General features: G+C 40.3%; 2 protein-coding genes and 1 long non-coding RNA gene across 3 annotated transcripts in view; 1 reads left to right on the top strand and 2 right to left on the bottom strand.

Moving 5' to 3' along the window:
- The window catches only part of LOC118161635, an 8378-nt gene extending 3531 nt beyond the window's left edge, over positions 1-4847 (bottom strand). The window contains exons 1-3 of the long non-coding RNA XR_004748111.1: positions 4733-4847; positions 4577-4651; positions 1858-2056 (exon numbers count right to left, since the gene is read on the bottom strand). This is a non-coding gene — a long non-coding RNA (uncharacterized LOC118161635). The remainder of the gene's footprint in view (positions 1-1857; positions 2057-4576; positions 4652-4732) is intronic.
- A 24507-nt stretch (positions 4848-29354) lies between these two features.
- LOC118161634 (cytochrome b5) lies at positions 29355-42234 on the bottom strand. The gene is made up of 5 exons (XM_035317188.1): positions 42027-42234; positions 34549-34677; positions 32675-32704; positions 31280-31314; positions 29355-30494 (listed from the first exon to the last, which is right to left on the bottom strand). The coding sequence occupies exons 1-5, from the start codon at positions 42171-42173 to the stop codon at positions 30416-30418; spliced, it is 420 nt and encodes a 139-aa protein (XP_035173079.1). The 5' UTR covers positions 42174-42234; the 3' UTR covers positions 29355-30415.
- A 5425-nt stretch (positions 42235-47659) lies between these two features.
- C2H18orf63 (chromosome 2 C18orf63 homolog) lies at positions 47660-60535 on the top strand. Its single transcript, XM_035317206.1, has 13 exons — positions 47660-47793; positions 48513-48591; positions 49126-49182; positions 50551-50662; positions 51750-51791; positions 52789-52865; positions 54387-54496; positions 55129-55225; positions 55337-55422; positions 55993-56176; positions 57254-58309; positions 59449-59568; positions 60479-60535. Exons 1-13 carry the CDS (start codon positions 47660-47662, stop codon positions 60533-60535), a joined length of 2211 nt encoding a protein of 736 aa, XP_035173097.1.
- Positions 60536-71471: the final 10936 nt, after the last annotated feature.

The following is a 71471-nucleotide window of genomic DNA, read 5'->3' as shown; positions in this document are numbered from 1 at the left end:
AAAAAAAAAAAAAAAAAAAAAAAAAAAAAAAAAAAGCGGTGGTTATGCCCTGATCTGCTTTAATTACTAGACATGTTTAATAATGAGAACTATTGTGATATATAGGTTAAGTTTATGCTGAATTTTAGCATATATTAGTATTGAGAAAGAGATTGTGAGTGCCTAATCTGAACGTAATACGGTTGATCAACCTTCAAGGTAACAAGTTTCAACCTGTTTTCTACATTTCATCATAAACAACTGTTAAGGAAAGTTTCAACAAGTCCTTTAAAACAAACAGGATTGATAGCTGTAGTTCACTACAGAAATACTTTCATAATCCAAGGAGGTGTTATGAAGAACAGTAGGGCAGTAGGGGTGACAGATCTAGGGGAAACTGACCTCCGTTAGAGTCAAAGACAAGCCCATACCTCAAAGAAAATTCAAGACAAGCTTCCAGATTTTCATTTATTTATTTATTTATTTTACAATGTGTTCTTCAGTATTCCCCTTTGGCATGTTTCCCAGCTTGCCCTCACTTACATGGGGCATGTCCAGGATCAACTAGCCAAGAATAAGCTTAATCACAAAATTACCTTACAGTCACCCTCTACAAAACCTACTTTTAGGCTGAGCTCCTTATCTTGTCACCCAGAAGCTGCACATACCCCCGTGACATGACCTCTTTTACAGAAGTCTCACATGTTGATACTTCAAAAAAAAAAAAAAAAAAAAAAAAAGGTTTGTAGACTTTTGCTTGGTTTGGTCCTTCACTTCATTTATGACAGTGAGCTATGACGTGAACCTGAATTTACACCTGCTTACTCTGGGTAGCAACTTCTGATCAATGGTAAGAAAGGAGCTATAGGCGTCAGCCTTTAAAATCTTTCCCGAATGCCACATGTGAATCAGTGTGTCCTTTTTGGAGGCACTCTCAAGAAAATGCATGAAAATGAGCCTTGTAACGTGTGTTAGTTTAACTTCTTTACACTTTTGTGTGGATATTCTCATTAAGAATTCAAAAGTTAAAGTGGCTTTAATTTAATTTACTTCATTTCCAAGGAGAACTAAAGCAGCTCAAATTAAAGATGCTGTAATTCTAACAGCAACCATGTAATACTGTGTAGTGCAGTTTAATTCATCACTTTTCAATTCTCATTTTAGTTTGGATTGCATTTTCAGTGTGTCCCTGAGAAGGCAAACAACAAATGCATTACTGTTTGAAGGCTGTCTTGATAGCATGCAGTGCTAAAAAGATATGTATTATTTTCTTGTCCCAATTAATGGAGCGTGGAAATATTTCCATAGACATTGCTACTCAATAGAGACAACTACGTAAACAGATCTCTATTTTCATCTGACATGTATATTTGATGGTTTTGTTAAAATGTGAGTGTGATTTTTATTTCATCCAGACTTTGCATAGAAAATGTATTATATCAGAAGGTTCTTTTAACTCTATATGATATTTACGCTTGCAGAAAAAATGTATATGAAAAGTAGTAAACAAATTTACTCCTGCTTACAAGGAAAAACATTTTTAGATGCCTGTACTTCCCTTGTCTCTCCAGACCTCCTCAGACACCAGGCCTTATCTCTCAGATTCCTCAGCATCAGATCAAAAGCAACCACATGTGGGATAGGTAGCTCAAAGCCATGGGGAGGACTAAGCACCATGATGTTTTCCAGTTATAATGTTAATATAATCCATTCATGAAATTGATTTGGGCAGGCTTTGCAAAGCATTAGCACTGTAGATGATCCAGCAGGTATCTCAGGGGTGTTTTCTCTGAATAGCAAGCCCTTCACAGCCCTTCAAAAAAGCCCATCAAAAGCCACAGGCCCAGAAAGCCAGGTCCACAGAGCAGGCTCGCTTACCTGGCAGGCAGTGATTCTCCATCTTCCTCCATCTTGAGATGTTTCCACAGCCAGTGTGTGTGCAATAGTCGGCATTGCTGGCAGAACCATGGCCTGGCTGTCCTCACAAAAGGGGAAAGAAGCACCTGCAGACTTGGAGGCCTCATGGAAGGGGCATGGAGTGGGGTCTGTGGGCCGCCCAGGAGAAATCAAGTCCAGTCTGAAGCATAAAAGAAATAAAAATGGGAGCAGTGGACTCAATAACTTCAATTTATTTATTTATTTGTTTGTTTATTTATTTATTTTTCAGTGTAATCCATCTTCCCTCATGAATTCTACCTCAAATGTACTAGCCAGGTGAAAACCATTGTACACCAAGCAGTTTTCCATCTTTCAGGCAACCAAACTTCACAGTTAGCTCCCTGAACATAACATTTGTGTGAAAACTGTGCCACTAAGGATGTTCTCTTTGTGTTTCAGCTCCTGCACTTCAAATCCGACATTATAGCTGCATGAGAAATCTGAACAGAATGAAAAGCATACAGAGAGAACAGAAGGTGCAAGGTATTAGCAATTATTGTTTGATGACACAAAGTGACAGCGCCAACTATAAAAGCTAGAAAATCATGTTTACAGTTGTTTAACAACTTGGAATTAAATTTTACACAAAGAGCATCTGCTCTCAGCCAATTTTCCCCCACACTCCTTCACCAAAAGCTTCCACCAATATAGTTTTCCTGTTTCTAGGGCCACAGAGCAACAAAAACCTCCAAATGTCTCTGTTTCTCCTCTGCCTAATCCAAAATACCAAGACCCTCTTCTGGTAGCTCTAGCAACCTCCAGTTTGAAGCAGGGTTTTTGGATTTGCCTGCAGATAGCTTCTGCCGTAAGACGTGGCCTTTTATTCCCACAAAAACGTAGGCAAATTTTGCCAATATACCAAAAATATCAAATATCAAACTCCTGGGGCACCCAAGCCCAGGCACCCCGAGGTCACTATTCTGCCACAGCTTCTGGATCACATCCCTATGGACATCCTGCGGGGCAGCCTCAAAGCCTGGCAAGCAACCTCTCCCCCAGCACCCCACCCTTTCCTCCAGGCTTGATCACAGGCAACAGGGAACAGCTTTCTCAGAAAGCTTTTCCGTTGTCCTTTTAGAATCTAACATCTGACTTCTTATCCTTGACTAAAAGTTCTCCACATGCTGACAGATCTTCACGTCCTCCATGCTTGGGATGGTGAAGTGAGATGAGCAACTTGCCACTGAACCTGTGGTGGAGCTAACTGCGGTCTGTGTGGCCACAGAGTCCACTGTCCAGACCACAAGGTGGACACCATGGGGATCCTGGGTCCAGGCCTCAGCCCCACCACTTGGGTACCCAGGAGACGGCTCCTGAATTAACACAGAGCTGTGAGATCATGATACAAAGAGGAATATCAATAACTAAAAAGAGTTTTAGAAATGTATTCCAATGTGGAGTTGCTCTTTTCTACCCTTCTATACCTTGAGAGCACTGGCCACTTGACCTCAGTAACTGCAGCAGCACCAGCAGACGTTGCTTGTAGGGCTGGCAGATCTGATTTAATTCACACACCCCACCTCCCTCTGGGGATGGGCAGCTCCTTCAGCCACCGTCACTCAGTTACACCATCACGTACACAAACCCTTAGGTCTTTCCTATCACCTTGGGAACAGTGATAAGCACAGGCTGGAGCAGAAGTCTGTAGCAACGGAAAAGGATGTTTTTTCCTAAGGTGTTTAGCAGCAGCTCTTATCTAATGTTGGCAAAGCCCCGTACAGTGGCAGCACTTGAAAAATGAAAGGAAAAAAAAAATAATAATAATAAATAAAGCTTAGGTCAGGTCACCCAAGGTATTTAACTCATGTGGATTGTGCTTCTGCAGCTATGATGGGGAGGAGGCTGCTAGCAGAGAGTGGTGAGGACCCACGGGGACCATCACCTCATTCTTTGATACAGTTGGGTCAGGAGGGGATTTATTTCCACGGCCTAACAACAGAAACTCCTTAGTTTTAAGCCCAGCTCAGACTCACTAAATCTACTCTGATGCCTTTAAGAAGCCTCTTCTTCTGTTTCAGAGTTCCCACTGTGGTAACTAGATTAATCAGTGGTTGCACAGAGCTTTGTGATGGAAAGGCTTGCCAAAAGGCATTCTGAAGATTTAGCACTTTTAGGACTAACAGATTGGAGTAAGGAGATATTTATGGTTCCTCATTTAGCAAAATATTTGATAGCATGTTTAAAATTAAAGGCTTAGGATAAGAACTCCACTAATTTCAAGCCTAACTTTGTTGAGTTCATATGCAAGACAAGCAATTTTCCAAGTTGGTATGCATGCCAATTTTCAAAAATAAAAAATAAAAAATTAAAGGTGTAAGCAATACACTGTTTATTTTTAGTCATCTGTAAATCATACCAAAAATATATCTGAGTTACTTTGCATAAATAATTAGTAGAAGTATATTGGGAAATTTTAAGTGTTTGGAGACAGATGCCTCTTCTACATCCCTGAAGAAAAACTGAGAATAAAAGCATCTTTAACAGTTTAGAACAGATGGTAGGGCAATAAAAGTGCTGAACAGCTATAAAGCAAGCATCAGAAAATGACATCCATCAGAGAAGAGCCCGTAGAAGTGAGATACACAAACACAGATATTAGAAAGAAGTGACTTAGAGTAGAGACTGAGATCTTTTATCCTATGCATGATATTCTGTTCACCTCCCAGGTCTTTTTGGTCTATCTGATGCCAGTCTGCAACTGAGCGATGAACAAAACATACTGGGAGTTGCTTTCCTGGAAAGACGGCCAGTCATAATCAGCAATTATCCCTCATTAGCAGCAGCAGTTGCATGCACTACTGATTTCTTCACCTACAAATGCTGAGAAAAGCGAGCATTTTCACTGCAAATTCAAAATATCCCATTACACACCCTGAAGAACTGGTTTCCCGGCTCTCTGCCGTCTTCTGCTCTGACTTGCCCTGTTAACACTTCCCTGCAGAAGGGAAAGGGGCCAGGCTCCCTGGTGTGTGCAGTCACCGGCAATATTCAGCACCTGGTGCTCTCACCTGTGCTCCTCAGTGACTTTAGGATGCAACTGGCTGCCTCCAGGCTACTGCCTGACCTTCTGTGACATGCAGCAACTTATGTGCAGGCTTTTGTAAATGATATCTTAATAGTAATTATAATTATTAATTATTGCTTTTACAGTTATTATCTTTAGCACTCCAGAGCTTAGTGAAGATCTATAAAGCGTAACACTCCTGAGCTTTACTCTGGAATACTAATAACTCAGTAGCCTGTGTGAAAAGGAGAATGGTTTCAGGATCTCTCAGTTAGCTGCTATCTTCAGACTTTGGAAGTGTCAGTAGAATGCTTAGGTTCAGCCTCAGCTGTTCCCCAAATCCTTCTGTTTCTGTAGGACTTGAAGTCCCTTTGGGTCCCTTGTGAGCCATTCACTGTCTTCAGTTGTTTCACTGAAAACTCCAGGGAAGAAGAGCCAACATAAGGATTAAGTATTATGTCTCAGAGGATATTTCTAGATTTTGTAAGCCCAGAATTTAAGACTTTGAAAAAAAAAATAATAACCCTTTTAAAATCATCTTTTATCAAGCCTAATATGAGTTGTGGCCTGAAGCTGTGTTTAACAGCATGGATCTGGGACAGGGGAGGGTCAGACTGGGTTTCAGAGAAAGGTTCTTCACCCAGAGGGTGGTTAGGCACTGGGACAGGCTCCCCAGGGCAGTGGTCATGGCACCAAGCCTTCCAGAGTTCAAGAAGCACTTGGAGAACGCTCTCAGACACATGGTCTGATTTTTGGGTGGTCCTTTGTGGAGCCAGGAGTTGGACTCAGTGATCCTTGTGGGTCCCTTCCAGCTCAGGACATTCTGGTTCTGTAAAGTGATTTTTTCATATGTCACAATCAAACTGTGATGTCAACACCACCTATTCACAAATCATGAACCAAACCTATTGAAAAACATTTTTCATTTACCTTATTTATCTTTTTACATTTTGAATTACATTTTAATATGTTCCTATTTTCCTCACACTCAGAGTAATAAAAACTGATAAATCACTTGGCTCCAGAAACAGATTTATGTATATCTCCTCAAAAAGAGTGGTGCTGCTCTAAACCCACAAGAATGAAAATTAACTGTAAAGGAAAAGTCTATAAACAAAAGTGAAAGAAAACTTCAAATAACCAATTTTAATAGAATTCAAAGACTAGAGAAGAAAATGAAGTAGGAAAAATAGATTAGATACTTTCAGATTTTCATTTTGATATCAGAACTCTTTGGTAGCCAAGACTATGATTATTTATATCTGAAAGTATAATTTAATTGTTTAATCTTCATTGTTTTGGTTCCACTGAGAGTGCTGAATCGCTTGTGTTGGTCATAGAGCATGGGTGTTTCTGAGGCTGCACAGAGCAATGAACACCACGTGGCAATTTCTGAAGAAGTAGAGCCAGGCTTTCTTCTTTCTTATAGAAGTGCTGGATATTCCCAAGCTCACTTCTTCCCTAGAAATGGAAAATGTTCTTCCCATTGGTTATTTCTTTAGAATTCAAGACATGCAGGAGAAGGCTTGAAGTCTACTGACGGCAGGAGGGTTCATAACAACTGACTGCACGCTGACGCCTGCTGCCTCAGGTCCGCTGATGCTCCATTTTCTTTGGGATTCATCGCCACATAAAATTTCAGACCTGTGAATTATGTCTTTGCTTTGAAACTGTTTCCTGGTTATCTAGTGCTTCACACGACATGGCAGCACTGCAGTGACAGGCACTTTATCCTGAAAGAAAAATAGATGAAAGGTAGCTGGAAATGCAATACCTCTGTGGTGGTTGGTTGTTTTTTCTTTCTTTGTTTGTTTGTCTGTTTTTTCCTGAACCAGCAATATTTTGTTGCTATTCATAACCTAACTTGTTCAGCTGATCTTTACAGAAAGCAGACAGAGCATTTCATAGTGCCTTTGGCCACATCATGCATCACTTTTTACATAATTGCAGTTGCAAGCTACAAGAGGGAAAACAGCTTCCAAACAAGGCTGACAAGTTTACAAACTTTTCCCAGGGACCAGCAGACTTGGTTAGAGTTTTAGTATTTTTCTTTTCATGCTGAATGTCAGTGAACTATGACTCACACCAAATTCACATAGCCCCCAAGAGGCTGTATTAACTCTGGCTACAGCCAAATCACTGTCTAAGTTTCTGTGTGTGAACAGGAAACAGATTCAACACAAATCTTCATTTATAACTGAGATTAACAGCAAAGGGGCTATGGCTGGCAAAGGAATGAGCTGATTAACTGGATACACCCAAGAGTTTTTGAGAACTTAAGAAATATCTTTCAAAGTCCACGCATTGTCGGTAAGTGAATGGCAAAACTCCTGATGGCTTCGCTGCCTCTGACTGATGGGATCTTTCCAGATATGTAACTGCAGGCTTGCCTGGATTTCCTTCTGGTGAGCCAGTCTGCAGGCACTAGCCCTAAATAACAAAGGAAAAAAAGTATTTAAAATAGCTGTATTAGCATAACTGCAACCATCCTAATTAAAATGTGTTGTATCACACCTTAACCATCAGGAGTGTACCTTTGAAAATACAGCAAATACTGAGAGCTAATACTTTATATTCTTTTTCTGAGTGCCACCATTAAAGCTGAAGTAGTCTATTAGTTCAAAACATGTACCTTTTTTCTAGTGTAGATGCAAAATATGTTAGCATATCATGGCAAAATGCAAGAGAAAGTGCATACTAATTTACATGACTGTATCACAAATATATGCAATATTTCTTAATGCAATTAAGAAAATGTACTCACATTTACTTATCCATTTTCAACTAGTAAATATCTTTTTAAAGCTAGAACATTTTCCCTTGTACAGTTCTATTTTTCAGACAGTTTTTATTATTGTTTTTCTCAATTAAGCCACATTAGCAGCAGTCCCTTGCCCTTACTTGTGATGCTGTGTATCTCTGCAGAGAGTCCGCACACAAGCAGGTGAAAGGCTTGGCTTGGTCTCCTGCTGCTGTTCATACAGCTCCTGGCACAGGTATCGTCCTATGCCACTGACCTGCAAATGGCTCCATGTTCGTCCTTCTTTCACAAAGATGAACAAAGGAAAAGGATTAAGTTCAGAGTCCTCTTGTGCTTTGAGTCTTTAGGTATACAAATTGCAGAGATTGAAAGTTGTTAGATGGCAGCCTTATAAAAAAGAATGTTTTTAGTTTTGGTTTTAATGAGGGTTCATTACTAAGAGGCTCACTCAGATTAAACTTTTCCTCTACTCCTGTCTGGTTGCCGTAATAAACAAAATCTTGACACTACCCCTTACTGAACAGCCATCTCATTCCTTTTTCACCATGAGGTTCAATGCTTTATTTACAATTGTGGCAGATGTGTTATGTTTATACTCCAAAGCAGTAGCTGGGAGTACCGCGTCCTTTTAAACATGTACAAGAATTGCCTTGCTTTGCTACTGGAACATGGGAACGGAGAGCTTGGCAAATCTAAACTGGTATTTTCCTGAATTGCAGCTGTGTGGAAGGCTGCAACAAGCAACTACTGAAACCATCCAGCTCCTTTTCTCTACACTGAAAAGGGATTAAAAAGAACAGTGTGGTCAGCACATCTGTGCTGAAGGCACATACCTCTAGACGTACAGAGAAAGCATGCAAGATTGACGATGTCTTCACTGTACAGCACAGTGCTGAGGAAACATCTGCCATAGCCGAGACAGCTAAAGCAGCATGGATGAGTTAGGATCCTGCCAGGCTTGGGCTGGATCACACACTGGCTCAGGGTTTCATACTTTCTCAGCCCAGAACAAATGCTTTGAACCATATAGACAAAAGCTGAGATGAAATCAAGATGGGCTTCATTTTAAGAGGTCATCAGCACCTGTAGAAACTAGCCAACAGCTTTCCCCCAGCTTTGCCCAGAAGCCTCTGTGGACACTGCATGGCATCTCTCCCTTTTGCAGGAGGCAGGGAGGACACCCCACAATGTTTTCTGATCCAGACCATTGCCAAGAATTTTAAATCCAAAGACTTTGCACAACAGAGTGTGTGTTACAGAGAGCTGCTGCACGCACAGGTAAGGTGGCAGCTTCAGCTGTGTCACAAAACTACAAGCTGTGCTTTTAGACCTCAGAAATCACGGGAGAGAGAGACGGACTCTTGTGAAAGAAATCTGAAGTTAGCACATCCCAGACCCAGAGCCAACACTACCAATATCCAAACAAATGATGTAGGGAAATAAATGAAACAGGAACCAAGTAGAAAATATTTTGTGATTAAAATATCTGCAGCATGTTTATTAACAACAGCTAGGGACTTTCCAGAAACTTAAAACAAGGAACATCTTTTCCCTGGAGAAACCACTAAATAAGGGCAAATAAAAGTTAGGGGATTTTTATAGGCAACACACACTAGAAGGTCATGAAAAGATATTTAATTGGAATTTTAAGAAAATGTATTTTTCTTAATCAGTTGGAAAATTCTTAAACAACAACTTCATTCAGCTCAGGTCAGATTGGGTTGCTCAGGGCTTTGTCTACCTCATCCGCTTCTTACAGCAATGGATTTTTCCCCTTCAAAATAACAGAAAGGGAAAAAATCAAGCAGAAGCCATACTGTTTCAAACCAAAGAGCCATTTTAGGCCAGGATCTCGTATCTAGTGGTGCTCAGCCAGCTGATGCTCAGCTCACACTGATCACAGCTTATAGCTGGGCTGCTTGTGAGGCTGAACGGCTGCTCTCTCCTCAAAGAGAGCATGATAAAATCTTTCTTGGCTGCGTCCCTCACAGGTGTTGGGTTGCCCTGGTTCACTCCTAACTCCTGCCAAGGCCTGGGATGGCAGCGAGCTACCTGCAAATAATGGAAGAGATTAAATCCCAAAGAGAAAGAATTGCTGGCCTCTTTTTATACGTGATGGATTTGGTCGTTCTGGGCACAGAAAAGTATTATCCCTCCATACCTCACTATGAGAAAGTTAATAGCTCCTTTCGTGTGCTACAAGGGCAACAGTGATAGCTACTTGCCTGGTGGAGTCTCTCACATTTCTCAGCTTATTTAACAGGAACAAGTTTATATGAGGAGCATTTTGGATCTTAATCTTCAGTTGAATGTCGTGATTAGTTTTGGGGGGACATTTCAGTGCTATTTTGTTTTACACCGTTTGCTAAAACATATGCAGTGACAAGCGACTCATCTCTAGGAGCTGCTTATTTTTGCAATCAATTTTATATGTCCTATAGTGCTCGGACGCACACAAACGTCCACTGAAATGCATTTAACAGCTTTCTTCTTGTATTTATCTAAAGCTTTTGTGGTCTGTCCTTCTTGTCTTCCCCCAGCGAGGGAATTATCGCCTTGTCAAGCAAAGCTGCTTCGGCACCTCGCTGCTAAAATGGAAAGCTGTAAAGCATCCAGAAGCCTGCCTGGGTTTCCTGATTTAAGAGATGCTACTGTGTGCCTTAAGTCAGAACAGTTATAGGAAAATAATTCTTGCCTTAAAGAAAACAAAACCATACGGCACTGAATAGATGTATTAAAGGGAGGTATAGACACAAAATAGGTATTTTACATACAATTTAAGAGAAAAAAATCAAAACCTTCTCAAACGTAACCTCTGAAACAGCTTTTAATCAAGGTTTATATATTCCTGAAACCATGTTTGCTTTGAACAGACAGCTTTTAAGCAAGCATGGCAATGAGGCTAGGTACCTAAACTTCTCTCAAAGGCATTTTAAAAGTACTTCATGTACAACGTCAAGAAGATCTTACATCTTGAGCCCTGCAAAGCCTGCCTGATAATGGTCAAATTAGGCAAAATTTCTGGTCATTTTTTTTCTTCCTTCTTTTGCATCTCCAGGCCACACAGGACAGAGGATTTTCCATGTTTCCATGTCCTTCAATTGTATCGTGCTCCTCATTAATCTATTTTAACTGGATTGAAAACTGTGAAGTGCCTTGAGAGTTTTTCGATTGGCTTCCTGATTGCAAAGTAACATTGAATCTGACCCCAAGTGCATCCGCAGGAAAGAAATTTTTTTGTTCTTGGCTCTTAGCTTACAGTTCTTGCCTACATTAGGGATTTCTTACACAAAAATCCCCAGTTACTGTAAGTAAAGCTGAGAAGGTATGCATTTTATGTGCTGCTCTAAAAAAAAAAATACATATATATAAACAAAACTGCAAAGAGCCCTGAAGTTTTGTACGGTAATATATCTAAAATTAACATTTGAGGATGTGATCTTATCAAAGGGAAGGGAGATGATTTAGTTAAATGGGGATTATTTTAAGCAGCGTTGTGATGCTAACAACTGTAAAAGATAGAAGTCATTTATTTTAATTTTCAAAATATGCAGAATTGATGTCACTTACAATCCAGATGCAAATTTATTGACACAGAAGACACCATTCTTGTTGTCATGTGCAAGAGAAGAATTGCTCTTTAAATGTAATTAAAATTCTCAGAGAGACAAGCTTAAATATTTAATGATTTTTAGACCTTGCTAAAGTAACGTTGATTATTTCTCAGATTCTGCAAGCTTTGTGGCTTTGGGAGATGTTTATGCTGTGAGCATTGTGTGTTCACCAAGCATGAAGTTTAGAAAAAAAAATAAAATTTTAATTGTAATTCAATGTAGAAGATGTACGTAGTATTTGGCAACCATAAATTGCTCCTTCTCTCACCTCAGCAGGATGTGGAGAAGTTGCCAGACATGACATGAGGGATGGCTGGATTTCATGGGTGGTTAAGGGGAGGTTGTGTGAGAAAAGGCCAAACGTGGTAGGCAGCTGAAGGGAGCACAGGAGATGTGGGGGCACACTGAGCCTTGCATGGCTAAACCTCCAAGGATCACCACAGCCAAAGCCAGGATGCCTAAGCCACACCAACTGTCCTGCCCACCTCACGCCATGAGCCTCAAACCCTGCGTTGCAGACAGGGGACTGGAGACAAGAAAGCATTTCTAATAAGCCATTATCACAAGCCATTGATGCCGACCAGGATGCCTTTCCACTGTTCTAAAGTTTAGTTACCTGGTGTCTTATTCTTACCTCATTACAAATTCTGGTCTCTAACCCATCTTTTAATCACTCTAGTCTCAGTTCTCTGCAGTCATCAAATTAACCAGGAGCAGAGATGCTCCATTTCCTTACATTTCATTTTTGATTGACTCTTTACACGAATCAGTCTAAGACAACAATGCAAGCACCTCTTCCTCGGGCACCAGATGTTATATAATATATAACCACAGGAAACATCGTTCACAGGGCACAAGGCCACAAGTTAAAGACCACAAGAGGTCAGTTAGTCTAGGCTCTACTTCAATGTCAGGGAAAATTACACCTAAAAATAGGCATTCATCTAAACCTGAAGACCTTTCGGCCACAGCAGCTCCATAGCCACCCACCCAGCCTCTTCCATTACTTCCTATGCTTGCTGTTGTGTTACTGCGCTGTTTGACCTGCAGTCCCCAAATGTCCTCTGATCTTTTCCTGCAGAAGACAAAGGGCTGCTCCCTGTGCACTGATGGTAGTCCGTGGTTGCTGCCCAGCCATACCACCTTTCTTTTATCTCCATGGTAAAAGTGAATCGTATCTCCAGGAATTTTTTATTTCTAACCTTGTTCCTCTTATTACATCCAAGAAAATCCACTCAAGAGACTTCCCCAGGCAAGGTGTAAATTATGTGCTTTCAAATAAGGCATGACCTACTGGTGAAGGTGTGGCTGCCCTCCCCAGTCAGCTACCCACGGGCACCCTGTGTCCATACCGATGCTGTTTCCCCTCAGGGCATTTATTAATGGCTTTTCCTTTGTAGCTGGCTGCCTCTTTTTACAAGTGATGTCAAAATCTAATATCTCCAAAACCTTTTTTCTACTGCTGAGTTTGTTTGAAAACAATCAATAAATTCAAAATTATTTAGGGGAAATAACACACACTTTTGATTTCAAAAGTGACAGTTCTATAGAAAATAATAACAGCAACAGATAGATTATTGCATTTTGCACCGAGGTTAAGTAAATATTTTCTTCATTGGCTGAGCAAAATTAGATTAATCCACACTGAATCTACCATTCAGGTTTTGAGCCCTGGAGCATCTATTTCTGATACAATTTTTTAATCCTGATACAAAATGAAAAGTCTTAAAATTGTGCCAGTCTAAGGCCTGGAGAAGATGAGAAATCCTCTAAACACCAAGAAAAGAAATGATTAAAAAGTTATCTGTTCCACCAGACAAGTTATGACACAGAGATAGTATTTTTTCTCCAGAATAATAAACCTGCTGCAAGTGTGTATTTGATGCACAACTCTGTTTTTAATTTGAAAAAGTTTCTTTTTGTTTGTTTTGTTTTGTTTTGATGGCAAAGGATCTTGTTTGTGCTTTAACTGCATAGTATGCCAGACCCAATAAACTTCTGATTTTCTTTTCCTTCCCTCCCAAAGTGCCTGTTTTTGTGCAAGGGAGAAACACCTGCTCTCGCTGTACTAGGATTGCGGATGTATGGAGTAATCTGTAGTTGACATATTTTGTCACTAGAGGGAAATCCATTACAGGGCTCTTCTCGGTAATACAGGTAGGCAGACTATTCTCCAGAGCTGCAAAATGCGCAACAGACTTGAGTTTGGATGCAAACATTGTAGCAGACGAGTACAATGTAGGCAAGGCTGCTTTTTCCTTTCTCAGAAGGGTGTCCAGGAACTGTCCCTAGTCTCATCAGGTCACACCAGGTAATGCAGAGGAAGTTGCCGGAACACAGGTGTTCCCAGGAATGAGAAAACTCCAAACTGGGCTGATTTTAGCATTGCAATTGTCCTGCATCAGTGCATCCAAACCAAAACCAGGGCAGAAAGCTGTCTCGGCCAGGGTAACACAGGAAAGGAGATAATAAAGCCTGTTTGCACCACCAGCCCTCAAAACGCAGACATTTTGAAGAAACAGCAGCATTTTGAGACACTGGTAAACAACCATTGCCAGTTGGTTTTCCCCCAGCTAGTCTTCACCTTGCACCAGTGGTCACTTGGCTGCTGACCATCCATCAAGGTGTTGAAGACACCTGGTTCTGTCCACTTTTAAAGGATGCATCCCTGGGAGCAAATAAATGGTTTGCAAATGAATGCTCATAAATGAAGAGCACCACAAGCAGAGAGCTGGGGTGATGCAAAGACAAATATATTGTGCTCTGCCTCACAACCTCGATGTCCCCTCCTGTGTTCCCATGCCCGCTCACTGCCTGCTGGGGGGACATGAACGTGCCGGGCATGTGAGGATGCTCCTCAGGCTTAGCTGCATCACTGAGAGAAAGAAAGAAATGAAGGAGAGAGATCGTCTAATGAGGGAGCCAGTTTGATTTTCTTAGGGATTTCATAGTACATTTTTTTATCTCATTGACAGAAAAGTTGAGGCAAGCCACTAAAAAGAATAGAAGAGGATTGTACGAGCCACTGCTGTTTTAATATTTTGTATGGCTGTTTGTCCATTTCTGATTTCAATGTTTCTTTTCAGGATAAATTGAACTCATCTCCAGAAACACCATTTCATGCTGTTTTTACAGTGACCTTCTGTGGTGAATCACTGTGGAAATTAGTATTGTGTGTGTAGCTGGCATTAATTATGCTCCTCTTAATCAAAAGTTCATTTGTAATGAAGCATAGTTGCCATAAATTTTATTTTGTTTTGTTTTTGTTTGTTTGTTACCTTTATGCTCCTTACCATTAAAATATTGCACCTAAATATCAGAATATTTTAACCCTTGAACTTTATGTTATGAGTAAAGGAAAAAATGAAGATATTTTAGTGAGTACATCAGATCCTGAGTGATTTCTTGGCAAACAGATCCCTATTTTGCCATCCTTGCTTTCTGTATTTCTAGCAGTATAACTGGTTACTGCCTCACTGCTCTGTTGTCCCATGCCCAGATGCTGCAAGATGGTGTAAATCTTTGGACTGGAACAGGGTTATGCTGTTTTATGCCAGCAACACCCTAACTTCTCATCTCTATATAGTTCATTTCCCAATTACATTATTCCTTTAACCCACTGCAAAGCGATTTCCATATTCTTGCACAACTTTTTCTGCATGCGGTTGAACATTAGATTACAAAATTTCCAGGCTTCACAGATGAATCTAAGAATCATCAAACCCTCAGAGATCAGACTGAAGAAATAATAGCTTTAATTTCAGTTTTCAACTGCTCTCAAAATCCACTTAAATTTTAAAGCATCTTATTCCATTCCAAAAACTGGAGTAGCTCTGTGATTACATATTGAGCAGGTGAAAAAACAAGATGCAGTAGTACATCATGTCTCCCAGGAGGCTTTTTCTCCTAACAGTAGTTTCTTCTCTGACAAACATACATTTCAGCCGTGAAAACACAGAACTATATTCCTGCCATTGAAAAAGGTCTTAGATGGCATTTAAGTGCCATTCCTAGATAATAGCAACTAGCAGAGAAATGAGGAGATGAAGGAGAGCAGGCACGGAGGGAGGAAAAGAAAAACTAGGGAAATCACAAAGGGGTTATCAGCAACAGCTGGAGGAGACACCTACAACCTGCCTCCACCCTCTCTTAGGCCACCACCTCTGCCCAGCTGCTGCAGGTCACTTCTTGCTGTACAATCAGGCAGGGCTTTGAGGTTTTTTCTAGTTGTTTCCCTCCAAGAAACAAGTATGTCCAGGAAAATTAAACTAACTTGCAGAAATCCATAGACAAGTAGCCCTTTACTCACACAAGTTGGTTGCTATATGGCTTCTTTTCCATACTTACCTGCTTTGGAAGGGCACAATAACAGACTCTCATATTTCACTCACTGATTTAGCCGGAGTGCCTCATAACAAGCTTCATATTGATGTTGTCAGGGAAAATGAAATGCTTACACTGGAGCTGAGGGGTAACCTTCTTTCTGTACTTGTCTGCACACACACATATGCACACATACAGAGAAATTCATAGGAAAACCCTAGTTGGAAGGATACTCCTGATGTCACCTAGTCTGATCCTGATTCAAAGCAGGGCCAACCTTGAAGTTAGATTGAACTTCAAAATTAGATCAGATTGCTCAGGGTCATGTCTAGTCAAGTTCTGAATATCTCCAAGGATGGAGATGTACGCTCTTTCCATAACAAACAAGTGTCTTAGATCCAGAGCACATGCAGCTCAAGGACTTTTGGAGTTTATCTACAAAATAAATTAAGAACACTAACTGAAGAGATTATGTAAAAGCAAAAACTTCATCCCATTCATCTGAATCAGATCTGGGCTTGGATTATAATCTACTTTGATTCATGTCTTCTCCATTACCAATGTTTTACTTTCACCCTAATATCACAAAAAAACATGCATTTTTCTCCTCTAAGGGAAAAAAAAAATTGCATTATATTAAGTTACACAATTCAAGGGCTAACATTAAAATTGTATCAGAATGTTTTCTTTTGGGTTGTCTCCCACACACAGAGTTTGAAAAACTTCCTTTACTGATTAATAGACATTTGGTAATCAAACAGTCCAAAGTTTTACTGGAAGGTCTGAACTCTTTTGCACTTTATCAATGGTGAACCTTTTCAAAGAGCTGTAAAAGTAAGCTTTTTTTTTTTTTTTTTTTTTTTTTTAATAAATTACCTGGGGAAGAAGAAATATTCCTTTTCAGCAGCTCAGTAGTGTCAGTAAGCAGAAAAAGAAAATGAATTGGATAAAAAATATGCCCATTTCAATATAAGTTTCAAAATGTTGCAGTATTTGATGTGTTCCACATTCATTTTGAAAGACAGTGCAAAATGTTGATATTTGATATTTTGCATCATAAAATATAGTTGCTTAAAAATATGAATTGTTTCAGAAAACGCCACCACAGACAATGTTTTAAATACAGAGAGCATTGAATTGCAATGTAAAATTTCTCAGCTAGGTGGGTCCCAGGTGAAATAGAGGACCAGACTGGAAAACAAGGGCTGCTCTAGCTTAAGCCAAAGTCATTTCTTGACCCTGCTAAAGGCCTCTCTTTGCCACTGAAGGTTGCTGAGCCCACCCCATCCAGCCATGGCCACTGCAAAGCTCTCACTTATGAAGATGGGCTTGTGCTAATATCTGATTTGTAAACTGGGATATACACCACCTCCCAGCTGCAGCTGGTACACAGCTGCAACCTCCAGCTGAACAGGACTAAATCCACTTGTACATGTTTGTCAGAGCTGTTGGACTCAGCAGCGCACACCATTAAAGCATTTGTCTCCAAATGAGGAACAGACTCCAGGTTCCTTCTCCCTTTACCTGCCCCTCATCTCTTAGAAGACTTTAGTCCCACCTGTGTAGTGTGGTGAGCCTCAGCCTGTACATGTGCCCACAGGATACTGAAGCCATCCATCCCACATCAAGCCCTCAGGGACTTGAGGAACTTTAAGCGAAGGAAATCTATGTTATGGTTCATATAATAAAGGCAGCAATTTTCTCAGCCTGTTTAACACTGGGACATCTAAGTCAGACAAAGAGTTTTCTCTGGATACTAAGACACTACAGGGTGAAACAATACCCAAGCATGATTTTCAGGATCTTGAGTTTTGGACATGGGGTGATGTTTTCATCTAGCTTCCAGCACCATCACTCCTGCAGCATTAGGAAATAAAATGTGACCAGTACACAGGTCCCCACTGCTTAGACCTAGCCCAGGCAGCCTTCCACAGCTAAGGGGCTGTGGGTGGTACATCGCAGACAGCAGCAGGCAGACTATGTGCAGAGGATGAGGGTATTGGATCAGGATGGTCTATGTTTGTGTGGCATCATTCCTTCGCAGATCAGTAGCTAAGAGAGACTTCATCGTGCAGAGATGACCACAAAACAGGACTTCCTGCAGCCCCAGATGACTTCCCTCTGTTAGCCTGGGCCTCTCATAAATTGGGATTGCCAACCTCCTGGCAGAGTATCCAACACATCAACATGTCAGTAGGTTGACAAGCATGATCCTAAAGATCCATCCTTTAACAAGGCCCCATTTCCCATCACCTGAGCAAGGGCAGCCCGTACTCCAAGCCTAGTCCAAGCCCTACTGCAACCTGTGCCTTCCTGCCGCCATCCTGTACCCAAGTTGTTTGCATGCCATTTCCCTGTTTGGGCATCAGAAAGATGTCAGCATCCAAAAGCTAAAGCCACAATTGCAGCCATAATCTTACACCATCAACTGTAGGACAGAACATAGCAAAAACTCCTAAACTTAATCCCTTGGGGATTCTTCTAACGGAGGCCTAATTCTTGTTCAATGAACTCAGGCACGCACCTCTAACACACACAAAATTGTCATATGGTGATTTCTAAATCAAAGCTCCCTGTCTGTCCCAGCCCTTATTCCAATCCCATCAATGCAATCCAAAATGCACAAATGTTAACCAGAGCCCTGGACAAAGGACTTTCTGAAGGTGAAGACTTCAAAAAAATTTGCTCTCAGACCATGCTCATGCACACCTATAGCCTGGCGTAGCTGTCCTTTACAACAACCTGCTCCCCTGGAGAAAGGGATAATATTTCCAGAAGAGACTCAGAGGAACACCCCCCCATGAGTTAGCCTGATCTCATGGTAGCCCAATATAGTCATTTTTGTGAAATCAGTCAATGTGTACTGGAAGCACTCCATCAAACCACATTTCAGAAAACCTGGAGTCTAAAACATACAGCAATAAATTTTAAATTTCCTCAAACCTCAACCCATAATAACATAAAAACTATTTCTACCCACATAATCTTCTGTTTTTAAAAATTGGCAAATTCCCATACAAATCCCAAAACAAGTCCTGTTTGTTCTAAACAGCTCCAAAATATTCCCCACTTAGAAATCAGGCTGATCAAGGAATGAGAATAGGGATAAACTTAGGAGTACCAGTTACTGAAACAACAACTAAGAGCTTTACATGTTAATTGTGAAATAAATGCTTTCACCCAACAGGATTAAAAATTAGCATCTGCAGAAACTTGGCCTTCAAGGCCAAAAGTTGATGTGGCAAGGGGATCCCAGCACATGACCCATGGAAGTCAAAATTGAGAGAAAAGGTCCTCCTCTGCCATGGCCCAGCAAAAATTCCTTTTGATACCTCTGACCAAGCCCAGCATTTCCCCACCACTTTCATCTCTCTTTGAGGCCACCATGAGCTGGTGGCTCCTGGCTCAGGACAGCCTGAGGACTTGGGGCTTTCCCCGTGGGCCTCAAGCTGAGGCAAAGGCCTGGCTTCAAGGAAGGGTCCCTAGCACCACAGGCAGTCCCTGCACTACTGCCAAGGACAGGGCTGTGAATGATGGCACAGGGCCATAACCCACAGGGACCGAGAAGACAATGTTGGTCAACCCACAGGCTGACCTGCACTGGTCTGGAGAAGCCTGAGCTTGCTTCATCACAGGTGTCCCCACCAGCACCCCCACGGGGCATGGTCATGGTGGGTCACAGGCTCATCCCTAGAGAAACGAAGAGGCCCAGGATGAATTTTAAGGCATGTATATGTGGGGCCACAGCTCAAAGTAAGGTTTCCGACCTGCCAAACCCAAAGCAAGAAGGTGTCCGAGCTGGCAAGGGCCTGCCAGGCCAAACCAAATGCATCTCCCCTTGTTCAACACTATTGTGTATCAGCATTTCAGTCTACACAGCATGCCCAGGCTAGAATTAGGTTTGGGGTAACTTTTCATGATGGCTTGAGTACCCATGTTCAAAAAATGTGTGGTCTGGGGGACTCTGTGGGCTAGGTCCCCTGTTGCAGGTTAGAGCGCACAGGCTCCATGTTGACTTTGTGGAGCCTCAGCTCTGAGGTTTTTCAGGCTTGCTTTGCCTGGCTTTGCCTAAACCTGCCTGGAGCTTTCCCTTTATTAGTTTTATTTGCTGCTGGAACAGCATTTTTTCTAAGGAATGGGTAGCTACACCTAACTTGCTTTGTTTACCTTCACATGGCAATAGCTTTTATAGAGGGAGCAGTAGAACGCAGTTTCTCTGTCTGTGTAGGACGACATATTTATGACCTTAGTGTAATGATGCAATGCAGAGAAACATAGGCCTGGTGAGAGAGCAGGGGCCTGGGGAGAGCCTGCAAGGCACAGCACATGGGAGCACAGGACAGCAGATGGGCATGGGCTAGTGCTGAGGGCTGCAGGACCATGCCCTGGGAACTCAACAAGAGCTGTTATCAGTAACAAAAATAATAAAGAAGTATCTAACATATATATCATAACCATATATAATAAATTCAGTTGTAACAGAATTGCAGACCTGTGAGGAAAGCCCAAGTGGTGTTAGGAAGCATGAAAATCACACTCAGATGATCCTGCAGAAGGAGGAAGAAACCAGAAGCAACTGTACTCCTCCCAGCAAGGAACTTGGGGTGCTGACACCTTGCTATTCCCACTCTTCCCAGACTGGAGCTGTAGATCCAGAGGAGCAGTGGAAGCGTGAGCAGGACACCAGAGCAAGGGGATAGATCCTAGACACTGCATGCATAACACTTTTAACTGTATTGTTCTTATTCAGGCTTTTCCCGTATATAGCTATATTCCTAATTTTTCATCCTTTTTTTTTTGTTGTTGTTGTTAAAAAAAAATGTAAAAAATCTGCATAACTCCTCCTCCTGCTGCTGCCAAAACTTCATTTATGCTAACAAAAAATCCCAGCTTTCCCTGCCCTCCCCCTGTAACAGGATTTTGAGTGTGACTGGGCTTTCACAAGCATGGACATACTTAAGCAAAGGATGAAATGGGAGAGAGGCTGCACAAGGGGAGCTCAAATCAATTCACTGTCCCCAGGACAGCCTCACTTTTCCCTGGGTCTCCTGCTCTCTGGTGTCTCTGGACTTGGCCTAGGCCTTAAAGCGTGCAGTGCTTTGGATGCTTTTCCTTGCCGTTGGACACTGGACCATGACAATGGCTCTCAGGCAACAGAAATAGTTAATTAAGCCGTGAGCCTCTGAGTGGAGCTGTCATGCAACAGGGTCAATTTAACTCTTTTGCCTTGGACTCTTGTCCCAGGACCACTGCCTCCACGCAGTCCAGAAGGACAGCCGAAGTTCAAGTAAACAAAAGGTTATTGGATGGTTCAGGCAAGAGGAGGAATGATAAAGTAAACTGCTCGGATAACCACGTAAAGATTGATTGGTGGTACTATTGTAGGGCAATGGTAGAGGCTGAAAGGTTCATTCAAGTTTTGCAGTGACGGAGGAAGAAAAAAATAGAATAAAATCAAGAACAAAGCCTTACCCACTTATATTTATACAAAAAAAAATCATCCTACGCAGACACTGAAAAAGTATACTGAATAGGTAAGGGAAAAATATTTTTATCACACACACCCCCTCCACACAGCTTTTAAAAGGGATCAAAAACAAATGTTTAGAAAACCTTGTTTACTTAAAACAATAAAACAGTAATGTCCTGTTTATACACTTCATATTTACAAATAGTTTACTAAGACTAAGAAAGACTTTGACCTATAGTTACCCTGAGGGAAAAAAAAAAAACAAAACAACAACAACAAAAAAAACTATAAACATTATATCCAAAGTTTTTTCTTCCCTAACTTCTTTCAGGTTAGGATATTTTAGTAAATGGCATTTTTTTCAGGAAAAATAAAGACTCCACTGCACTCATTCAAGATATCAGCTTCATTATGCCTCTCCAGTTAAACCCACATCCTGGCATAACTATATTCCAGATTACTGTCGAAAACCTTTTTTCACTGGAGTTTTTTTTCATGAACGTGCCTTTGCATGACACAGCTGATCCCGACACACCATCAAAAGAAACTCTCATAACCTATACAGAAGCACATGCTCTGAGAGATTAGCAGCTTTCAGGGGTGCCTGTGAAAGCAGTCTCACACACAAGCACATATTCACAGAAACACAATAATCAACCCTGAAACTTCACCTTAATAACCCAACTCCTCTACAGCTGGACATTTGTTTAAAAATCTTCAGCTGTAGGTAATTAAACACTTGGCCACAGAGTGAGTCAGCAATTGCCTTGAGCTAACACACCACTGGCAAGCATTCACTAAATGTACATAAACACAAAATCTCCTTTTCTGAAGGGGGTGTGCAGTATTTCTTCCTCCTCTGAACTTTGAATGCTTTGAAAAAACAACAACAGAAAACCCACTAGCAACTGGGGAATCGTGTAAAAACTCCACTAGGAACAGACCAAGCCCCTCTATGACTCAGAGACAAGCTATTTCAGTGAGGCTAGTGTGTGTTAGTTTAAACTTAAGGTCAAGAAACACTTGGCCCCCATTTTTTTTTAGAGCAATTGAGTTTTCATCTGCCTCTGCCTAACTAAAGGTGTAGTAAATCTGAGGGAGCAGGGCTGCGTGCAGTACCTATGCTGATCCCCAGCCACCTCTAGCTGTGGCATGCTCTGCATCACCCATGGGTGGGTGACCTTTGAAGGAAGAAAACACAGAAGCAGAGCTGACAAAAGCCAGGTAACCTCACACAGCACATATTTCTGTAATTTTATCTTGATGAAGAAAAAAAATAAATAGATCGCCTCAGGCTCTTAGAAAACCTTTTGTTCCTCACTGGTTGTGTTCTCTGGCAACAGAGCAGCTCTGTGTTTGGGCTGAGACCTTGGCTGGGCTGAATGCTGTGCTTTTGCACGGCTACAAAATCCAGACACAGGTTTTGCCCCACTGTAGAAGATATTAAGAACTTGAGAGAAAAGGCAGAAGTATTCATTCTTAGGTAAAAATCTGAACAAAATTTGTCAAAAATAAATTATTTTTCACTGCCACTTTCTCATGGGTGAACAGATAAGCTCGAGATTTTTATTTATTTATTTATTTTTATTTTTTATGAGAGCTTTCCCTGTTTCAGTTATTAACATACATCTATATATGTGCAGCTAGATAAACAATTAGGAGGATTATGTAGGTCCTTTCAACAGCACAGGTTAATAGTCCAATTCGTTCTTTGCATTAAGCAACCTTAAGACCTTTCTACCTTAGTTCAGTAAATCTGTTTACTTTGCTCAAGTATTTCTAATAAATACTGCATCTCCTTCATGATTGTGCCTCTGGGGCGCAGCTGCCTCTGCACTGTGTTGCAAGAGGCATGCTAATCTTGCACTTACTTCCATTATTCTTTTATATTGCCAATAGTTTAATGACTTCTGATGAGTCCCTTACATTAATTCTATTTTACTATGACAAAATCTCTAAGCTGCTTGGTGACATGGTATTGTACAATATTATTAGAAACTGGAGGAACATCTGGATGTAAACGTCAGTATTTGGAGTCTGAAAAATGCCGTATAACATGTCAGTGAGCTTTTCAGTTGCCTTTCAGAGTAGAAATCTAACCAAGTTCTGAACTTGTGAAGTACCTGAATGTACCCTGTGAAGTTTTTGTTATCAGGGCAGAGATATGAAATGCCTGCACCCTAGTTTGAACATGTTGGTTGTAATAGTAAGACTCAAACTACTTCATGAAATGGAGAAATCAGGAGGAAGATGATAGCCAGGGTATATGGGATATCTTTGATGAATGTCTTCACCACTTGAAAGCCAGTAAAACTTGTTGTGTTAGTGTTTTCTGTTTACATTGCTTTTATTGCAACACACTGATTAAGATAATCCTTATTTTGTTAAAGGGGAGAAATTCTGTCGTGCTGAGTGGATACTGCGTAGATTTGGAATCTACATATAGCTGATCTATGAAACAAATCACTAAAAAATATGCTTGCCTCATCAGACACATTTCTGGAATAAGGCTATCCTTATTCCAGAGCATTGTGGCATGGCAGTAATTTATTGCATCGACTGGGTTGACCCATTTAAATAGACACAGTTGTCTCAGTTTAAAGATTATTTAAATTTTTAAATTAAAAACAAACAGAGTTTTATTATATAGCAACCAAATTTCTGTGGCAATCCTGTTTTCTTCATGACATTCCTGGACACTGGTCTCCCAAAGTAGCCAGGCCAGGATATGATCAGTGAATACTGGAACTCATAACGCTTCTATGACTCTTCAAATCTTTTGAAGTCCTTTTCTATTGCATTACTAAATCTAACATGGAAGTAAATTTAACCTTCTTTAACCGCATTGTATGAGTGGATTCAAAATGAGATTATTAAGGGAAGTTTCGCCCCGGGGACAGAATGACTAGAATGCAGTATGCCAGGAGAAATACTGTGCCAAGTGACATGCATACTCCCCGTGTTTACTTTAAAATGACACTCTGAAGCACAGCGTGCACCCACAGCTCATCACAACAGACACTTCTTGGTCACCCATTTTGTTCTCAATTTCAAGACAATGTCTGTAATCTTAATCCATTCCACATCCATATTTTTATTACTCTTGTAGTTTACAAAACAAAAGAAAAATCTAACACTGACACATATTTTCTATGTAAAAGGGAATTTAGACTCATCAGCTTGCCTGCTAGCCCTGTTACTGACACCCTTTCCAGCAGTGTTATTAGAGCTGTTCAGCTCCAAGCAAGATCACAGCTTGCTTGTATTCTGTATTTTGTACCCAACACATAGTCCTTGCAATGATTAGTTTAAAATGCGTGTATCTTTAAAGGACAAAAATAATGTAGTTTGGTGATTTGTTATTAATGCTAACCCTATGTGTGTGTGTTTGTTTTAAATTCAGGTTAGCAGTTGGAAGTAAGAAGGTCATCTATTTTTAAGGAGTTCATAATGAGCTCGTGCTGATTTGAAGAACGAACTGAAACGTCCCTGCTTGGATGCCCACGACAAGCCTGGAGCTGCGTTCCTGTGCCTCGTGCAACCCAGCAAGGCACGCCTACAGGAACAGTGCAGCCACACTCACACTAAACTAGGTCAGAGTTTGCTCAAGCTGTAACACTTTGTCCAAGAAGCAGGGTAAATATTCAGGTGGTTTGTCTGTTCCAGTGAGAGACAAAACAATGCTGGATTCACAGCAGAGAGAAGAGAGTAAGATGCTCTGCAGCTTAGCAGTTAGAGCTCAGAAAGAAAATCCTGGTTGGTCGTCCTTGCTTCAAAATCTATTTCCATTTTCACCAGTGACTGTTCTCTCTCTCTCACCTACTGACACTTATTTGCCAACACCAACTTAGTGTATGAAAAAGTGTAATTACTTGTGAAGTCTGATCCTGTTGATGTGTTTGTTATATGTGGTCTGAGACGCCAGCCTGCCATCGGACCTCGAGGCAGACAAGCCTTGTTTGTCAGACTTGTGTATCTACTAGATGCTGAGCTTCTCAAGCATAAGATCATACATCCCTCAGAGAAGGTGGAGTAAATTATCTTGCGTATGCAGCTAAGACTAAGAGCAGCCCACCCCCAGGTGCTGCCAAGAAGCTAGCTAGGTTTAAATCTACACATCCTAGCTTGTTTTCTAGTAATTTGTTCATCCATATCCTCAGGTCTGACAGCAGATCTCACCAAGACAAAATAATAAGAGTACATAATAAGCTGTATTACTCAAGTATTTCTGTTACTTCATTAGGGTCAAAAAGTAATTCTACAGAATCACCTAAAGATAAAAGATTTTCCTGTCCTAAACCCAGAAGCTGTGACTGCTCAAATAACAAACTCCTTTTATAATTTACCTTAGTGCTTGTACTCCTTAGACCCATGCAGAGACTGTTACTCACTGCAACCCTACCCTGAAAACAGATCCAAATACAGGTTTGGAATCCATTCAGTTTACAAATGAAAGGCCAGTTTTGCTTGCTTCCAGTTACCAGCCCACCAACCCATGGGTTTCTATGTTGTAAATTAAGCTCTTTTTTCATGTCCATCCTCAGTACCTACATAGAAATCATACCTATCATGCTCTTAAGGACATTCCTGCAAGCCCTGTTAATGTATGATGAGCGATACTAAAAGCATCAACTGGCTTCAGAAATCTGTGACAATTTAATATGACAGAATTATCCTTCCCTAGTTTCAAAATGTCATTAAGAAAAATACTCCGCTTTCTTGGCTTACCATTTTCTCCTCTAACTACCTCCTCCTAGCCCTCAAAGCAGTTTCAAAAATATATTCTATTTAAAGTCAGTTATTTACCCACAGCTAATGGACAGTAATGTCGTAACTTCAAGCAATACAAGGCCACATTTATCCAGGACCTAAGTAGGCAGAACTGCAGAGCTCCTGTGGAGCACTTACCCTGTAATGGGATCACTCATTCAGCTTTATTCAAGGACCAGAGTCTACAGAAAAATGAGAGATTTCCACAATAACTATGCTACTGGATACTGTTCATAGACACTGGGAATCCACAGGATTTCTGCAGTGTTCTACCCAGGGATACCGAAACCCTTTCCTAAGGTTTTCTTGTGCGTAACTCCTCTTGCCTGACAGTGCTACTTTTCTCTCAGTGAACAGAATCAATTGCTCTTGGCATTACATGTGATACCTTACTGCTCTCTACAACTACCTGAAAGGAAGGTGTGGGGAGATGGGGGTCGGCCTCTTCTCACAGGTGATAGGACTAGAGGAAATAGCCTCAAGCTGTGCCAGGGGAGGTTCAGGTTGGAAATTAGAAGACATTTCTTCTCAGAAAGAGCAGTAAGGTGTTGGGACGGGTTGCCCAGGGAAGTGGTGGAGTCACCATCCCTAGGGGTGTTCAAGGAAAGGTTGGACCTGGTACATAGGGACATGGTTTAGTGGGTGACATTGGTAGTTGGCTGACGGTTGGACCAGATGATCTTGAAGCTCTCTTCCAACCTTAATGATTCTATGATTCTATGAATTATACTACACAGAACAGAAATCAAAATCTATTCCTTATATATGAGACTCTACAGTGCAATCTATTCTGTTCTGAGCTCTGTTAGCAGCCAAGATCTACCAGTAGCTGCACTGTGTGTCCCTGGTTTTAGAAAGGTGCCAAAGAAAATTTCAATAATTGTTTTATGCATTCTCTGCGATGTAAGAAGATCAAGAACAAGTCTAACTACTTTTCAGAAAGAAGAGAAAATCCAGCATTAATCTTCTACCAAGATGCAATGTGCCAGTATTTCTCATCAATTCATGTGCTTGTTTGACCTCCTACTTATAAGCCAAGTCATTCACTAGGTGAAATATTTCAATACATAAGGAATTAACCATGAGAATGAATGTAATGTAACATAAGAGGAAAGTTAAAGCACGAAAGTAAAACTCAAATGTGCGATCTATCAGTTACTAGCTTCACACCAGATCTGGTCAGTCATTAGAGCTAAGGAGACAGTATAGCTTCTTCCCCCTCCTTGTTTCTTCTGTACTATTTCTGAAATCCTTTCCTAAGTTCAGCTCATTCATTCTGAGTTTCAGATGATAATTTTCACTACCAGACTTGCAGAAAACATTGCAACAGTTTTGTCAACACAACCATGAAATTCAGAAGCACGCATTTACCCTCAGCAGTCAAGCATTCAGGAAACAAAAACAATAGTGACTTCCTTTTTTCTACTTTGCCTCTGCAGAGAGACGTTCTGACTTACAGATTTGTGATCAGGCTCCATTTGCCTAGCTTTTACTCCCTGGCCAGTCCCTCTCCAGCATTCTGCAAATCCCCGACTGCAGCACAGTACTGGGTGCACGAGAAAGGCATTAGACCGCTGTGACAAAGCCGGTGAGCAAAGGAGACATTTTCTTTTCCCCATCTTAGCAGATGAAACAAGTGAACGAGCATACTGGCTTTACTCTGCACAAAGCAAGAGGAAGACCATATTGTCTCCACTGAAGGGAGCCCAGTTGCCACTCTGCACTCTTTTGAACAAGAGAGGAGAGTCAAATTAAGGTCAAAAACACAGCGCCCAAAGAAATTACTTCAGGATACAAAGGCAGTATAAATAGTGTTGTATAAGTAAGCAACATAGGAAGACATCTGGTTTAAAGCATCAACAACCAAAAACAGCTTCTCCAAACAAAAATTAGTATAAAAGGAAGTTGCCAGATCATTAGAGCAAATACTTTGGATGGGATTTGGGGACTAAGGGCTTTGTTCTGAGAATACATCAGTCTCTGCTCATTCTTTTATTTTTGCTGTCACACCACGAAAACATTGACTCTCCTTAATTCACTTGACTTTTTTTAATAGTACAGTAATTCTTTCCTCACCATACACATCTTTCTTCTTCCTCTTACATTAATAATTAAAAGCTAAAGTCTCATAAAAATTCCTGTATGACCCCTTACTGTGTTAAAAAGGAAATTTAATGTTTATTTTTAATCATTTTGCATTTAGAAACCTGCAACATTAATTTCCGCCTCTCAGGAACAGCTTACACCAGCACCCTTGGAAGGGAATACAAACAGACCAACTACAGGGAGTAAGCATCTACAGTAGCTTTTTAACATGTATCAGCCTTTAAGTATCCCCTGTTGTCTCCACTCATGGCATTTCTGGTTCACAGTGTGGAAATTCTCTGAGTGTGCCAGCTAGACCGCTTTGACTGAGCTTGAAAAGATACTCCAGGGGATTGCTTGATGTGATCCTGCCCTCAGTAAGCAGCCACTTTGATTGCATTACCCTGTCTGTTGACATGGACATAATTATCCCATTCTGAAATTCTTGCAAAATTATTTGAAAGGTTAAGCTTTTTTAATCTTTTTGTTTTTTGGCTTGCCCAGACACATAAACTTAAATGTTATTTTAAAAACTAACAGAAACTTCAGTATTTCAAACTTGGTTTACAAGTCTAAATATCAACTTGGAGTTAATACATCCTTTTTAAAGATCATCTGTAAAAAGTGGACAGAGACTAAACTTTTAGCTCAGCCACACCACGTTCAGAAGAAAAGCTAGGACAAGAACAGGACAGCGTAAGAAATTAGCGCTAGACAGAATCCCAACTACTGTCATTTATACTGCAAGTTCAATTTCGAAGGCAAAGAAAGTGATGGGGTATATTCTAGGTGTACATCTCTAAATCAAGACTGACAGAAGAGAACAAAGTTGTAAGATACTAAAGGCCTTCACCATTGAAGCTGTGCAAGATGTTTACTGCATGAACCCAAGTTTTATTAGATCCTTGGCTGCTTTAACAGTAAAAGAATTACCACTTAAGGAATCCCACAAGAATACTTAAAAGACTACCACATTGCCTTGTGCCTATGTAGGAATGTGTTGATTGTCTGAAGTCACAAAACTTCCCCCCTTCTCCCTTCTAAAATAGGTATATATTAAAAAGCTGTTGTTTACAGTGTACCATTTTTCAGTTTGGTTTGGCTTGATACAGGGCTTACACCGAACGCACCTTCCCCGCTGCTGCCAAGGGTCAGTGCTGACGTTAGAAGTCCTGGTCACTGTCAGGCAGGCAAAGCTTACAGGGCCAAACCGCTGCTAACAGTGGCTACTTGGTGCTGAGTGCTCCACTGTACGCTGTCCTAACCTCTCTGCATAACTTCCCTGCATAAGGGAAGCATCCAACTTTCACTGTCAAACAGGTTCATCTGAAGTGTCCCAATATGGAAAAGCCTCCCTTTTGAGGCCTTCAATAAAAGGCTGAAATTAAAAGTATTTGAGCCAGGCAAGAGTAAGCAATTAAACTTTTATTCATGATCATTTACAGATGCCTCAAAAAATTTGCCACAAAACGCAGACTTTCAGTTATCTTGTATTTAGCACAGAAAATGGTCATCTCTGTAGTAAAGCACCAAGGAGCACACATCAGAACAGTCGGAAACAGACTCCATGTATCAGTGTTTTCCCTTCACAATGTATGACAAAGTTGAAGATTACATACAAGTCTAAAAGTTCCAGAACAAGTTCTAGAGTCACCTGAGTGCTTGGCAGAAACAGTATTACTTAGTAGCAGTTACATTACCTGTAGTGGAATTACACGCAGCACTTATTTTCTGCCTTTTTATGTTTTGCTCAGAAGAGTTACTTTTCACAAAACTGAGACAAACATTATTGGGCTGAACACCGGGTTTCATATTTGGCCTGAATTTTCCAATGGCAGCCAAACAGAACAGTTTGCCTGAAGGAATATCTACAACAACTGTAAGAGCAGATGTCAAGAGGGAAGGAAAGAATCACCTAATTATAGTTTATCATCTCATTACATAGGGCCCAACCACTTACAGGCCCTTACATACTCACTACTCTACTCAGCTTTTTCCCCATTATGCTTATTTTAATTAGCATTTCATATTTACTTCTTAGAGTACAACATGATTTTTGAGTTAAGTGGTGTACATGGACAAATACATGTACGAAGTTTTGGTAGTAATTTAAAGCTGTAAAATTGATATGCAAAGAAAGTCCTACAGACCCCATGACAGGTTAAAAAGAAATAACCAGAATCAGGGCGTTACATACAAAACTACTTTAACAAAGAAACTAATATAGATATCAAATAATTCATTAGAGAATAAATTGTTACACAAAAAGAGATGCTGCCTTTCTATCACTTCAGTACAGCAAATAAGAAGGCAACATTAAGAAAAGTGCACAGCAGAGAAGAACTGTTCAGTTTTCTGGAAAAGTTGAATTTTTCTTCAGACACCAGGCTTTCGTCAGGAAACACTGGGTTAGGATTGCTTATATTCTCTCCCCGATCAGTCTCTTCTTACATTAGTTCTTGGTAAGGCGCTTACTCTGACATGTAGGAACGATACATCAGGGCCACGATAATTGCTGCTATTGCCGGGATCACCCAGTTGGACCATGAACTAGAAAGAAGTTTTTGAAACAGCAGTTTAAGAAGTGACAACCAACAAGTTAAAAAAGTCACTGGTTAAAGAAAGTCCTTCCCTCCCAACATACACTTCAAGGTTAGGGCAAGAGCAGGACACCTGGACTGGCCTAGTAATGCTCTAGCCGAATAAAAAAAGCTCGTCCTGTTCAGACTTTGCACTAGAGTTTACAAGTTTGTTTACTAGAAGAGTTAAGACTCTAGACATGCTTCAAGTTATGGCATGCTGCCCAGAATATCATTCATTCAAAAGCCATGTAAGACATAACACATGACACTTTTAAGTACCCAAGCTCCCCACTCAAAGGAGTATGGAATGGTCCTCTGAGGTTTCAGCAAGGATATAACTTTACAAAGTTATTCAGGCAATTTTGAACATACTCTCCACATCACCCCATTCTGACAGATTTTTCCTTTAATTGTAGCAAATTTTAAAAGTGAGTGAATCCATGTCAGAAGTAGTCAGCAGTGGAACCAAGTGTCTTCTATTTATCTGCTAGCCTTCAGAAATGAAGGCTTGTACAGCATAAACAATTTGATAGAGACTGACACACATCAATGTGGGCAAAAAATCTAGATATTACTTTAACATGCTTGTAAAATGGTACATAGATACCAAACTGGACTTTACACAGAACAGAAATGTTCGTGCTGCATCCTTTGACATCTATGCTTCCTGTAGATAGATGCTATTCAACTTTCTGAGCTTCAGAAACATTATAATGGGGAGCTTTGGGTTTGATACCAGATGTCATACTGTACCTGGAATTAGACTGCACAGTGGTTATAAGAGGTTCCTGGAAAGCAAAACAAAAAGATATTTACAGAAGGCAAACATCCTTCTCCATATTTAATTGCCCCTCAATCTCTCAAAAATTATTAAGGGGAACTAATTTTGAAAACAACTCAGTGCATTGCCTTTGGAAAACATTTTATTGGATTTGCTGTAACAGAACTGTTGTATTATAAGCCAGAAAGCAGCAGTTTCTGCAGTCAACACTGCATCGAAATTGATTTCAAAAAACAAAAAAGCTCACTGCAAGTTTTCCATTAAGTTAACATCAACCTCAGGTTACATTTTGAAAAGTTGTAGTTGCCTAAAAGACAAAGATCCAATGCTTGTCTAAAATCTAATTGAAGAGACTCCAAATAAATACAAGAGAATTTCTTACACAGAAGCAAGGTGATGATTTACATCCACACAAGGCTTATTAAACTCAGCTTGTTAGTGCGGTGTTTCAGATTGCTTAAGAACTGCTGTCAAATTATTACAGCTTTTGATAACGACTTGTATTTCTCGTTCAGTTTCCATAGAAAAAGAACCAAAAGAACAAGACCAAATCCTAGTTGGGTATTTATGCAGTTTGTAAGAGGACTTAATCATTTGAGTATTACTAACTGCACATGGCCCTAATTGCATTTAAAACATCCAAGCATTAAAAAAGTACTTTAATAGTACAAGATCCATCACTGAAAAATGAACTGACTGAGCTATAAATATTCTGATACCGAGGCAAAGAGTGAAAGAGATCCTTCACAGGGATCCTGTGCAGGTTTAAACAGGCTTCTTTTTCAAAAGCACAAATTATGATAGGCTGATGCACAACAAATGGTATTTTAAAATAATACAGCTCAGTAACTACATCCATATTGTTTTTGTGAACACCTCCATGAAGAACTAACTCCAAAGCCAAACCATGTGGAGCAGCTCATGCCCACACCATCAAGGCTAGCACCTTCTACAACAGACTTGCCACATTCAGGGCCAGGGAATGGTTCCCCCCCAACACTAAGACAGTGGGAAGAATGCAAGCCAAAATACCAAAATATTATTAAAATATTAAATTCACCAAAAATATGTTTTTCTAACATTATGACACAGGAAAGTATGCACTGATAGTACTTTAAACTGTGCAAAGATTAAAAATACAAGCACAAGGCCTCCTGAACACTCCTTCCCCAGCAAAGTGTCCTGTCTTTCCAGAAAGAAGCTGGAGAACACACATTAGTGCAGATAACCATGACCTCCATGGTTATGATCTGAAACATTACACTTAAATAACCTTAGTTTTGCATCTGAGTATATCGTTTACTCACAGACACACCATCTACAATGCCCAGAAGAAATTATGTGACATTCCAAGAAACAACACTTACTGTTGGTTTCTGAAGCTTTGCTCTATCATCCTGCATGAAAATAAGAAAAAAAAATAAACACCTAAAACATGAAAAAGTCACAAAGAATCATCCAATTCAGTTCACAATTCTGTTAATGTGTACCTATTTTCCCCAGGAAACAGACTTGCAAAAGAGGTATCAGTAGATGTTGTTGAGCTACGATAAACACCACCACCTCCTTGATAATACTTCCCAAGATACAATAAAGAAGTGAAACTTGAGTCTTAATTTTTTTTTGTGCATGTGTTTGTGCATTTCTTTTGTCTCTTGACAGTACATGTCTCCTTAGCTTACACATGGATTACAGTAGTACTAGCTTACTTCTACCTAGATAATTTTGCTTGATAAATATGAGTAGACTAACTAGCTTTGGTCTAACATCCAATACAAATGGCTTAAATTCTATGGATGTCTCAGAAACCCATGAAGCTTTACTTGGGATAATCACATTCATTTCAAAAGAAACAGTGTATCTTCTTCACGGTGTTTTATTTATCACAACTATCAAACTGTGTGTTTCATATTCAATGAAAATGGGTATTTATCAAACATGGATGAACTGGACTGGTGGCAGGTAATGAACAATTTTACTGTTATCAGCTGCCGCATGAAATAAATGACAAGTCTGTGGCATTACAAATATGCACCAGACCTGAATTACTTTGTACTAGGAGAGGCAACACTAGCAATATTCATCAGGAAAGGACCTAGGACAGGAAAAGGATCAGGACTCTTACTGTTAAATGTAATTCTCAAAACAGCAATATTCACCTCAAATGAGAGACAGAACAGACGAGACAGACAGCTGAGGACAAGAGAAGAGGCAGGGATGGCAGGTAGTTTCTGCACACTAGCTGCCTGGGTCTTCCAAAAAGTGGATTTCATCTACCACCATGCAGGAGAGCTTAGAAGAGGCATACCTGAAGGCAGCCATAGCCACTACAGCAGCTCTGTACCTACAAATATATCCCACGAAGACTGAGGCAGCAAACAGGTGCTTGGTAAAAGTACAGGAGATATGGAGATTACAGAAAAAAAAAGGAAGTGACAGATGGAAATGTCAGTGACAGTGGGAACAGATAGTAAGCCTGGCAACAAGTTGGTAATACAGCACAAAAATGAAGGGAGCCAAAGAAAGCGAAGATACGCAAAGCATCAAACTAGATTATGTTTGCATCCTTCCATCTGTACACCAGGAAGCACTTCTTTACTGTGGGGGGTGACAGAGCACTTGCACAGCCTGCCCACTCTCCTCGGAGACCTCCAAAGGCTGCCCAGACATGGCCCTGGGCAGCCTGCTCTGGGTGTCCCTGCTGGGGCAGGGGGTTGGAGTAGGTGAGCTCAAGATGATCCCTTCTAACATTATCATTCTACAGTTCTACAGCAGCAATCTTCCAAATATACACACGAAGATCCAGATTGTACTTGTAGATCAAAATGGAAGCCTGGCACATGTGTACAATGACGAAAGCTTGAAAGTTGCTGAGTAATCACTTTACATGTTGACTTAAGAGGTCTAGACATTCCAACATACCACCTCCAAGGATTATGGAGTCTTACTATAAAGATCACAGGGTACAACAGGAACAGCACAATTCCACATTCAGTTTATTCAAGAACTAATCTCTAAAGTATTCCAAAGAAGCAGAAAGTTTTAGACATGACTATGCTCACATTATACTAGTCAAATCACTTTGCACTGGTGCAACTGTCTCCAGAACAAGTTATCCACAAACATCTGCAGATGTTTGCAGCAAACAGCATTTCTCTTTATTTTGAGGAAAACTGTCAGAGAAATAACTAGACACAAAGACACTAGTAGACAGAACGTACTGGTACACTTGCAGACTCACCGGATGTAGCTCCCCAACAATAAATGATTCTGACAGTGTCCTTGCATCTGTGGAGTGGCCAACATCTTCAAAGTTCTCAGTAGCATCTCCCCCAGCTTGCTCCCTCAGGACCTCTTCACCACCTGGGTGCTGCAATTTTAAATTAATGTGATGTTGTTATTAAAAACCATTCCACATTCTGAAAATGGAAGTTCATTTCCATGTTTCTAAAGAAGTCCTTGCAAAAAAAAAGAGTCACTAGACTTGTTAAAGCAAATGTAAGCCTTGCTAAATAACTAGAGAGCTTTGTGCAATCTCAGAAGCCAAAACCAAAGAATCTAGGTCTCTACTCCAGTGACAGATCCGTAACAGGCACTACCCCAGCAGCTAAGGATGGATTTAAAACATTACTGGTATCAGTGTTTTAGCAGCCAAACTGTTATCTAAAGTTACACAGCGCTCATATTTCAACAGGAAACATTTTTACCCGAACAGTGCTTTATACAGCAGAAGGATAAAAGCCAAAAGGTGTAAGTTGCAGAAAGGAACATTCCAGGTAGGTGTAACAAAATAGATATTCGCAACAAAGGTAATCAAACAGTTGAACAAGTTGTGCATGTTCCCTGGCTAATATCCATCCTTTCAGCCTGCCTAGCCAAGGCCCTGAAGAACCTGACCTAGTTAATCATAGCTCAGGCTTGGGGCAGGACCAGATAACCTCCAGGAATCCTTTCCAAAAGAAACTGTGTGATTATCTAGTAAGCCAGCTACTTTGGAGCTGCTTAAGCACCACTGAAAATTCATGCAAGGCACTATAATAGCCAATTTGTTTTAGCAGACCACAGAATCCCCAAACCACACTGCTGGTAAAACCACTGAGATGGAGAGAAATCACTCTGCCGTACCTCTTAATGCCTCAACCCACCACCATTCCCTTAACCAAATACCTGCTATCCATGGACTTTTATTCTTCCCCAGGGTACACTTTTGGGATTGCAAGCAGTTCCACAGTTCTAGCTATTAAATAACCCCATATATATAGCAAGTTGCAGTGTATATTCTAGTTACTTGAGGTTGAGAAAACTCACTGCAGTTACCCTGTTGTTAGGTAAGTAATGTGCCAAAAAATTCACCACTCAACTTGTATGTGGAAAACTATGAAGCTATTATATACAAACAGGAGATGTTAGATGAGTAATTTGAGACTGTTTAAGTACTGCCTTGGATTCAGGCAACCGTATAATAAATACTAACGCCTCACAAGGGACATGGAAAATTAAGTCTCCAAAGCCTTATTTCATTTTTAACACTCCTGACTGCGGAATCTAAAGAGATTAAAATAGGCAAAACTTCTGTTATTTAGAGTCATGCCTAGTGTACAACTGAACAGAGAAGCCACATTTACTAAGGAGAGGAAAGAAATGACTTAAACATTTCTACTAGTCCAAGTAACTAGTTCAAGTTACCATTTAATTCAGAACCTCCTTCAGAAACTCCTAATAATCCTTTTCTTCTAAGGGGGAAAAAAAGTAAGATTTGTTCATACAGATCAGGAAGACAGTATGACTACCAGTTTCCAGCTTTGCCGGAACTCCAAAACTTGAGTTAATCTTTGCAAAGGCACAAGTTTATTTTTAAAGATTGAGAAAGTTCCTTAAAAAAAAAAAAAAAAAAAAAAAAAAGGCCAAAACATCACAGCTAGAAGTGCAAGGGATGCCTACCATGACTAAGCAAAAGCAAGATTAAGCAATCGATACAAAGATTAGGCATAGTAGCTGAGCCAAAAAAAAAAGTTAAGAGTGCATGTAAAGATTATGCAAACAGGCCTGCAAATACGGCACGCTCATCAAATCCTGCCCTTGAATCCATTCTGATAAGCATTAGGGAATGGACTAGACAAAAGTTGAGAGATCATTAGAGTTCAATGCCTTGAAATCCAGAGTACACTTAAGAAGCTGAACTTGGATCTAACAGGCTCTCCCAGATACTGTCATAACTAAGTCTTCACAAAATTCACTTCATGGTTTTTATACCATGCTAAAGTACTGTGCTCCCCCAAATAAACCCTTCTCAGAGGAATGAGTAATGCTGCGTAAACTGTGAAATGCCACATTAAAAGTATTATGAAATATATGTAAAATCTTGAGCAGAAGGCAAAACTCCTTGGAAAAAAACATCCTTATCTAATAAGACATCAACAACCAGCAAAAGGAACAAATGTGAGACTACCCGTAAAGCATTAACAGCACATACGTTCACATTCGTGTGTTGTGATGAACCCGAGCTGTACTTCCACAAGTCGATACAACATCATTTACTGCAGCAAGCTGTCAGACAAGAGGATCCCTAGCAATACAACTGCATCTACGTTAAAGGCATTTCATTGGGTATTTTAACAGGCTACCACCTGCAGGCTGCTCACCACAGCATGGCCTTCCACTGTGTTCCCAAATCCTTCCCATGAGCTGCTACAAAGCAACCAAGTAACTACAGGAGCAGCCCCACTTAGGCACTCCAGCTTTTCTCTGAAGGCTTTGTTTTCAGTCTGACCAGCAGCTGATCCCTCCAACGTCACGGTTTTGCAAGAGAGCATCACCACAGAGGAAGTATGGCCATGACCAGCTCATCACATGTCAGCTGAAGGGGTAAAACTCGCCCTGACCTCTGCCACCATAGCCGGATAGATGTTTTTTCCCCTTGCATCAGCGAGACTATGGCAAAGATACATGCACAGTGTTTCCAACTTAAGGCAACTAGCAGAAGATAGTCCTAATAACCTACCAGACATACTTAGAAGTACTTTGAAACTTCACACATTTATTTTTGACAACATCTGCTTTAAAATGCAAACTTACAACCTCTGTGCAAATGAGCAGAACGCAAAACATGCAATTAGTGAAAAGACTTGGCCTTCCCCAGTGAAAGGGAGTAACTGAAAAGCCTTACAAATGCCAAGAAATTACTTTTGTATCAAAAGCTTGGCATTTTTTGTGGTTCAATGAGTCTCCCAAAGTTTGTCTACACAAGGCCTTTGTTCACACGTGGTATGACAAAGGTTGCTATCAGAATTTCCATTTTCATAAAAAGTCTCTTGCTAGCCTCTGAACTGGAAGGCTACACTGTACCAATAATGACTCCTGAACTGAAATCCTGTGACATAAGTAACAAGTACTTTTGCAGGTAAAATTGTGGTTCAAGGGAAATGAAAAAGCTTTTGCTAGCCTAGTTCATTCCTAGGACAGTCCCAATGCAGCGTATTTAAGTTACGCGTGGAACAGAAGTCTGTACAAAGCCAGCAAAAGTACCTAGCATGGGCTAATTCCTAACAGCAGCACGTTAAGAAGATTTAGATGAAGCAACTTAGCAGTTAAATTCACTGTTATCATCTGGGTCAAGAGTCTAATTACTTCATCCTGAACACCTATCAGATCTCCCTCTTGGTACAGTCATGCAACTTTCTCAGTGTCATAGTTCAAGACTATTAAAGTATAACCACCTGAATTCACAACTCAGCACCCATTCTTCCCCCCCAAACTGGGGGAATCAAGTCTTGGGTCCAATTCAAGTCCCAGGGGAGATAACTGAAGGCCTCCACCAGTGGCAGCCTTAGGAATTCAAGTTTTGCCTACACTACTAGAAGTAGAAAAGAGTAGAGACACAACTAGAGGTGCCACGCAAATTTTACCTTTATTGTGTAAAAAAAGACTAACACTTGTTTGCTTTAAGGACACTTTCATGTAGTCCTCCAAATTATTTCTATAAGCTATTCAAGTTACAGGATAGAAATTCTGCACTTACAAAATTTAAGGAGCACAGGAGAGTACTTCTCTTTACAAGTCTGCAGTTTTGGAAACCATCATTAGGCTTTTAAATGAAGTGCAAAAGAAATACCCAACAGTTGAGTGCCCGTTTTCTCGACTTAAAAAACAATTACAGCTTGCAGTGTGTGTTTTGCAAAGAACACTTAGAATTGCTATTTTTCAAAGCATTTTCAAGTCCTCCTGCAAGTTTCACCACAGCTTTAGGAAGTGATAGCACCAGTTTTTATCTTTAGACTGCACGGTTCTTCAGTAAAAACTCACACAGTATTTTGGCAGACTTAAGAATGTGCCACTATTGGCACCCTTTGATGTAAATTACTCATTAACTTCTACTACTCCTCCACAGTATCACATGAATGTAATTCATCTCCACCATGTGGAGAGACCATTTTTTACTGTGACGCAGTAAAACAGTGTTAGTTTTTCTGCACTTTATTCGATCAGCATTCCCAAAGACATTTTGTGAGAGCTGTCCATTCTGTTTAGAAGCAGTGCTATAAGAGCACAAGCTTACAGATTACAAAAAGAATACATTGTCCATTCATATTCTCACTATATAAACGGTACATCCAAAGCAAGCTTTGTGACCACCGAAAGGACTGCATTAGATGAATATTAAATATGTATCTAGTTTGCTTCCAGAACACGGTATTTCTCTGAGGTTGAGGTGTTGTTGCTCTTGTTGGTTTCTCTGCCACTCTTTAGGAATTCAATTAAGATCCCAGCAAAGCACAACAGGAAGCAGAGATCAGTGCACTGATCATTTCATTCCAGTTTTAAATAGGCCCAACTACTCATTTAGCTCCTGAGATCAATGTCAAAGCCTGAACAGTGGAATTGCTTTATTAAACTACAAAAAAATGCTATCAAGCAATACCACTATACTTACTCCATTACTTGACATTTCTTATTACACACGTATGGAATTATCTCCAATACAGACAGATTTGGCCATAAGATCCCACTGTCAGTATGCATTCACTTCTAATAGCTGTTTTTCCTTAAAGGACGTAGGACCTGAAACTATGAAAAGGTTTCTAAAGTTTTCTGTAATACAGGTCCAATGGCTTTTGAATGAAAAAGATGATATACGAGTCGCCAGACCCAAGAATACTCTTTCATGTCAAGATCATTCAGATAGCGCACCCTAAAAGCTGAAGTCTCTGGATTTCCTCTCTTAGGGGATAAACATAGATAATCGAAGAATATGCAGAGATAAACAGTCACATTATAGTTTGAGAAGTCCTACATTTGGAGATAAAAAAAAAAAAAAAAAAAACAGTTGCTGGAGTCTTCATCTTCAGCAATCTCTAAGATAAGGTGCCAAAGTACATAATCCTTTTCTTCTCCAGCACTTCATCCTGATTTCAACGGATCTTTTTTAAGCATTGGCCTTAGGAAACCAAGCCTGGTTTCCTAAGTGGCCACCTGTGTGATGCCTCCACACAGCCTTACCACTCCCAGCGCGCATACAATGCCCCCAGTCCACTTACTAATTTCAATGAAGTGTTGACAAAGGCTGACAGTTCTCCCCCACACCCAAAAAAAGAGTTCCACTAAACATCTGTGAGCTTTATGCAGAGACAGCAGCTGTGCAGGGTAAATGCAGCCTTTAAGTACTGTAACGAAGTGAAAGGCAACAGCATACATTCTCTTATGACGCAAGAAAACATCCAGCGTTATCCGTAACAGTGAGGCAGTGTAAAGTTTTCAAGTTCCTAAGCCGAAAGAAAATAATTCCAAAGGTTAATGCAATAGTTGGAGAGATTTTTTGTTGAATTAAGAAATGGAACTGGTGAAGTCAGCTTCTTTTCCCAGTTCTTCACTCCCCAGTAAACTGATAGACTTCGATATTTCCTAGTAGGGAAGAGGATTGAAGCGATGCTTTAATAGTGCTCTCTCTGAAAGACTATTAGACTTATTTTAATAGCCTCTAACTAAGTCTTGAAATATTTTCAGCTTTTCTACTTCCTGCAAGGAAAACCAATAGGTAAAGCTGAATTTCACTAGTAATGCTATAGAAATTGCTCGTATAATCCCTGTTTCACTGAGAAGTGTTTATCACAGTCCAGAATGCACCAGCAAGTGGCTTGCTTCAATTTCTCCTTTTCTGTCATGTGTAAATCCCTCCAAGTGCCTGACAGACCAAAATGAATTTGTACATCACTTTGTAAGTTAACCACCTATCAAAAGCATTCAAAAAAGGCAAAAAACAAAGTACCCTATGAAATGTTTTAATCCAAGGGTTCCACCCACAAAAAATCATTGATACAATGAACACTAGGATATTCAAGAATTTTTGTCAGGAGTGCAGCTGCACTTAGATAGCCATTTTCAACAAAGCAATCTGATCTCACTCTTTTATTATCTCAGCATATCAACCAGGAAGTTCAGCTCCAAAGGTGGCTGTATCACAGCAAAAACTGTTTAGTGTGAGGCTAAAGCCTGAGCCAGTGTACCACACTGCATCCTACAGCTGTCCAAGAAAAAAACTACTTAACTGCTTTCAAACTGAACTCTTTTGGTTTGAAACTCAATTTGCCAAGTTCTCCTGAGGGCTGAAATCAAGCCTTTCTTGCAAAATTTGAAACTAATACTTATCAATTTCATCACGTGTTCTGAATGTAGGGGCTGTCTGCTTGACTGTGCAGCTACTTAAATCATAAGCTCATTAGTTCTTGCATTGTTTTGTCAAACACTTTTCTGTGTTGTTTCTCTTTTAAATCTGTAAGACCTCACAGAAAGGTGTACCAACCAAAATGGACCCAGTCTCCAAGAACAGCGCTCAGTTTCTGAGGCTCCATGAAAAACTGTTCTTCCCCAAGGCTTCTAGAGTTAAATTAGCCTTGCCTGTGTAACTAAACATTTCCATACCTAAATAATGAACGAGACCAGGGCTATGGCTAGATGAAAACCAATTCAGAAAGAATCTGTAGATCTGGCTCACAACCCAACTGCACTGGCACACAGCTTAAGCATTGTCAAACTCTTATTTGCAGAATACTCCACTTTAAAGCTCAAGTGTTTACAAACACGAAGACCAAGACAGGGCTACACGACAGCAGAGGCTGACATACTGCCATGTCACTATAAGTTAGTAATGCAAAACTGCAGGAACTCTTTTAAATCGGGTGCTAGATCTTCGCAGAGTGTGAAGACGGGAGCTGAGAGAGGAGCCTAAAAGCGTGAAAACATCACGGATAAATCCTAGCTACACTTAATTGTGTAATCAGTTTAATCAGTAGTTACATTTCTAAGCGTACACAAAAGAACATTTCAGTTGTTTCGGTCCAGTAACTACGGCGCTTCTCCTTTAACCCTGACCACCAATGATTATCCGACCTGGCCACCATCAGGCGAGCTGGAACGCCAATTGTTAACGAGGAACGACAAAACCAGAGGGACCCAACTGTACCTCAGGAAGCTGGCACTCGTGCGGCTGGGCTCTGCCGTGCCACACGCCCGGGACTGCGTACGGGGGAGGAACAAGAGCACGAAACTTTGGGGAGACTGGGGGGAAGACAGCGAGAAAAGAGGAGGAGGAGGAAAAGGGAGGCAGCAGCCGCGCTAACGGACGGCTCCCGTCACCCCAACGGTCACCCCACCGGACGGTTCCCGGTCACCCCAACGGTCGCTCCCCGCCGGCCGTTTAACGGTCGCCGTTTAACTGTCGCCCACCTCGTCGAGGAACTTGGTGACGTCGTAGATGCGGTGGTGCAGGATGATCCAGGTGCTCTGGCTGGTGTTGTGCTGCTGCACCTCCTCCAGCCGGTAGTAGCGGCCCCGCCACGCCTCGCTGCCGCCAGCCTCCCCCGAACCCCCCATGGCCGGCCGCTGCTGCCCAGCTTCGGCGCCGCGCACAGGGCCCCCGGGGCCTCCCGCTGCACGCCTAGAGCCCGGCCGCCGGGCCTCCCACCGCCCCGCCCGGCCGGCCCACTCATTGGCGAAGAGGCACGCCTATCAAGCAAGGCAGTGGGATACCGCTCGGGGATTGGCGAGTGCGGCGAGAAGGGGCGGGGCTTAGCTAGGCGGTGGCGGGGGGGTCCCAGGCTCCTCCTACCGCAGCCCCAGGAGCGGCCGGCGCCCTCCCCTCCGCACCTCGTGACTCGGTCACGTGCGTCGCAACGGCGGGCGGTGGCGGTTGGCGCCGCCCGTCCCGTCCCGGCTCCTCACACGCCCCACTTCAGGCAGCTCCCGGCGCCATCTTTCCTCCGGGCGCTCTTCCCCGCACAGCGGCGCCGCGCTGTGGCGCTGAGGGAGAGCGGCGTGGTGTGGTGTGGTGGTACTGCTCAGGTGGGCTGCTGGGCTCCGCCACAGCCGCTGTCACTACCCCTCCTCAAAGGGAAGGGGGGAGAAAATATGATGGGACAGTGCTCAAGGGTTGAGATAAGGACGGGGAGATGGCTCATCAGTTACCATGACAGGCAAAACAGACGCAGCGTAGGGAGATTAAATATGTTGCCTATTACAAGCTAGAGAAGCGCAAAACAGGAAAATTATAAAAACTCCTTCCAACCATCCACTCTTCCACCTCCTCCCTCTGAGTGACACAGGAACAGGGAATGGGGGTTGTGGTCAGTCTATAGCACTTTGTCTCTCAGCTGCTCCTTCATGGTCCCTCCCACGGGATGCTGTCCTTCCTGAAGTGAGCCTTCGAGGCCTGCCCACAGGCAGCAGCTCTTGAACTGCTCCCACACGGCTCCGTACCACGGGGTACATCCATCCCCTGGGAGCAAACTGCTCCAGCACGGGTCCCCCATGGGTGGCAGCTCCCCCCAGACCCCTGCTCCTGCGTGGGCTCCTGTCCACGGGCTCCAGCTCCGGGCCGGGGCCTGCTCCTGCGGGGGCTCTCCATGGGCTGCAGCCTCCTCCAGGCCACATCCACCTGCTCCACTGGGGGCTCCTCCACGGGCTGCAGCGTGGAGATCTGCTCCCTGTGGGACCCATGGGCTGCAGGGGGACAGCCTGCTCCACCAGGGGCCTCTCCACAGGCCGCAGGGGAACTGCTGGAGCACCTCCTCCCTTCCTTCTTCACTGGCTTTCAAGTCTGCCGGGTTGTTTCTCTCACATTTTCTCACTCATCTCTCCCAGCTTCTGTTGTGCAGCAGGTTTTTTTTTGTTTGTTTGTTTTCCCATTTCTTAAACCTGCTCTCACAGAGGCACAAACATTGCTTATTGGCTCGGCTCTGGCCAGCGTTGGGTCCCATTTGGAGTCAGCTGAAACCGGCCCTTATCTAACATGGGGCAGCTTCTGGATTCTTCTCACTGAAGTCAACCCTGCAGCTTCTCGCTACGAAAACCTTGCCACATAAACCCACTAGAAGCAGCAGGGCTGCCTGGGGAGCCTGGCCTGGCCCACAGCTGCACGTGCTTCCTCATGGTGCTGCTCAATGCCTGCCAGCCCCCTCCTGCAGTGCTGAAGGCAGAGAGCAGTTCCTTCACCTCATAACAACTCTATTCAACGCTCTTTAGCATGTCTCTCCCTGTTTCCCTTCAGTTTTATTTAAGCTAAAACCTCAGCCTCTTTGCTGTGGTCGCAAATGTTTTTGGTGACTTTGCTTTCTTTTCGGCCCAGGGCAGCTCCCCTCACTGTGTTACCACCACTGAGGAAAGTCTTCAGCAACTTCAGGTCAGCAATACCCCAATTTACACACTCCAGTATGAAATGAATACAGACTGCTTTTTTTTTTTTTTTTTAAATAGGTATTTGTTTCCAGTGTAACTTAAGTGACATAAATTTTACAGAATGTGACCTCAAGATCCATTGCTGATGCTTAGCTAGTGGATTTGCACTTCCGCTGGTGGTTATTTGCGTGCAGCACAACGTCATACTTCCTTGCTGAATACCATACCGATTTTCAGGTCCTGTCTCCAGTTTATTACAGTGAACCAAATGGAAAGAGTAACTGCAGTTCTCCACAGCTTTGTGCCATTTTCAGCTTTAATAAGGAGGCTCTTTATTCCAGGTCAATAATGAAAATAATAAATACTGCTTACAAATCCTATGATTTGTCCTTTTATATTGAATTTAAAAAAGTGATAACCATTTATCTGACTGAAGTTCATCTTAGCATGATCTCAGTGTTGGTTTCAACATCATGTGATATGATTATCATTAACTAGAGTTGTAATTTCTCCTTCACACCTAAGACCTGCTACTTGAAAAGAAGGCCGTTGCGTTTATTTGATATGATTTCTTTTTAGTACATCTGTATTAAGTGCTACTTCTCTCCCACTTTTACCTCTCCGCTGAAGAGACAAACCATTTATCAGCTCTCTGTCCCATTAGCTTTTATGATCACTGGGAAGGCTGAACTTACGCTGAATACACTGAGTCCTTCCCACAGGGGAGTTGTCCTCTAACAGCAAGCAAATCACTGGAGCACTGCAGCATGTGTTTTTACAACATCTTTGCCACAAAAATCCCTAGATGGCCATTTAGAATTCTTTTAAGCATTAATCAAAGTTGAGGACCCAGCCTTTCTTTTTTATGTTTGCAATCTGAAGATTTTTTTTTTTTTTCCGTATTCGTTTGAAAGGGTCCTTTGCCTTAAGCTACAGCTTTTGGAATTATCCGATGAAGTGACCCATAGAATATTCATAGAACCATAGAATATTCTGAGTTGGAAGGGACCCACAGGGATCACCGAGTCCAACTCCTGGCTTCACACAGAACCATCCAAAAACCAGCCTGTGTGTCTGAGAGCACTGTCCAAGTGCTTCTTGAACTCTGTCAGGCTCAGTGCCATGATCACGTCCCTGGGGAGCCTGTCCCAGTGCCCGACCACCCTCTGGGTGCAGAACCTTTCCTTAGCCCCCACCCTGACCCTCCCCTGTCCCAGCCCCATGCCGTTCCCTCGGGTCCTGTCGCTGTCCCCAGAGAGCAGAGCTCAGCGCCTGCCCCTCCGCTCCCCTCATGAGGGAGCTGCAGGCCGCCATGAGGCCTCCCCTCGGCCTACTCTGCTCAGGGCTGAGCAATGCAAGGGGACCTCAGCTGCTCCTCACGTCTTGCCTTCCAGACACTTCGCCATCTTTGTAGCCCTCCTTTGGACACTCCACATTAGTTTTATGTCCTTCTCATACTGTGGCACCCAAACTGCACACAGTACAAACACAGTACTGGAGGTGAGGCCACACCAGCTCAGAGCAGAGCAGGACAATCCCTTCCCCTGACTGGCTAGCAATGCTGTGCTTGGCGCACCCCAGGGAACGTCTGGCCATTTTGGCTGCCAGGGCACACTGCTGGCTCATATTCAACTCGCTATTGAACAGAAGCCCCAGATCGCTTTCCACAGAAAGAGATCTCTCCAGCTTCTCATCCCCATTTAAAAAGTATAGTTTACATGATCGAATGAAGAAACTTGAAAAACATTTTTCTTTAAGGGGAAAGAAAATCTTTAAAATTACGGTCACAAAGCACTAATATTTTGATTTTTCTAGAGTATGACTGAGATAAAGCTCTTTAATGTGTAACTCTAAACAATGCAAAGCAAGATCAGAAAAGCAAAGTTATCTTTGATATAGTTCCTCAAAAACCTTTCAGGTCATCATTTTTAGTCATGATTTACAAAATTGCTTTTCAGGTGAGTACCTGGTGACTTCCTAAAATTTGGGCAACACAATTGCTTTATACTTATTGCTATCTTCACTGCTCTGGTAAGTCCATTTCCAAAAAGGGTTTTCAGGTTTGGAAGTTGGTGGGAGATCTATTAAAACATCTGCTTTTGGTGTGCATTGCTTGTGCTGGCTTTGGATAACAACCAGATTTTCACTGTGCCTGTTTTTCTTTGCATCGCTTTGCTTGAGAATGCTGCTATAGTAAAGGGGTATATTTTCTTTGACTAATGAAATGTTAGTTGTTATTTTTTGACATGAATATTCTAGTTCCTTTACACTGAGCCTGGCCTTTTCCACAATACTTGGGCTTGTGCAGCAGGCATGCAACAACCAGGTAACAGCTGTAACTTCGTGTTACTCCCACTGACATGAAATTTGTTAGTGCTGCTGCATCCCCCTCACAAGGTGTGGCCCACCAAAGGTGTTTGAAAGAACAAATCTATGGCAAGGAGGAAATTCCTGTCTCTGCTCAGTGTATAATCCTGAAATAGTCATTGCTCAGTTAAGGTGGTGTTAATCATTACGGAATGATAACAGTTTGCAATATTTTGTCCCTTAGTCTGCTTGCAGGAGAAATAGCAAGAAGGACTAAAAGGATCACGTTCTGGTTCTTCTGGTTCTCCTTTTCGGTGCTTTTAAGAAAATCCCCAAAATTACAGATTTGCAGCATGTCTTTTCAGTGGCATGGCAATCAACATACATGCACTCTATTTTATAATTTCTCTTAAAATATCCAGTCACATGCATTTCAAGATAGTGACTGTAGCTGAGCCCAAAACTGCCTCATACTCTTGCACAAATAATGTAGTCAATAATTTCTATTACAATGTAAAGCTTAAGATGTGAGAGACAGCTCTGTTAGAACCACCATCTGTCTAACCACATTCCACTCCAAATACCAGGTGTGTTGTCTTGATCTTTTGATAAATGCCAGAGTGTAACTAAAATTCTGACCAAGACAAAATGCTGTTCTGCATACATTTCTCCTTTGAGAGCAGGAGTAGGAAAACGGGTTGTCTGTGATGATAATTAACCATGTAATGTGATTCTGGATTAGTACAGATTTCAGTATGATGTAAGGAGGTAATGCGTTTTACATAGACAAGAACATGTTGTTCACCTGACACTTGAGAAGAGAGGTGGTTTTAAGCAGAAAGTACACAAATTTCTTGTAACACCAAGAAGGGGGCCTGGTGTGGGAAGAAAGAAAAGATTTTCGGTGTGGATCCCTGTTTCCATGGTTTTCATTCTCTCTGCTAGACTGGCCACTGTCTTTCTATGGCTTGAGGAGGAGATCTCTGTTGAGCTCCTAACAATTAAAATCTCTTGTCGGGCAGGAGGGGATGAGTGTCACAGGGTTCCTCAGCTCTTGGATCCCAGATAAATCCCAGCCCAAACATAGACTCAGAAGAAGATGGAAAGGATGCTTTCATCCTTGTCTTTACTCTGAATATTTTGGCTGTTAATATATATATATTTAAAATATAATACATTGCTAATAACAAAAACTGATTGTCTGTTTCAGTTAACCAAATTATCTTATATTGCCTACCTAATCTTAATCAGAAGATAACTGATTATTGGTTTACCGGATATCATATAAAGTTCTTTAAATAAATATTTGCCTTATGAGAATGAATTACAGTTTTTATTTCAAGACCCAGGTGCTGTTTTGGGGAAATCAATGATATAACATGAATGACACAAGGCATCAGTCTCTATTCTTTGTCAGTCTGCCAGAGCTACAAAAACTCTGTGCCACTACAATAACACTGAGTTCCCAGTTACCAGAAAGTGAGACGAGGAGCACACAGATAAAAATGTGCAGGTAAAGTACATTGAGGATTGTTATTTTCAGAAGCTGCTCGTGGTTGCTATTCAAAGATTTTATTAGTACCTCTAGAGTTAACTGTAATATAATTAGTAGTAAACACTATAAAATTGTTCAGAGTAATATAGGTTGTTGGTGGGGGACTTGCTGGCTATTGGGAAGAAAAACAATGACCGTTTCTATTATGTTTTTAAATGTCATCATCTAAAACTAACAAGACCACCTACTTGGAACTGATAAACAGTTAAATTTGTTTTCTGTTAACATGCAAATTTGGGTTGCTTTAGAGCATCCAATTTTTATTTTTTTTTGCTATTGAGCCAAATCAGTAGCATCTTTTGAGCTATTGTAAATGCTTTATGTAGGTTGAGTGAACAGAATACTCACATAGAGTATGTACTCTACTTGGTGCTCACAGAGCATTATGTCATCCCCTGTAATAGTAAAGGGAAGAAATGAGAAATTCTGCCAAATGGAACGCTTTGGGCCAGATCTAGTTTGTCAAAGGCCTGTAGATTTCGTATTAGACCCATTGTGAGTGGGTTAAGAGCAAATGACTTGGACTAGTCTAACCTACTACACTGAACCACCAAAAAAAAAAAAAAAAACGATTAAAAATTGAATGTATTTTGTTTGAAAGGGTAAGGAAAAGAAATGCAGGCTGAGCAAATCAAATGTGGAAGTTTATTGTTGATTTTTTTCTGCCTTCTTTGTAGACAGTTATTATTCCTGTATCAAGACATCCTTTCTGCACCTGTTATTGGAACACTAAACCAAATTTCAGTTGTAATGGCGGTCAGTAATCACTCTACAAATAAGTATATGTAGTTATATGTGATGGATGCTTCTTTTCAAAAAGTATTTTTTTTTATTTTTTATTTTTTGAGGACGAAGGATGAGTTAAATTACATAATTTGAAGCAAACTTTTACTTGTATGCATTAGTGATATAGATGACAGCTTAGGTCATTTTTTCTTTTGACAAAATGACCTTTTCAGATGGTGAACCTTTTGTGGAACAGAATGGACGCAGAAAGATGGCACTCAATTCACAATGAGATCAGCAGGGGCAGCTTCTGCCATTTTGTTTTGGGCAGTCTTTTGCTTGCTTGGTAATATATCTTTACATGGAAATGAGGTTACTTTATTACAAAGGCTTTGAACTTATTTTAGCTATCATTATCCTTTAAAATACGGGATTTGGTATTTTCTTTAAGTATTCCTCAGTATGTTTTTCTAAAGTAGAGACACTGATGGACCAAAATTTACTTTATGATTTGATAAAACACCCCTTAATTTCAGACACTTGAATTCTATTTATTTGTTTTAGATACCATTTTACAAATCAGGAATATGTCAAGCCTATATAGAGAGACAAGGAGCTACCGTAAGTGCTGAAAGATGTCACCCTTCTTCAGATTGTTACACATTTCTTTAATTGCTGGTACCAGAGATGAGTACTTTTCATAGGGTGTGCAATTTTCTCTGCAGAAGCCAAGTTTCAGGCAGAAAAAAAAAAAAAAATCTGTCCCATAGACAAAATGTCTCCTCTGAATCTGGGTATTGGAAGTATACTTCATGAGAGTCAAAAGTTTTAAAAAAATCTCCCTGCTATATTTCACTAGATTCCTCTGCTGCATTGGAGACCTGATCCTGTTCAGGAGCATTAATATTTGACCTCGAGGCAAAGACAGACCTGCCAAAGACAGACCAAAGAGTTCCCTGGCGGGTGCAATCCCATTTTTCTGTGTCCTATAGGTCCCATGGGTGAGGGTGTTCAGAGAGCTGACCTATCTCACCATTCACATTTTGTTTCAGTCCAACACGTATAGGATTGTCTAAGAGAAACAAACCAAACCATAACAACCCAAGACAAAAACACAGGGAAGAAATGGAACCCAAGAGCTTAACAAGTTTTGTTTTTAGACCATTATTCATGTGCCTTACTATCTTGTATGCAATGTTTATGGGGTTTACAATGGGTGTAATAAAACTGCTAAGTCAAAAAACACCTGCTGGCAATCAAAGCCAGTACCTCTGGTGATTTATTTGCATGACCAGTTGAATGTATTTTTCTTGGTTCCCAGTTGTGTAAATGCATCTCTGCTTTTTTAAGACGTGCTATTCAAGTACGGTTGCCTTAAAAAATTATGTTCATTTGTGTAACTGACTCATCATGGTCAGATTTTCCAAAAACAGCAGGTGTGTAGTAATATCTATATTTACTAATCATAAGCTGCAAGCAGATCCTTGCAAAGTCTCATTAGAAACCTCTTGAAGGTGTATTATTTAGATCTTTTTAACCTTTTCTTTTTTTTTTTTTTTTTTGAACAAAGTTACATTCACATATCATTCTTGTGATTGCAAGTGAATGTCTCTGTCTTGAGTTTGACAGCAGAGTTAATATATGTACATTTGGGAAGCTGTGGCTATTATCTGGAAAGAGATGCATACCTAATAGAGTATCCCATACTTCAGCTCGTCTTTCCCCCAACTCTTTTATCAGCTGTATGAAACGTCATATGAATTGTAGCACACCTTACTCGGATGACCCAATGATCTAAATGCCTACATCCTACACTGAATATTGTGCGAACTGTCCTTTGTAGCTGTGTAGATGAAAAGTAAAGATGTGTAACACTGGGATTTGGCTCCAAAATACAGTAGCAGTACCTTTGGTAAAATTTTCACCAAAGCCTTTACAAAAATGTCTTGAATGATTAAAGTTTTCTTTTTCCTTTCTCACTGATGTTAGCTGGAAGAACCACAAAGAGTTAGTCCAACTATTCTCCAAAGCTGCCTCTCCTACACGCTTACAGCCAGACTTGCACCCATGTGGAACAAGGCTGGTCATCTCTTGGTGCAAGGTATTTGATTCACCTGGGCCACGGATCAAGCATTTAATTTTCAGTTCTTTATTATCACATTTTCCTAATTTAATTTCCATATTAATAATTTCCATAATTATTTCATTATTTCTATTTTTTGATTTCATTTTTATTGTTTCTTTATCCAAGTTAACAGTCTGAAAGGACATACCATTCACTTTTGCACTTCCTTATCCTGTTATTTGTAATAGACAAAATATTTATTTCAACTGAATGCAACATACCAGACTGATCATTTCCAAACCAAATATTGTTGGACAGTAAATGCCTTCTAAAAACACTGCCTGTTTTTCAAATTCATGCTTTCATCAGTGGCACTTCTGCACTTGGTTTGTATGCTTTTGTAGTACAGAAGTGTTTTTCTGTCAGATCATCTCCTTTTACCACGCTCTGTCATTTTAGACATAAGTTCCTTTGCCTAACATCTCTGTGCTAACTCCTGTCTGGGGTAATTGTGAATTATGAAAGTATGGAAAAATAATGCCTTTCAGATACTGTGGTGTGCTCTTACTAAGCAAAGCAATTGTGTAGCTCATTCAATATATACATTGAGAGGAGCGCATGTTGTCTTATTTCCAGTCACAGTATTAGCAGTGTCTTTGTTTTCAGTGTCTTCAAAACTTACAGTTTTTTGAATGAAATCAACTTACTCAGGAATAACAGCTAGAAGAAGAGGGCTAGATGGTTGCTGATATAAAACTGGCTTCAGGGAAACATTGGCTAACAGCAATGTGCTCCTGGTACATACAGCTTGTCTAATCATATCTGTGCTAAATCTGGGCAAAACTGATGATAGACCGTAAAATATATAGTAAAACTACACAGGTTTGCTTTTGAGCCTGAGAAATGTATTAACTCTTAGTTAATTAAAATCATTTAATATAAAAATTACTTTTTTGGGGAGAAAAAATGACGTGTAAAGTTTTGTCTGTTAATACTTTCATGTATCTTTTATTTAAGATGCAAATGAGTCAGTGAAAATTTAACTGATGTGGAGGGTTTTTCGCTCTGTAAAGGGCCATACATATAGTTTAGAAAATAATGTTTACCTATTTTATTTATTAAGGTAAAGATTTTTTGTCTCGTACAGGAAAGCAAAATGCAGTGGGTAAGTACAGTTTTCTAATAGTGGTAAGCCTGTGTGAGCAAGGTGCGATTATATGAACTCATGATCGAAATACAGCCATGATCTTCATATTATCAACACAGTGCCTTTTGGTTTTCATTCTGAACTAATCTCAGCCAAGTTAGACTTGATGGCAGATGATTCTTTGTATGTAATAGTTGTCAGCTCAACTGCAGCCTTGAAAAATTACCCATAAAAAAGGTAAACTTTCTACTTCTAATCTATGGCCATAGATTGAAACCTACCATTAAAACATCATGGTTATTACAATTAAATGCACTTGCCTAAAATTACAAGTCTTGCAAGTGATGTGGAAGCCCAATGATAATAGATAGGAAAATGAACTAAACTGGCTGTACAGTGTTTGTTGTTAGCAAAATTAAAGTCACAAAGCATGCTGCTTAGCTATTGCAGAAAATACAAAATTAATTTGTATTTATACTTCCAGTATAAAAATTAAAGATTACATTTTGGGAGATTGAAGTCTACATTTGCAACAGGACTATATATTCAGGAATTTAACATATTCAGTCCCTGTGTTACAGCTTACTTAACACTGGGTGAATATTCTGGAGAAGCATCAATAAGTGCTTGCCTTTCTCATATATATTGACCATTTTTGGATGTGTAATACTGGGTTTGATGACAGAATACAACTGATGGTTATCTTTATATTAACTAAATTTGCTTTGAAAATGGGTATTTTTATCAAGCATATGGGTTTCAACCATCCAGTTGCACGTACAGCCATGGGAGCCATACACCTCACCTTCATAGGGAGGTGTATGGACTGTAATGGATTATTTTTTTTTCCACAATTAAAATACAGTTAATTTTTATTTCCATGCTTAGGAAGCATTGCATTTGATTTCCAAACTCAGCATTTTGACTAGCAGTTACTTTAAATCAACATTTGGTTTAGCTTTCTAACAGATGAATTATAGTTCAAACAAGTCTTTGGAATTTGTTTCTATTTTAGTTCTAGACCTCAATGTATCAGAGACACAGCTTTGCATCAGTGTGGAGGCTTGCTCAATTCGGTTACCACCCCCTGAGGTATAAAACAGTTGCATTTTCTTTGACTGTATTTGTTATATTAAACTTTATTTTCTTTTCTGTAAGGTGACAGACATACTGTTAGTGTGATGGGGATAGAAGTGTTTGTTTCTGATTGTGTTAAGACAGTAATCACAGTCTGATTTTTGTGTGGTCCTTTGGGGACCCAGGAGTTGGACTCGATGATCCTCATGGGCCCCTTCCAACTTGGGATATTCTATGATTCTATTGACTATATACACCTGTTTTAAGTGCATAACATCTGTATGTTACCTTTCTTGATGTGTTCTAGCAAGCATACCAAACATCTTTGTAAAACAGAGTCTATACTACTTAAAATACCTCTTGAAAAATCCTAGCAGATTATAGAAATGAACTGTATTTATGCTTCTAGAGGTCCTTATAGCAATGTTTTCTAGAAGGCATTCGCAGTCTCGCTGTAATACACAACCAGTTTTGAATAATTTCTTAAAAGTGAAGCTGCAGGTAAGTTGTCAGCACTGTGTGCAAGGTCCCTGGATATATATTTTTTTTTTCTGGAATTTGCTTCATTTTCTCTGCAGCTGTCAAAATACAGGAGCAGCCTGTACCATGCAGCTAGTGAACATAATTAATAAATTAATAAATCATAGTTGAGGTTAAAAAATGGCTGTCCTTTCTGACAGCCATGTCGCCTTTGTTGATAAGTTCATGCATACAGGGGCATATTTGTCAGGCTTGTTGGTTTCTTTCCAAAATTAGGATCTCAAATCCTAACTCTTCTTTTTTAGAACAGAAAAATAGGATTTATTTTGTGAGCTAGTTGGACAGCATAAGTATTAAAGCTGTCTATGAATCCAATTCCAAAATGACACAAAGTAATAATAGAAGTGGTCACGGTGTGACTTCATTATCAGTTTGACCATTTACATACTTTTCTAAAACAGAAATGGCTAGATATTCTTGTCAAGGAATAAATGCAAGCCTTGATAGACCACAGAAAGAGAAATCTCTGTTTGATTGGCTCTGACAGTCAATTTTTTCCTTTGTGAAAAAGTGTGGTGTTTTGTGACTTCTCACAGGGTGAAGCTACATCTCTCATTAATTCTGTTGCTGGGATCCTTGCACTTGATTAGGAAGGGTGGCATACTCAGTTATTAGACTGTCAAACATGAATTTCTGGGTTGAACTTTTAAAAAATTGCATGAAAGTGAGTCAGTTCTAGTTTGGGAAATTTGTTCTGTACTGTTACTTATTAAAGCACTTAAATCTTAAATCTTACTGATTTAAGTAGCCTTTAAACCTTGTACTTATGTAACTTTGGGAAGTGTAGGCTGTAGCATGAGATAGTGTGCAATTTGATAATGAGATACCTTATGAAATAAGCAGGCTGTGAGTCCTGACAGGAGACTAATAAGGTCTAAGCTTCACTGTATTGTGATATACAACTCTTCTTGAATTTTTAAGTTTTGTACTGCTATGGAGATACTTGCAAATACCTTTTTTTACCTTTTTTTTTTTTTTTTTTCTTTCTGTTTTAAGCTTGAAGATTTTGATATTTCAGCAAACACCATAAAGCTGTTTGACAGCAATGAAAATACAGTTATTCACAGACATTCCATATTAACTAACTGGTGCTATGTTTTGCCAAGGTAGGCATCTGTTTAAATTCCAGCAGAAGCAAACACTGGGATGTATGACATGCAAATTGCACTAGTGATAAGAACACATCTGTTTTATAGACCATTTTACGTTCAGGAAGTTTTCATTTACTTTAAGGTCTCAATGTTATGGAAAATGTGAAAGAAAAGTTAGTGAATCATAAATAACGCACCTAAGTATCATTTCAGTTTTAGTAAGCTCTTTGCTAATGTGACATGTAAGAATGTTACTTGTCCTCAAGTATAATTATAGCAGAAAGAGTAAATTTAAAGAAAAGAAAATAATCATCTTAACCACAAATTCTCTCTATTTTCACCCACGATTTTCATCACAACTGTATCAGATGTAATGTTATATTTTCTTTTGTTCTATACTCACTGGTAGTGAGCGTTACGGAAGAGAGGAATCAGACTGGTAGGTTCCAAGCTCTTTTCCATACTTCAGCAAACATCACTATTTTGTCATAAACATGAGCTAAAGATGTTAGCTCTCCTAACCTAATAGTAATGCATACTTTCAACGCCAAAAATAATATATTTATTTTTTTTTTAAGAAGTCCAGTGTATTTTCAGCTGAGTTTTAAGACATCCCATGTAAACATCTCTTCTTTACCTGTGCGCAGCATGAAAATGGGTCAGATCATAAACATCAGCCATGTAATTCCTCCAGAATCTCCTTTCCATTCATATAAGGAATTTCAGATGCACTGGAAGAATCTGGTAAAAACAACATACACTACTGCTGTATTTTCCCTCCCTTCTTTGTGTATATTGAATTTATATTTGTAATACACGTCTGTGAGTGTTCTTTAGTGTTTGTTTGTTTTTTAGTATGGATATATTCTTCCAGAGGATCTTGAAGAGAGAAAAATATACTTGAGTGTTTACTTCAAGCCGATAGGGGAAAGGTTCTTTACGTATCCTTTGCAAATACTTGTTATATGTCCTCTACTACTCTGCTGTCTAAAATATAACTTCTCATTTTTGAATGCACCACATTTTCTTCTTTTGTAATTTCATAGATGTCACTGGAATTGTTTCATTAGGCAAATTAGAACAAAGTATTTAGTCAGGACTGTCTGTCCTAGTGTTGATTAATAGTAAGTGAAACAGGCCAGTTTGCTTCTCAGCTTCCGTAAACATGACGATGCCACTATAAATGGTGGCGTAAAAGGAACAGTTAAATTAATACTGTGCATTGTTCCTGTAAAAATGCATCCACCAAAGATTCATTTTAAAGATAATTTTCCTGGTAGGAAAGACTTAACTGAAGATTACTTATATTGAGTAATCTTTATTGCAGTAGATTCACATTGTATAAACACATTGAAGTCCTGTGACTTTGTAATTTTCAGTCCCTTAAGAAAGTAAATGATTTTAGTCACCTTTCTGAAAAATATTTAGACACACCTTTAGTTCCTAAGGAAGAAGATTCGTAACTGTAGAAATGTAAAGAACTGTGTTACGTATCCCTGAACACTATTCAGCTACCCTCTAAGTTGCATTCGAAGTCAACCAGTGCAGTATTTTGCTAGAATGGATTCAGAAAGTGTGTTGAACTCTTTTATTTCTGATCTGAAGCGTAAGTTTTCACATCTGTGTGGATTTCCAGTAAAGATGACAAGCAAAGCACTTTATGCTACACAGGAACTCTCCAGGGCTCCAGTGCGTGTAAGGTTTTTTTAACAGACATACTAATGACAGGTGGTTTGTTCATGGAATGAAGTAGTCTTTATCATAGTCAGAACCTAGTCATAGCACAGAGATATACTTTTCACAGTGTCAATTTCTCTTCTTCTTAGTAAATGTGTAATCTGGTATGTATTTCTGTTTGACGTTGTTACATTGTTGTTCACATGATAAATACATTTTTTTTAAGTTGAAACTGGTATTATAGTATTAGCTAGTTGCTGTCAGTTTGTGCTCTTCTGTTGTCCTTATTTCGCAGTCGGGTTTCCAGAACTTTATCAGACCTCTTCCATAAAAATTATATTTAAAAAAATGGTTTGTAGTTTATTTTTTAAAAAAGCAAACTGAGAAAGGGATAAAACTGCATGGACTTAGGCATTTAAAAGCACTAAAACTGTAAGATTTATTCTGTGGAGTAAAGGAAAGGAGGCAAGAAATCACAATGCCTGTCGTCTGAGGTTTTAACAAAGGCTGAGACTCAAATTTCTTTGGTAGTAGTGTGTAAGAGGAGAAGTAAAGTAATTAATTCTGAACAAAGAATACTGACAAATTGCAGAGATTCTGAAATAGTATAATCCTCTCTGAAAACACAGTTCGTGTTTATGGCTTCTCCGTGATCAAAGCTAAAGTGGCTCCTCCTTGTCATCTGCAGTTTTTATAGCTATCCAGACTCTCTTTTGCTTGGAATGTCCTTAGAAGGCTTAAAAGACGAGGAGCACTGTCAGAAAAACTCTCTTTGCAGACCCCCCTTAAAAGGGCATTACCCAACTGGAAAGCACTAAACCAAGATAATGGCTGTAATTTAAGTCTTTCCTTCTGAGAAATACAATATTCCAGCATAGTTTATAAACAAACAACTGGGGGAGGAGAAAACAACTCTTCACTTATAATGACAACAAAATACTGTTTGAAATACAGATTGCTCTAACTCAAAATGGAATGTATAGAATTATATATTGTAGTGTGTATCAGGTATAGATCATATAGTGATGCATTAGGTGTCACTATCAGATTGTTAAATCCAGTTCATTCGATTTAACAGCTCTTGTTGTATTGCAGGAAATAAAATCTAAGCATATGAAATTGGCAGATGAGATGGTTTGTGTAGTATCTCTAACCCAGGCTCCTCCAAAGAAACAGACTTTGCCTAGCGTTTCTTCACCATGCAGTACAGAAAACAGCCACTGGATGGAGCGTTTGATCAAAGAGCCAAAACCACATATTTTTTCGAGTAGCAGAAGTATGGAAAAGGTTAGCGTTGAAGTAAAAGAGCAATCAGTGAATCAGAGGCAAATATCAGGAGTATCAGATTTACCAGTTCTGAAATCCTTAGGAATGCCCGTAAGTTCAGCCATTGAATCCCGCCCCCAAAAAGTCAACAGAACGATACCAATTTTCAAAGGAAAGTTAATGCAAATGAACGGAAAGACTACAAATCAAACTGAGGGGAAGAAAAGAAAAAATGCTGAGAGACATTCACCAGTAAAAAATATGGGTGCTTCGTCTTCTGCATTGACTGTTTGCAAGTCCAGCATAACTCAAGTTTACAAACCTGTTCAAAATATGTCCGGCAAAATTCCTACCCACAGCAGCTTTATTCAGATAATGACTGAGAAATCATACGCAAAACAAGGTGTATCTGTATTCCAGTGGAAAAGAGAGTCTGGTGGACAAATGACTACATCTGTTTATTCTGATAACTCAGCTGCAGGTCACACTTCAAGTGAAGTGAGTCACAATAAGGCAACCTCTCCTTCCTTTCTGAAGAATGTTGGGCCAGTGATTTCGAGATCTAACATCAGTCCGAGCCTGAATACATATGCATCTGTTACTTCCAGTTCAAGAAGGGCAAAAATGTTTGCAAGTCAAAATAGCACACAAGTTCTAGAGAAACAACACCAGTCAAAGAAAGTACATTTGCAGATTTGTAATGGAATGACAAATTGCAATTTATCACCGCAACAAACAAATGAAGGACCAGGGTTAAATATTCACGAATCCGTCTTAAATGATACAGTGTGCATCACCAAAAATGATGAAAGTAAAGCATCTTGCAGTTCTAAGGATTGTATTGCTAAAACAACCTGTCTTCATTCCAGACTGAACTGTGAACAGGTACAGTTAAGTAACACTCACTCTCACTGGTTGTCACAAATTCTGTATATTCGAAAACAACAACAAGCAACAAAGAGTGTGACTTCCGTGATGCTCTACGAACATTCTCAATATAGTTTTCTAAAATTTGTACCATACATAATAATGTTTTCAGCCACTGCTGGTTTGCTGTTTTTTGTTTGTTTGTTTGTTTTTTCTTTTTCTGAAAAGGATGATTTACTTTGTCCTCTGAGATACACACTTTTTTATTTGGGACTTTTAAGGTGGGATAATTAGTTTTAATTTCTTTAAAAGAAGGAAATTAAGCCTATCAAGCTTAAGCTATCAGTTTATCAAGATTTGTGTAAGGATAGTATGGTAAATTTTTTTGTGTTCATTCTGTCTTCATACAAAACCTGACTGCAGTGCACATAGACAAACATGGAGGATTTTGCAAATACAAGTTTAATCAAAGTTTAACTAAAATCAGAAGTTGCAACAAGATTTCCTGCTGGGCATAGTAGATGATCTTTAAAGGTCCCTTCCAATCCCTAACATTCTGTGATTTTGTGGGCAGAAGGAAAATCTTCAGAGCAAGAGTGGTTAAGCACAGGAACAACTAGATGTTCTCCAGACATCCTTTATAGCCTAAATTTTCTATGATTCTGACTGTATTTTAATAAAATAAGTAGCTGAGCTGATTTCAGTGCAATTTTTATGAGGATGATGTCCCACAGATTGAGCACATGGGTGCAAATGTGTTGTGTTTATCACTGTCTTCATCTATTAAATGTAATTTGTTAGATTATCTCAATTTTTTGTTATTAGCGCATCTTTTGCCATTCCGTGGGCACAGCCCTTCAGTTGTGTTAGTTCCTAAATGCCAAATGATCAGGAATTAAACAGCGTAAGATTACTACCATCTGACAGTCACAGATTAGCTTTTAGAGTGTGAAAACACGCAGCAGTTGCTAAATGGGATAAATAAGGTTATTAAGATGATGCCTGGGTTGAGGAGCAATGAGGTTATCTGTACAAATCATGTTGGTGTTAGTGGTGATATAGATTACAGATCGAGATGTGTTGTGTTGATAACATCTGATAGACATGATACTGTGGGGTTTTTTTACTAATAAAGGTACAAATGTCTCTATTTTAAGATGTTTACAGGAAAAGAGAATCTGAGATGTGATGAAACACTGGCTTCAAAACTGACTTACTCAACAAAGGGGAGCAACATGGAAGTACCAGTAAAGAAAGGCTGTGCCAGAAGGAGACAGGTAAAAAAAAAAAAAAAAATACACCCCTTAGACCAGTCTGTGAGGACTTGAATTAAAAGATAAAAAGGAAAATGTAAGTTTTATCGTTTTATCATGTTCCACTTAAAATAGGAAAATCAAGAAATATTTTGAGCCCACTCTGGGTGAAATTAACCTTAACCATCAGTTATGTTAATATTACTTCAAACATGCATCTAAAATGTTTGTCTCCTGCAGAAGGTAATACTAAAATGAAAGCATTCAATGATGGTATGTAAAGTAAATATGCTTCTGAAGCAGATTTTCTGATTCTACAGAAAACAGTTTGATTCTCTCTAATCCAACCTCCGCCCCACCGGGGGGTGTAAGCACGGGGGTCGCTCATCCACTGGGGCAGGCTGGGCAAGCACAGAGCTTGTAGCGGGGCTTGCAGCAGCCCTGCTGAGATGGGGAATGGGCACTGTCCTGTCCAAGTCATGAGTCACAAGTGCCCAGTGCTGCTCCTCCCTCTCCAGGCAGGCTGTGAGTAGCACAGGTACCAATCTGAGCCCTGCCAGGCGCTTTAGCAAAGTGGCAGGAGGTGACAAGTCCTTGCTGGCTGCCTGCCACACCGCCAGTGCAGCACTGCTGCTGCTGGTGTCACGTGAGGTGGATGCATGGCTCTAGGGAAGCCTCAGCTGGAGCCTCAGGAGCAGGAGAAGAACTTGACTGGGCAGGGATGGACTCTTCTCTGCTCATTAGTCTGATCCCTCGTCTGTCCAGATGAAAATATAATAGTGTTAAAGGGGATAGTAATAGTGTAATGGGGACACTGCTGAACACTGCATACAGCCGAACCTTTCACTCAGAAGCTACTTTTTAGTTGAGCTGCTAGCTTAGTATTACTACTTCGTTTGCTTTCCTGTTGTTTTTTTGTTTGCTTTGTTAACAGAAAGAAGAAGGTTCCTCAAAACTAAAGAAAGCGAAAAGAAGTAAGCCTTCTATTTAGGATGTAATGGAGTACTGAAAGAAAATTCTTGGTATGCTCATTACATAGATAAAAGAGTTTTCTCTTTGTTAAAATAACTGCACGTCTATAATAGCTCCTTGTATTCATCTGGATTCTGATAATGATATCAAATGGCTCCAGAGGAATCACTTTACTGAACAAATAGCTTCTAGAGCAAAATAAGAAGGAAACAGAAGCCAGGATTCTTGGTTTCTTTGGGCACTAGCAGATAAAGCTTTGCTTTTCTTGTGAAACAAGTAATGTTAAACATGAAGGCATCTTGTACTTCGTGGTACTGAGATCTTGGCTTCAACTTGTATTTTGATTGGCTCATTTTCTTTTAGACTAAATCTTTTTTTTTTCTCTCTTTTTTTTTTTTTCTGCTGATTTTCCTTTGAACCCAAGCAAAATTAAAACCATAAACCATTAAAGTGAAGCTTTGTATATTATTTAACATCGTTATATGTAACAGTGTGGCTAGATGCTTTTGTGGTGCCAAGATCTAATCCAAGGACGAAATGGCCCATCGTGCAAAATGAATGAAAATTAGTTCTGTGGCCAGATATGGGAACCCACAGCATAGATGGTTGTTGGTAACTGTCTTGCAGGATAGAACAAACTCTTGCATTGAATATTCCTTTGAATATTAAGGATATATATAGCATATGAAAACCACTACTTTTATTGATCTCTTTGCCTGTTGCACATTACCAGGAGTAAAATATGCTGGAAGTAGTAGTCTTTGCAGTTAACTATTTCAGAAGTAAGTAGAAGTGTATTTATTCGGAAAAAAAAATACTGGTGTAAACACAACAGTCATGACAATACAGCATGACACAACAGCATGAAAATATACATTATACAGAACAAATAGAAAAATATGACAATAAAGAAGCAAAATATAAAATGCGTGTCTTTTAACTGGGCCTTTGGCTTCAACATAAGGGATAACACGCATAGTAGCCTAGCACACATTTTTGTCTCAGAAGTATACTTTATGTCCTTCCATTCTTTGAATGGATACATTTCCTCAGAGGAACATATATATCCGTTGCATATCAGTTGTTCCCCCAGTCTCTGGGGAAGGACATATTCAAAATAGCAGAGCTGAAATTCCCAAGCCAATCGTCTACAGAACTCTTCCTGTAGCTCTACCCTTGTGTTGTCAAATGATACAGACCTTTGGTTTTAGTTGACAAATTCTGTTTAGAAAATCAGAAGCAATCAGATATAGTAGTAATAATATTATTTTGCATCAAAGTAATTGCTGCCTTTGCTGGAAGGATACTATATGAACTCAAGAGGAAGGCAGGGGATCTGCACAACTGGTGTTACGTAAAAATTCTCAGTAGTTTTTTCTCTAAGGGCTAGAGCTCTATTAGACTGTTTCTTCTAAAACATGGATTGCCCCAAGACAATATTTAGGAATTTCTCTTGTGATTAGAAGGATATGGTGCAAAAATTTCAACAAAGCCATCTTTCAAGTGCTTTCTTGATGTGAAATACCAAGTTAAAATGATACTTTTTTGTTTATTATATATACATTATCTGGTTTTATGAAGAAACACTTTCAACTTAAATTTGAAAACATTTGTATGGAAATTATATGTGCTGGAAATATTTGTGTTTTCATTTAAAAAAAAAAAAATCTGAAAAATTTTAACCTGTCAATGAACAAGCAACTTCTTTTATGATGAAGGAATATTTATTTCCAAATCAGATCTACTATCAGAAATAATCTTTGGACTACGTGCGTTAGTAAGTTGTTGGTACCTAGATACTTGAGCCATGCTCCAAAAAGTAGATGCTACCATAACGTTGTTGCTGTTACCCTCTCCATTTTTCATTGCTGCAGGTTTGTTCCAGGTTAGGGTTAATCCAATTTATTTCATGGTCAACCATTTTAAAATGCTGAGGAATGGTTTCTTCAGATTCTGTCTCTTACTTTTCTGTAAGAGCTAAGAATGTGACCTGGTTACCTGATCCCAGCTAGTTAAGAAGGCGTGAATACACTTCTACAATGGAAGTTGCTTCCTCCAGCATGGCAGGAGCAGTATTTTGAAGGATTTAAATTTAAAGACCCAAACATAAGAGGAAAGATAAAGCTGAGTATAGTGTGTATTTACCAGAGCTTTATCAAGAACAGACTTTTTACTTGTGCTGTGTAAAAGTGTGAAAACAATGAACTTGAATGCTTTAGATACAGACTTTGTAAAGAAAATTAACATACAAATTCAGAAATACAGCAACATTTTTTTGTGTATTAGCCACAGGGCTCTGAGTTGCCTTTTGATTTCTTTCGTGATCTAAGTTTTTTCTGTGTTTTCCTCCATTCAGGCATTCGAGAATGCAGTAACATACTTGAGGATCTCTGAGCTTCGTGAACTTTGCTCTGTTTGTTTTGTGTCATTGTTACCTGTTTCTGGATGAAAAATGGAGGGTTAAATACATATAGTCAAATGAATCCATATATCAGCTTCATCACCAGACAGTTTAGGTTAGTAATCCTCAAATGGATTTGTAACTTCAGCTAATTGCTTAGAGTCCTTGAAGCACATTATGTCTGTCCTGGTACTTGCTTACATACTTAATCACCGTTCCAAGTTATTTTGAAGTTTCAAGTCTCTTTTTATGAAACAATTATATCTATTTCTTTATTACAATACCGACATCTCTTTGTTTCAACAGTAAAACATTCCAAAATAACTTCTTGACAAATGGTTAGAAGCTAAACACTGCAGTTTTTCTTAGGGGAGTGATCTTAAGGCTGGGTTTGATTCCAGCTTCTTTAGCTCTTGTTATAATTTTTAATGAATTTCCATTCTCAGAGCTAAAACTACTGGATGAAAGATTTTTAAGCCTAATTCGTAACACCATTCTTTAGCAATTCATGCAGAATGCGTAGCTGTCGCTTGAGTAATTCTATCAAAATAAATGTATCTTCAAAGACCTACTTGAAGATGTAGTTATAAATATATATCTATGATTGTTGTTCCATAATTGTTGTTTTAAGTGAATATTATTGTGTTACGTGGAAATTAAGAAGTAAATGTCACAACCCTGGCTCATAAGCTCAGGTACTATACAACTGCAGTATAACGTTTGCTGTGGATACACATCTGCAAAACTTTTTTTCTGAAGGAACTGGTACAGTGAAATTTGATGTGCTTTATGAAAATTTTATACTGTCATAGTTGTGTTTTTATTTACCTCGTGTTTCAAATTAGGATTTTTCCCTACTGCAACAACAAGATTTTTTTAATGATTATTATTTTCAAATGTTAACTTTTAGTATAGCTGTAATTTAATGGTGCCACTGTTTAAAAGAAAGTGGTCACTTCAACATATAAATTTCTTGTATAGAATACAAAAAATACAAAATAATACAAATAATACAAAAAGAGCAGTATATATTCAGTAAGACATTAAATAATACTTACATTTTTTTTCTGGAAATTGGTACACAAAGCTACTTTTCAAATTTTGTGGATTAGTTATTCCTACATAGGTCTGACTATATGTAATTGTTCTTTCTGACAATATGGAAAAGCTGGCAGAGGAATTGCATTTCTGCTATGCCATGTAAATTAGCGCTTCATCTGATCTGTTTCCTGTTGTTGTTTTTTAAATGCTGCCTGTTGCCAACATTTGCCTTGTATCTTGTTATTAGTGGAAGTCATTCTTCATTATTCCTGTACTTTAAAATGTTTGCATCATTTTTGTTATCTATTATAATACTCTAAATAGAGAAAACAATTATTGTAGATGCAATTTGTTCCACGTAAAATAAACTACTGAATAATCCATAAGTGCTGATTTGCCAAATCCTTTCTAGTCTATGGTGTGGGAGGTAACCTGTTTCTCTGACCCACCTGCCTCCCACTCCTCTTAAAAGCGTAGAAAGGTGTTGATACAGAGTGGAAACAGATGGGGGTGTGGGAGTGCTGGTGGAAATAACACTGATGGGGAGGAAGGATCAGTGCTGTGGCTGCCTTCTGAGGATATATCAATGCTGAAGGGACCTTCACTGCCACCTTTACCTTTCACTGTTTACATGGAGGGGTGGCAAGAGCCTGTCTCAGTTTCCCCTTTTAATCCATTCTCACTAACTGGGCAGATGTCCTTGCTTCTGGCAGGCACGCCTGGCTGTCAAAGCACAGAAGCCCTTGCTACCTAGGATCAGCTGGAGCCTCCCTGTGCAATGTCTGCAGGCTGGATTTCTCAGGGTTAAAGGAACAGACAGACCCACCTGCCCCACAATATCCAAACGTACATCACAGCAAGTGGAAATGTAAAAATATAAAAGGTTAAAGCAACCCCTAGGTGTGAGAAACGGGTAAGAGGCTAAATGGCAAAAGAGATCACCTGCCCTTTGATGGTTATTGGGTTTTACAGTTTTTATAGCTCTCTTACCATTTTTCAAATGATCCAGTTCTATGTCTGAGTCAATTCAGATTTACATTTGAGAAATCTCTGGCCACAATAATAGAGGATTCAGAAAACTACAGTTGAGATATTTGTAATGAATTTACATTATTCAGTAAACATAAACTTCCACAGAGTGATCTTGTTTGTCTTGGATCTTTTCATATGTTGGAGTCCTTCTTTTCCTCCATAGTGTTCGCAGATGTAAGCCGAAGGGACTTCTTGCATTCTTTAAATTGGCACGTGCTCAAGCTCCATGTCAAACCTAGACTTAGAAGGTTACAGATTATTTTACAAGTAGTTATAACAGCCAGGAAGCTTGCTCTTCAGTTCCTTTGGTGTACGTTTTGTACCAACTTGTGGTTAATAGTTGTTTTAGTGATAGGTTAAAGTCTCTGCAAGTACCACAAAGTACTTTGGTGAGCAGAGCACTTTAAGGACTTTGGGCTGCGTGCTGACCTGCATCTACACGCTTGTCCTAGCTTCATAGAGAACCATGAAGAATTTCGTGGCATCTCTCCTACTCGTTGAGGAAAATGATGTGTTGCAGCTGTGATCAAGATACATTGTTCTGCAGAACTTTGTGCAGAAGTATAGTTTTGATAGCCCACAGGCAACGCAGAGCAGTGGCTCAACCTCTCACCTAAAAATTTGCAGCCAGGATGAGCAAATATGTTTTCCCTGGGATCTGTGCAGAACTGGATGCAAACCCCGAACAGCTTAATCCCCCCAGGGTAGCATTAGATTCTGGGACAAAGCAGTCTTACTTCGCTAGAAAATATGTGAAAATTGTTCCCAAAGAGCTTGCAATTCTGTCAGGAACACGCATAGCTTCTTGCAACGCTTGCATTGTTATTCAAACCAGCCACAAGAAATTTCTTTTTAGACTCTACGTAAAAAGGATTTAAGCTTGCACCTGTGAGAGAAATCAAACGTGTTAGAAGCTAATATGTCTGATCTTGGAGGGTGGATCTCCTTGTCAAATAATCCCTTCTAGGAGGAGTTTTGCTGCAGTGTGAGAGCAGCCTGCTATGTGCGTATATACATAAATTATATACTGCATGTGTGCGTGTGTGTGTGTTAGAGCACGTGTGAAAACACACATGCATACAGCTATACTTCACTACTGATGTTCAAAAACGTGCAAGAACAGCCCCTCTGTAAAACAGATATCCTCCCAGAGCTTTTTGTGCATCTTGTAGCAGATAGGACTGGTATTGTAAAGAACTAAAATTTGTGTAAATTCAAACATTTGTTAACCAGATACCTTATCTGGTGCTCTTTCTATTCAAAGAAAGACTCAGGTAAGGCTCTGTTCCATTAAGTTTTATTTCCCGGGAGATCAGACACTCTGAAGGCTGACAGAAGCATTTCAGCTTACATCAAATCCCACGGCTCCTTTAGGAACATCCTCACTAAAATGCCACCCAGAGAAAGCGAGCACTTTGTCCTGTGGACCAAACTCAGGTTATTATTTTTCAGTCTTCTAGTAGTAATTGGATATTCTGCCTCTGCAGCTTATCTAATTTGGAAAGAATAACAATAGAACCAGGACTCTGGACATCGGTGGAAGCGAGTGCCTTCCAGTAATGGAAAACGCATGGCTCCCGAGCCCTGGGCACCCGGCCAGCCCAGCTTGGTATAAACATACATCTTCATTAATTCTCATTTAGAGAGGGATCGACTGATGTTAGTAGCGTAAACCCAAGTAGGGTAAACCACCATTCAGATGTAAAGGAGAAAGAAAGCCCTCGGATTCAGGATTTCAGCCTTACTGGGAATACTGGGTGTGCCCACGTCCATTGGCTATGGAAACGCCTGGCTCTGGTTAAATCTGAGGCCGCAGCTGGGCGAGGGCCGCGGGACTGCAGTCCCTCACGTCCTGCACTCGTCCGGCAGAGCCAAATCTGCCGACCCCCGGGTCAGAGCGCGGTTCTCACCTACTTTCCCAGGCTCTTTCTGGGCTGGAGGGGTGTGGGAGTGGGCAAGAAGTTGTCTTAAATCACAGAGACAGTCCTGTAGAAAGCTGGCTTACATCCTTGACGTGTGACTACAGAGATTAATTAAACAAATCTAAATTAAAAGCCACTTACTTTCTGCACTGTGAGTCAGTGACATTAGCACAGTGGGTGTGTATCATGACAATTATGCTGAGAGTTTCAACACTGACTGGTGTATATATTTGCATCTTTATAAAGAAAAGTTGTCATCTGACCGTTTTTTTTTTTTCAAATATTACACTTGCTGTCTAAACTGGAAGGTTTAAAAGGAGCTGTAGATTTTTTTTTTCTCTTCTGCCTTGTAGGTTAATGTATGTTTTTTTTTTGTTTGTTTGTTTTTTCAAACTTCATTGAAAAAGATCTATTTTTGTAATATCACATTCAATTTTTGACCCAAGATTGAGTTTAAAGCAGTTTTGTTGGCAGCCAAACAGGAGAACACAAACTGGAAGATCTGACAAAAGGGCTCTATAGATTGAGCAGAAAAATGAAAATGCAGAAGGAAAGCTTTTTGTAGAACTGAGCCCACCCCGCAGCACATCGGGGACGTGCCCATCAGTGTGCCCAGCTAGCATCTCATCCAAGCCTACTTGGATGTACATCAGCAATGGGATAAGGTTGGAAATATGCATCACTAATTTTTAAGACGGCTACTCTTAAAGACGGCTATCAGACTTTGTGAAGAACCTATACACCTGTCAGGGCTACGTTTTATCACCAGAACATTTTTATTTTCATGTCTCTGAAGAGCCAGGATCTGTTTGAGCTACTGCAATGCTCGCTTATTGTGTAGTTTCACACAGTACCCGAGGGACATTTGACGCAAAGTTTAGCTCCTTCACATCAGCTGTAAATGCTTCTTGCTGCACGATCAGCAGGAGGACTGTAGAATAATAATGCAGCAGTATTTTAATATGCTCATTACCAAAAGAGGTTTGGCACCAACATTTTTTTTTTTTTTTGCTTCATTTTTGTGAACATACGGTAAGATATTTATTTATGCAGTAACTCTGTATTTCTTCTAGATATATGTTTTATTTCCACTTCTGGCAATAGCAGCCACGTAAGCTCAGGAGTTCTGTAAAAACCTGAAGGCAGCGTGGCATCGCGAGTGTGCTGCTTGCAGCTCGGCTTTTCTTGCACTCGGGCAGGCAGGAGGGACACACGGTTGGAGGCTTCTGATAAGAGCAGAGAGAGGGTAAGCGTTAAGATTTATAACTGCATCTGGGTCACCTGGTTTCCACTGAGTTCTTTGTACATGAAATCATGTCTCCCTTTATGATTGTGACGGCGCTTCTATTGAAGCCAGTTAATCAATCATATTGAGTTCTGTGTTACATCCGCCCCTCCTCTCCCACAAGTTTGTGCACGCTCAGGCCAAAGGCACAGCTCTGTGCCTGCGGTCCAGGGAAGGCCTCCCCACCTCTGCCTCAGAAACTATAATGTGTTTAGGACTCTGGTGTGAATAATGCACTTTGGGGAATGTGCTACATAAAGTAGTTAATGAGGCTGGCTTTCATTCCCGGTGAGTCAAGTTTGGGCCAGCAACGATTTTTGTACAGCTTGGGTCGTTCGTTCTGCTGCTTAATAGTAGAGATGTGACGGAATGCATTCACCGTGTCAGTGCCAGATGTCATCTGAAAAGAGAATCTGACAAGAATTGAGGTAACCTTCCTTTTCCCCATTTTGATCTTGTGAGATCAAGGTATTTCATTCACAGTCATAAATGTTAGATTTCCTTTACCTTCTCCTTATAACTCTTCCCTGCTGTGTCCCTCCTGGGCCAGGCACCAGCTAGCTCTGCCTGTGGGTACGTGCCAGAAACGTCTTCCCGAGCAGCCTGACGTGCCAGTCTGCACCAGCCTCTCCCACCAGGCTCACTCTCTCCCACATTCTCAACACAGTCTGACACGTTTTCTTGGCTTCCCTGTCAGAAATCTCTGTCACCAGTCAGCATTTTCACGCCCTGCCTTGGCTTCCACACATGCCTCAGCCCAAGCAATAACCCACAGAGGATCAAGGCATTCACCAATTCTCTATCCTTGCAGGATTTGCTTTGAAGGGACTTTGAAAGAGGGACCCTGGGACTGATCTTCTAGAGAAGTGGCTTTTCCACGGTAGGAAGGTGAGGGAAAATGCTGCTGATTTGGGATGGGCAATGCAGTTCCTGTGGCTGCACAACCACCTTTCTTCTAGCTCCTGCATCCTTTGGTGCCCAAATCTCAGTGGTCGCTGCTGAGAAGTGAATTCCTCCAGCTGTGTACATGGACATCTGCAAAGTGATCCTGTAGCACCCCACGAGGGGGAGATGGAGGAAACGTGGGTACCAGCAGGTCTGAGCAATGCCTGGGAATGAGGGAAGAAAAGCAGGTCCTAACCTAGACAAGACCAATGGATTTGGGGCTTTGCCAGGCAGTAACATATATGCCTGTGCAGGGCTGGTGGCTAGCCCCAAGCACTCAGGACTCGTTTTCTCCCCATTCTCTTTTTGTGCTAAGTGGTAGTGGTAAGTAGTAATGTAAGACAAGCAGAGCCATTCATGTGGGGCCAAATATTTGCGGTCCTGGCTGTGTGTAGTGCAAACAAGCTGGGTCTGGGGGTAGACCCCATGCTCAGGGTCTGCCAGAGCACCCTGAAGAGTTATGATATGGATACAGGAGTGGTCTGGCCTCAGGAATAAGCTAATAAAGGGGTACAGTTCTGGCCTGAGAGACCAACCCTATAGTTGACTCCACTAATTAAAAGTCATGGGAATTTCCATATGTAAGGTTTGGCCCAAAACTATTCTTAGTACTTGGGGAGTACATTTTATGGCTTGGAGTTTGTGATTAAATGGGGAAATTAGTTCTCATGCCCCTTCGTCTCCCATTTATCAGCATGACTGCATTGAAACCAAAATAAATGACCTTAGAAAGGAGAAATTTATGTTACAAAAATATTCATATAGTCTGTACGGGAAGCATGTGAATATTCCTGAAATATGATCAAAACAAAACCCAGATGACTTGAAGAGATTGAAGTAACATTATCTTCCCTTTATTCAACCCAAGCAGAATTTAAATCTGCTTCAGGCAGTCTCTAGAAATAGCACTTAATGGGATGCCAGAACACCCTGCAGAAAAGGTACAACATTGATGTATGTGGATTGTCTCTGATTTCATTCAGTTGTGTGAAAGGGCACAGTCAGATAACCATACTAATGGTAATTGTGGAATCGTCCCATTTGGGACGACTGGTTACATGCAGCGGGGCTCTTGCCTGGTGGAGAGCAGCAAAAAAGAAGTCAGATCAATGTCTCAGTTACTAAAATACATCTTCACTGGCATGTGTTATAGCGGTCTACTCTGACACTTATATCAGAAAGTTAACAGTAACTTTCTAAAGTAGTACTTTATAGGTTTTATTTTTATTTTTTGAGTATTGGTACTCTTCCCGCCCTTACACTGGGGCCTCGGGCTGATTTTACATCTCTGTGGGCTTCAAGGTCTGGTGGATCTTTGAAACATCCCTGTTCTTGCCTCAGGTTTTCAGACCGTCCTTATGGTGACTTACCCCTGAATCCAGGCTGTGAACAGCAGGCAGACCCAACCCAGAGCAGGGACATCAAAATGCTGAGTGACATTGGCAGGTTTTGCATCTGCGAGGACTCTGCAGAGGAAATATGTCAGTACAAGCAGTAGAACATATATTAGCAGTGGGATCAAAGCTTCCACTGATTTCATTGGAAGCAGAATCAGATTTCTTTTTCTTCCCTCTTCTGGGTTTTCTTCATTTTTGAATACTTCCATATTTTTCTGGGCATCTGAGGCCTCAATTTTTCTGTCCATCTTGATTTTAAGGTAGAGTTGGCAAGAAGAAACAGACACAGAGAAGAAAACAGAGCTATTGAATACCGCAGTTAGGTCTTTGAGCTTTTTTTCCCTGCTAATTTTGTTAGAGACAGGTGAAGTTTTGAGTTTCATTTCATTCTCTTTGGTCAGTCAGATGGTCAGCTGATAATGTCTTTTGAGTTTCCCCTTGCTGTTCTAACCTACCCGTCAATTTGTGAAAATGCCTGCCTAGAGAAATATTAAAATAAAACCATATGCTCATATAGCACTCAGTGCCTTTTGAAATGCTGCAACTTAAATTTACTTTTTTTTGGGGGGGGAGGGGGGGTAGTTTAGTTTGAGGTCATTTAAACAAATACATAAAGAGCTTATCATTAAAAATGCTGACATACATTCTTGCAGAGCATTTTGCTTGAGTGGACGTAGTTTGCCAATGCCTGACCCTGACTTCCCCAAAGCTGTTTTACTTCATGAAGAATAGATATTAAGAATAGATGGCTGGAAGCCAGTATCAGACAGACTTAATTGAGAAACAAATGAGAGTGATTAGCCATTGGAACAAGCTATGAAGAGAAGCGGAGGATTTCCATGTCTGGATGTCTTCAAACCAACAATCAAATCTCACATGGATGGAATGAGTAATCAAACAAACATTTCTGGGGCCTCAACAAGGGGCAACTG

Source organism: Oxyura jamaicensis, chromosome 2 (assembly GCF_011077185.1).
Source record: "Oxyura jamaicensis isolate SHBP4307 breed ruddy duck chromosome 2, BPBGC_Ojam_1.0, whole genome shotgun sequence".
NCBI lineage: Eukaryota > Metazoa > Chordata > Aves > Anseriformes > Anatidae > Oxyura > Oxyura jamaicensis.
The sequence above is the reverse complement of the archived record's forward strand: the minus strand, read 5'-3'. Positions and strand labels throughout refer to the sequence as shown.

Coding starts and splice junctions, on each gene's coding strand:
- LOC118161634 (XM_035317188.1), bottom strand. CDS start 42,173: ATGGGGGGTTCGGGGGAGGCTGGCGGCAGCGAGGCGTGGCGGGGCCGC. Junction 32,705..34,548: donor TTGTTGGGGAGCTACATCCG/GTGAGTCTGCAA, acceptor ATTTTCATGCAG/GATGATAGAGCAAAGCTTCA. Junction 31,315..32,674: donor CAAAGCTTCAGAAACCAACA/GTAAGTGTTGTT, acceptor TTTGCTTTCCAG/GAACCTCTTATAACCACTGT.
- C2H18orf63 (XM_035317206.1), top strand. CDS start 47,660: ATGAATGACACAAGGCATCAGTCTCTATTCTTTGTCAGTCTGCCAGAG. Junction 48,592..49,125: donor AAATTTCAGTTGTAATGGCG/GTCAGTAATCAC, acceptor TATTTGTTTTAG/ATACCATTTTACAAATCAGG. Junction 54,497..55,128: donor TGGTGCTATGTTTTGCCAAG/GTAGGCATCTGT, acceptor ACCTGTGCGCAG/CATGAAAATGGGTCAGATCA.